The sequence below is a fragment of the Elaeis guineensis genome, chromosome 8 (genome assembly GCF_000442705.2).
Source record: "Elaeis guineensis isolate ETL-2024a chromosome 8, EG11, whole genome shotgun sequence".
Classification (NCBI taxonomy): domain Eukaryota; kingdom Viridiplantae; phylum Streptophyta; class Magnoliopsida; order Arecales; family Arecaceae; genus Elaeis; species Elaeis guineensis.
This window is the reverse complement of record NC_026000.2, coordinates 125,744,813-125,816,901: the sequence shown is the minus strand read 5'-3', so window position 1 is coordinate 125,816,901 and position 72,089 is coordinate 125,744,813. Positions and strand designations below refer to the sequence as shown.

The 72,089-nt window shown below is 37.7% G+C and overlaps 1 protein-coding gene and 2 non-coding genes across 3 annotated transcripts; 2 read left to right on the top strand and 1 right to left on the bottom strand.

Moving 5' to 3' along the window:
* Positions 1 to 40,852: 40,852 nt before the first annotated feature.
* On the top strand, positions 40,853 to 46,167 carry LOC105035356 (uncharacterized). The gene is made up of 2 exons (XR_012133815.1): positions 40,853 to 41,519; positions 45,886 to 46,167. It is a non-coding gene; the product is annotated as an uncharacterized protein (transcript).
* A 3,321-nt stretch (positions 46,168 to 49,488) lies between these two features.
* LOC109505137 (uncharacterized) lies at positions 49,489 to 50,267 on the top strand. The gene has a single exon (XM_019847307.3). It carries the CDS (start codon positions 49,810 to 49,812, stop codon positions 50,020 to 50,022), a length of 213 nt encoding a protein of 70 aa, XP_019702866.1. The 5' UTR covers positions 49,489 to 49,809; the 3' UTR covers positions 50,023 to 50,267.
* Positions 50,268 to 58,202: 7,935 nt separating this feature from the next.
* LOC140851418 (small nucleolar RNA R71) lies at positions 58,203 to 58,309 on the bottom strand. The gene has a single exon (XR_012134171.1). It is a non-coding gene; the product is annotated as a small nucleolar RNA R71 (small nucleolar RNA).
* Positions 58,310 to 72,089: the final 13,780 nt, after the last annotated feature.

The following is a 72,089-nucleotide window of genomic DNA, read 5'->3' as shown; positions in this document are numbered from 1 at the left end:
TAAAGAAAATTGATATACTTACTTAGAATAGAGACATTGATTTTGATTATAAGAAAAATATAGTTTTGATTTAGATCAATTTTTGAGTTATTGATCTTTATTATGGAATGACTTAATGATAAAATTTGCTTCAAGAATTAGAATATTTAAAGAGTTTGAGGGTTTGAGTAAGAAAATTTCGATGACTAGAAATAGTGATATTGATTCAATCAACAATGGTGATATTGATCTTTATGAAATAACTTAATGATGAAGTTGTATCGAGAATTAAAATATCAAAAGCTCGAGAATGAGATTGAAACGATAAATCTTCAACCTTTGAAAGTACGAATAAGAGAAAATATTTTGTTGAATTTTGATTGGTTAGGATGTCATCATATGATTCATAAGAAGTATGTTTTTCCTATTTTATGATGGGTTGAAATTAAGAGTGGTTAATATTTTGAAAAAAAAAAAAATGAATGATGATGATGAATGAAGTTCTTATGCAAGAATAGAGACATTGATCCTCTTCTATTCACAAGAGATAGATTTGATTTTAATTTGAGTCATGAGATATTGAACATTAATTTTTACAGAAAATGAGATCATAATTTTGAAATCTTGAAATATTGAAAATCTTTGAGATGTTGATCTTGATGAATAAGAAAATGAATAGTTCCGTATCAGATTGATATTAATGTATTGACTTTTTCCTTATGAAATGATTTAAGAATGAATTAGTATTAAGAATTAGAATTTTAAAATAATTGAGGATGAGATTCAAGTAAGAAACTATGAAGACTCAAGCAAAAAATATCCCCAGCTCTTCGAGACTACAGGTATGTAAATTTCGAGGACGAAATTTTTTTTAGGAGGGTAGAATGTGATAATCCGGCCCAACTGGGCCCAAAACCAGCTCACAAAGCCCACTAAGCCCATTAAAAAAAAAAAAAAAAAAAAAACAGAGCAGGAAGACTCCCGATCGGAGTCTTCCTCTTCTCCGATCAAGAATCGGAGTCTAGGGCCATTGAAAGACCCTAGGACGAGCTCTATAAGAACCCCCTCTTCTTTTCTAAGTGTAGATCCTTCGGTCACCGACGATCGTCGGAGTTTTTCTCCGATTTTCCCGTTTGAAGCCGCGGCCCCTCGACCTGTGCTCGCCGCGATTTCTCGCCGGAAACCTCACCGAAGTCGAAGGTAAGCCCCGGCCCTCCTTCCTCTCTTCCTTCCCCTCCTTCTCATGGCTTCGTGCACCCTCGCCGGCCGTCGGGTTCGTCGAAAAATCCACAAAGATCCAAGATCATGTTTTGCTCTGTTCGGCCGAGCCATCTCCCTCCCTTTTCCGGCCACCAGCGCCGCCGTCCATGGCGCCGCACCCCTAGGTTTGGACCCCCAACCCTCTACCTATCTTCTCCGAAGGTCATGGCCGCCGGTGATCGGCCAATGACCGGAGAAAATTCAAGGAAAGGGGCGGTCCCCTATTTTTCCATTTTTTTCTAATTTCCCACTGGCCGATCCTCGCCGCCGGCCATCTCCGGCTCCATCGCCGTCGGTCGCCGCTGCCGGACCACCGGTCGTGCCGCCACAGCCCGCCGGACCACGGGCAACGTCCTTCTAGTCCTCCCCTGTTCCGGCCAAAGAAGGCTACGGAGGGAAAAAAAAAGAAAAAGAAAAAGAAAAGGAAAAGAAAAAGAAAAAGAAAAAGGAAAAAGAAAAAGAAAAGAAAAGAAAATACAAAATAAAAAAAAAAATAAGAAAAGAGAAAAATTTCCTCTCTCCCCTCTTTCTCCCTCTTTCTCTCTCTTCTCTCTCCTTCTCTCTTCATTTTCTCTCTCTAGATTTTCTTCCTATTTTCTCTCTCTAGACCTTTTATCTCTTTTTATGGATTTCGTCTTTCTAGGGTCATTCTCTCTCTGATTGCATCACAGACCCTAGGGTAAACTTGAGATAAAAATATGATGATCTGAGACTGCTCCGAAATTCGTGCAGTAGATCGGATTCTGATCCGATTCTTTTCGAAATTGATAAAATAAATCATGGTCAATCTATATTAAGTCACCTTGATATGATCTCTGATGATCTCAATCATGATTGCCACTTTTAAAGGATACGAAGATTCTCTCTCCATTTTCTCTCTCTACTTTCTCTCTCATGATCGACTTTTTCTCTCTAAAAAAGGTCTATGAATCCTGTATCGAGTCATGCCTTTATCTTTTAGAAGCTCATATTGACTCTAACAAGATGATCTGAAGTTGCTTTGATATCCGTGCTGTATGTCAACCTCATCTGATCGTATCAAAGATCTTTCAAATTTATTATTAAAGAACCCTATTGATTGATCTTGACTTTAATTCGATTTGTGCCTCACGATTTCTTGATCAAGTCACTTGAATCTGACCCTCAGATCAGAGATCCTGAATTTGCCCTGGTATCTGGATGGTTCGACACATCCGGACAACAGTCCTCTTTCCTTATGATTTAATCTTGTTATATTTATGGAATAGAATTTGATAATGATTGAATATTTTAAATAGGATTAGCTGATTCTTCTAACGAAGTCTAAAGATCTAAGATGAAAGAGGTAAGTAGTGTTTACTTTTACTGAATTTATCTGGTATATTATGAATTAAATAAATTTATGCATGCTTGCGATTGAAATTATTTATTGAAATAATTGTTGAAAATTATTTATGATTGAAGTTATTTGTTGAGCAATTATTATGATAATATATGATCTCAAAGAATATTATAATTGATTTGATTCGAATATCAATTAATTTATTATTCTTGAAAATAATATATGAATTGGAAGACAATATGAAATTGACAACCTGACTGTGTTGAGGACCCAGCCAATGGGGGCATATACGTTGGCAATTGACTGTCCTGAGGGTTTACGTCGCCAGTAAGACCAGCGACATGTCGCCAGATAGACCAGCGATAAAACCGCCAGTTAGACCAGCGGTTCCAAAGGACTTGGCTGCCAGATGATTCGCAGCCCACCGCAAGCAGATACGCGGTATTATGACCCTGCCACAGGGATAATGTGGTCATAGTCATGGTTGGTAAGAAGAATTTAAGAAATTGATGAATTTAAGAAGAAAAGCATAATTGGAAATTATGATGAATTGATTTTATATATGATTGACAGTATGATTATGATTTCATGAAATTACATATTGATTTGTTATGCATAGTATTATTTGCCTGATTATTCGTTAAAGGTATACACTGCTTACTGGGCTATTTAGCTCATGATAAGTTTTATGTTTTTCTTACAGATCCGAAAATTAGCATGATGCGGGTTTTCGGTTGGGAAGAGCGATTAGAGATGGAGTTAACTCATTGATTTAGGATTTCTCAGAATTGATTCAAGACCTTTAGTTTTGACTTTGTCAGACAGTACTTTCTTTTGAACACTTAGTTTTGATTTGTTATTTGAACCAAGATTTGATTATTGAATAAAGAAAAATTTACTTAACTTTTATGAAGATATCATGATGAAATGCCTTGCATGCTTATGGAAAAGTATTCTATAAGTATGCGGGGTTGTCATGACCCTCGATTCACAATCTCGGGTCGGGGGCGTGACAGTCTTGATCTTGCTTTCCGTGTGAAAAAAGTTTGGGAGTTTTCTGGTGAAAAGTGCCTCCATTTTGCCTTCCAAATCTTTGGCTTAGTATAACGTTTGACACAATTGATACGAACTTTTCTTGTGAATCCAAGTGCAACCTGGCCATCTGCATATATGTTTCTTAGGGATATTGTGGGTTTTAGAGCTTTAGACCAACTTTTGTTTCAATGTTTAGGACTTGGTTATCTGACAGGGAGTCCTTTCCTTTTTTTTTGGATGAAGAGGGAGGGTGACCCCAAACAAATTTATTTGTATATGCTAATTGTGTACATATGACCCATAGCTTCCCATTATATGTGGGCCTCGTCTGCAGATTTAAAACGATATCATTTTACAGACTCGTCACAAAACAAATTTTTACCGCACAGTCTTTGGCCTAACAAAATGAAGAACGATCATGGTCACTAGGGCAGTGAAATCCACCATTCCATCCAATTTGCCTGTCCCCTGAAGAGACTCAAATAGTCGAGTTCAAAAAACAGGGAGTCCAATTGTTGGACTTGCATACTTACCTGTTACTATGATACCGATATTATACCTTCTTATGCATTAATGATGTAAATAATATGAGCAATCTTGCTTGAAACTGTATCCATGATTGAATTTTCTTGATAGAACATTCCAGCGTAATTCATACTTGGTTAATTGTTATATCCATGGTGTAGGAAGTCATGATCTTGGTTGTCCAAATGCATCTCCCAAGCCATTGCTAAGAAGGCTGCAGTCTCTTTTTAGTCTTGTTGTTAATCTCTGTTGAAGTTAAGACTTTGGCCACAAGGGGATCATTGAAGGTCATCTGCAAGCTTTAGTCCTACATCAAGTATGTAACCCGAGAATCGAGAAGGAAGAATTAGTATGCCTGATTGATGGTTTAAGCTTTTGGATCAAAATGATTTCCGTTATTAAGGTCTTTTGCATTAGACTTTCCATCTCTGCTGACAAGCTGTGATAGGCTCAAAGTGGACCCAAAACTTACCTCTCTCCAAACGAGAATACCAGACAATGTAAGTTAGACTTGAGCATGGATTTCTAGGAGGGGTTTTCTAGAGATTGAGGGTGTGAGATCTGGGTTTATTTAGCGTCGCATGATAAAAAGCTTGTATGATTCCATGAGAAAAATTTTCTTTTGACATATTATCGTTCAATTTATATGAACTAAGCTTGAGCCTCCAATCATAATATTAATTAATACGATTAAATTGACAAGTTTAAGATCAGCAATTTGAATGAAGAAATTATGTAATTTATTTTATCTAAACATCCTCAAGAATAATTATTAGATATTATTCAGAGTTGAAAATTTATTGCTAATTGCTAGAAAATCCAATTTTAGCTAAGATCTACTTTCGGATGGCGTGTATACAATACGTGGAGTATGCACATTGCACCCTAAGAATTTCTTAGTGAAAAGAAAATATATATATTAAAAATAATTTTTTTTTCATGCACATAGAAAAGTTTACTCACCATCTCTCTTAGGGTTTGTTCGAAATCTTGTAAGTGGAGTCCACATATTGTAGGTACAGGTCTACAACTAAAATTGCATGATAAGTTGAATTACTCATTGGACTGCTGCTTAGTTTATTTTATGGTAGGTTGACTTGCTAATAAAGTTTAAGCACTACTATTTCTGGGTGAGATCTAATGCATCTTTTTTTATTTTTTGCTTGTTCCCCATACATAATCATTTTTGTTATAGCATTCTGTAGTAAACACTCTATTTTAATAAAAGCCGGTGACTAAAGGAGGCTTACACCCCCCCTCCCCCCCCATACCCTAAAACACAAAAAAAAAAAAAAGAAAAAAGAAAAAAGAAGAAAAAAAAAAAGAAGAAATGAGGAACCCTTCCCCTCCTAGCAAGCACATAAGCTCTATAACTACTTTATGCAAGGAGAGTATAAAGGATATCGTAATTAACAATCAAAAGGTTAGCCAAAAGTTATTTTGGGATTTCTTGACTTGTAAATACCCAAGATCTTCTTAGTGAATAACCAATGTGAGACTAAATATATATCATATGGATCCTCACATACTCTCCTTATTTAAGCCATAGTATGCTTGCGAAACTAAGGATCCAAATTTATACATATATTTATAAATACCACGATTGGCCTATGATCAACCTCAATGAATCCATGTTGAAGTACCATCAAGTCCATATAAATTAGAGATAGAGTCGGTTTTGATGCCATTTAATCTGTTATGCCCTGATCTGATGGCCCAAGCTAGGCACACAATAGCACATTCTCATAGTTTAACCTTATAAGACATGCAAGGCCTATCTTTTCATTCATATATACTCATATCAATCCAAACTCAGACAGTATAATAAAATAATTTTTTAAATCTTGTGGGATAAAGATATTTCGATTTTTCTATGAAACAGGATGCCTCGCTATCCCATTCTATCATAACAGCAATCTCGATCATGCCTCCGAATAGATATCCTCCATCTTTTCTCTTTCTTCTTTCTTTCTTTTTTCATTTTTTTCTCTACCTTCATTTCTTCCTTTCCTCACCTTCCTTCCTTTCTTTCTTTTTCTTTCTTTCTCTTTTCTCTTTCTTTTGTTTTTATTTTTTTCTTTTCATTTTTCTTTACTCATCTTTTCTTTCTTTTCTTTTTTCTTCTCTCCTTGCATGGATGGATTTTGGAGTCCCGAGCTAGTTTCGATCTTGTTTTCTCATATCGGGATGTACAACTTTGAATAAAAGTAATCCTCTAATATATTTATTCAATAACAAATAGTTCATAAAGACTGATAAGGAAGAATAACATAAGGTCCAAAATCAATATTTATTCAAAGATAAAACTAAGCAAAGGGCATCAAAAGTTCTACTCTCCTTATTGCTTGGTCCCAAGCCCATATACTCTTCTAGATTTGGGAAAAGTAAGTAGAAGGAATGAACTTTACAGGCTTAGTAAGTTTTCAATATCTTTGAGAGATTAAGTATAATTTTTTGTCCAAACACAGCGATCTAATAATAATAAGATATGTATATATCAACAACTTTTCTTTTCAAAAACATGATATGTTAACAGTAAAATATAAAATTTTCTCTTAATCTTTGATGACTACAGTGATCACTACAAAAATTCAGACTATTAGCGATAGTTATTTACCGTCGCTAATAGTCCAGCTACCATTGTTAATAACGTCGTCGTTGCTAATTCCATCGTAACAGCCAATCTAAAAAAATCTTATCACTAAATATCTTATTAGCGATGGTAAATACTACTGTCGCTAATACGACTATTAGCGATCATATTAGCGATGCAAAACTCCATCATTAATTATTTTTAATTTTAAAATAATTTTTTTAAAAAAAAATTAAAAAATTATTAGCAATGGTGTTTCGTGGCTAATGCGGTCACTAATAATTATTAGCAATAAAAGATACCAACACTAATACCATCTCTTATTTTTTAATTTTAAATTAAATAATTTTTTTAAAAACATATTAGAGATGACGGTATCATCGCTAATGCCGTCACTAATAAGTATTAGCGACGTCATTTTCATCGCTAATAAGTATTAGCGACTAATAATGTTGCTAATAATTAATTTTATTTTTAAAAAAATTAATAAAAATACTTTTTAAAATCTATTTTAATTAATCACAATGAATTATGGTTTCCAATATATGTTATAATTAAAATCTAAAGATAATATGACAATAAAAATTAAAAATTAATTATATTATATTAAAATATAAATTATATAATTTTTTTATAATCAATATAAAAAAATATATAATACATCAAAAAAAATCAGATCCGTTCCTCATCATCATCTGCCTCCTTCTCCTCCCGCTTCTCTCCAGCAGCTGGTGGATGAGAGCCGGATGTTTTAGTATCTTATAACGAAAAAAATAAAATAATATTAGTAACTTTTGATACGGAGATATATCTTTCCATATACTCCTTCGATTCTTAAACAGATTATTTTTATATATTTTATTTAATGATATGGAGCTATAAACACCTCCGACCCATTGATTGGATAGTAAAATTAAATTTTTAGCCCTTAGATCTCCTTCTCAGACTCAAACCTAAATATACGAAGCTTCTAAATATAAAAATTTAAAATAAATAAAAGAGTTTAATAATATAATTATATGATATGATGGTTAGGATGATGAGTTCAGTCGGTCGTGCATCTACGAGTCTCGAAAAAGCTCTATGATCGTATTGCAGATGGTATCTAGGAGGCTTTAAGGTCGCTGGCTCAAAAGCCTCTGCACGACATCCTCCATGTGTGCATCGCTCCAGGTCTGGGACGTCGAGGCCTGTGAGGACATCGAAGGATATTGAGTTGATGGAAGATTGAAGCTATGGCCGAATTCTATAATCCGGCTCCTACTCACCCCTTCGATGGTGCTAAGCATCCCTCAAGGTCAAGAGGGGCTGAGAAGATAGGTCATCATCGTACCTCTCAGCAACGTACTTCGTGTAACATGTCTGCATAATTTTGAAATACATTAGTTCTAATAAAAAAATTAGATCTTGTAACAAGTTAATTAATAAATAAAATTTAAAGTTCTTATCATGATCTGTCGTGATATAGAATCTAAATAGTCATCAGTCCTCCTAGACTAGTATGTGTCCTGATGGACGATCTAGCTATCGTATCTATAATAAATAAATAATAAAATTAAATTAATTAAAATATACATATAAGAGTTTTTACAGTTTTAATGAAGAGTTTCGATATAGATTTTTTCTCAGTCTGTCGGCCATAATATGTGTGCTGATCGAGCCATCCGTATGTCTGATCGGATCCTACTAGACGATCCAGTTTTGTCGGACCCTCTGCCACCTACCGGAGTACTCTTCGCTGCTCTACTGATTAATAGGGCTTGCCATATGTCCGCCGCATCCAATGATCTGTGAAGAATCTTGAGTCCGATGGTGACTGAGAATCGGTGTGCTGGATGGTGGACTATCAGAGGCTGTAGAGGCTATCTCGAAATCTCTGTGTGGCCACCTCTTCGAAGGTCCAACGGCTAGCCTTCTCATCTTGAGTCTCGAATCGGTAGTACTCCTATAAGATAGAAGTAAGTATGTATTAATATATAATTAAAAAAAATTAAAAAAAATTAGGACAAAGAGAGAGACTCTTAGTCTGGCCTGATTATAAGCCCAGTTTAAGTGGTTGACACTGGTAATTAGGAAATCAATCTAGACCTAATTGAAATGGGATCTTGATTAGATTTCTTTTTTTTTTTGTCTTCTCTCTCTCTCGCCTCTTTCTTCCCATGCCAAAATAGGATTCTTCCTGCGGCTTTCTAAGGGAGAATAAACAGAAGGGAAAAAGTAAGGGTGGGATTTAGTGGTGATGCGGCAGGCCGGCTAGGGTGGCTGGGGTAGGGGTGGCATGACCAGAGTGGTTGGGTGGTGGTGGTGCGGTCAAGGTGTCCATGGCTTAAAGTGGCAGTTTAGCCATGCATAAGGAAGATGAGAGAGGAGAAAGGAGGTGTTACCCTTTGTTAGCTTGGCAATAGCATCCATGTCCCAAGGCAAAAAGGGGTGGAGGGAGACTCACCATAGGTGGCACGATGGTAAGTCGCGATTGACGGTGCCGACTTCTAGTGACAAAAAAGGCCCAATAACTCTTAGAATAGGGGAGATTAGGAAGGAAAGGATTTTTTTTTCTTTTGCAGGTGATGAGACTTGGTTGCAGCAGCACGATGGCCGTTGGAGGTGAGAAGGTAGGAAGAGAGAATAGGTAAAGGCTTCAATGGTGGCTTGATCGGAAGAGGGTGGGGTTTAAATAAAAGAAGATTTGGAAGGAATAATCTCTACTGAATGATAGATAAAACTGACCGTTCATTGATAAGAACCACCCCAATGGCCGATGGTTATTTTGCATTGGCCCACAATACCCGTTCTGATTACTCCTATGGTCTTAACCCCTTCCAAGGCAAGCGATCAGATGGGGATCACGCTTCCCCTATTTCGATCCAAAATATTTTTATATTTTTTATAGAGGATACTTAAAGGCCAAAGAACCTAAATAACATCTTCCGGCTAGCCTTCTAGGATGAGCTTCAGGATTTTACAAATGGTATTTGAGACGATCCAGCCTATGGCCTATATATGTGGACTAGGGGATATTACAGCATGAATTTATTGGGACTGACCACGGGTAAATCATGGTGTTTATGAATGGATACATAGATTTAGATTCTTAGTCTGACAAGGATCCTAAGGCTTAAATCGGGAGTGTATATAAGGAACCATGAGGACATATATTCATTCCTATATCAGTTATTTACTGGAAAGATCTTGGATACATATATAGGATCAAAGAACCTAAGTAATACTTCAAGCTAGTCTTTTTGGACGAGATCCTAAGTTGTTACAGGTATCATAAGTTTTATCTCAATTTCTTCTCTTCTGTCAAACCATTCATCAAACACTCCTTAAGTTAATTTCAAGCATTGGAATATTCCCATTTGCTTCATTGACTTATGAGATCATGTCTACAACATGCATTACACAATCCAAGCAACAATCATTGATTGAGATCATTAAAAACATATGATGTTTCTTCCCTTTGAAAGATTGATGGGAGTCTAGCAGCTCCTCTATTTGGTATAATTCGACAAAATTCCAACTCAAGTAACACTAATATATAGTTTTTGTTGCAAGATTACTTGTTAATTAGTATGAAATCTGAAATAACAACAGATAATCACATGTAGAAAAAATAAGATGTGATGATTTATACGGTTTAGCCTTTAGCATTAAGATGGAGAGAGATTTCACTATATTCAAAGATAAAATACAAAGAGTATGTGATTGATCAAATAACGAAAGATGATTCTAAATAACAAAAGATGCGATTAAAATATATATAGCTATCAAATCTTAAAACAACAAGAAAAGATCAAAATATCCAAACGAACCAACTAAAATCTAAAATTAGCTCCGTATTGTAGGTCAAACCAAAATTCACTGAACTTTTAGTGAACGAAGGAGAGAACATGGATGGGCCAACCAAAGCAAATGAAGCATTTAGACTAGTCCAATATTACTAAAGCATTCTTCAAATGAACATGGTCTAAAATTATCTGGGCATAAAACATAAGAAACATTTAGATAGGGTTACTTTATATATTTAATATATGTGGAAAAGAACAAACATCCCATCATGCATAAAAGCAAACAACCACATTTTCCCTTACGTAAAAACAATTACTGGCAGCAAAAAAGTTTCGGGTTTAGGTTTAGATTGTCAAATTTTAAATATGTCAAGTTTATAGTTATCAGAAAAATATGTCAAATTTATTTGGCTAGGATTATGTCTGGTCATTTTAGTGTTGGATTTGGATTGGAAACAGTTCAACCCCAGCTCACCAGAATTCCTGATCTCAACGGATTTCAGCGGAGTTGCCAATCTTCTTCTTCTTAAAAAGGTAATTGCTAATTCATGGGTTGTCTGTGAAACCTCATCAACTAAGAAGCAGGGCCAGTCCTATGCTCAGGATTATTTGATCATCCAATGCAATATTCTACTGGACATCCAATGCAATGCATGGATCTAGCTTTTTGATTGGCTCTGGATCGAGGATTGATGGTGTCGCAACATCGAGGGTCATTCATATACTTACATAGGAGTTCATAGTTTTCGAATAATAGATGAAGATTCGACAACTCAATGATTCGCTTTATTTCTTGGAAATATAAATTCTTGTGCTTTATGTACTTCATATTGAAAATAAAATTAGCAGTGTAGTATTAACATCGCATAGTTTTTCTTGGTCTTTTGGAGTAGATTTTATTGTCCATTGACCAAAGTAGGTTAAATCTCATGCTGAATATAGGCGCTATGAGTTTGTACTCCATTATATGCAGCTTATGGACTCCTTTGGGGAACCAATTGTACCTGATCAACTAGCTGCCAGTTGAGGGTGTAACCAAGCCAAGCTTGAATCGATTCGAGCCATGCTCAGTCTGAGCTGGGAGCAAGTTCATCTGAGCACAAGTTGTTCGCCAGTGGCTGGTTTATTTGAGGGATTTAAGAGTGCTAGGACAGATGCTTTGACTAGTCTTTGTCATGAGATCTCAATCTAATGACTAAAATGGCCATAGGCTAATCAACAATTCCTTCGTTGCATGTATTGATGAAAACGGTAAATCTTAATTATAAATTTTAATAATAATTAAAACCAAAATGTAATATATTGATTAATTATAGATAAAGTGATAATTGATAATTTCTTAGAAGGGTGCCGATAGGTACTTCATGGTAGGGGCTGGGAGCCATTTGCAAGCAACTAAATGGGTGAGTGAGAGAGAACCCTTTTTTTTTTTTTCTAGTTACATAGCTGTTGGGGGTTAGAGTGGTATGAATAATATCTATCCGGATCTATTTTTATATCTAAATCAATTTGAGTATAGAAAAAAAATTGAGGATTCGATTAATTTTCATATCCATATCTATATCCATAAAAAAAAATAGATATGGATATAGATTTGGATAGATAACTATTCAATTCATATTTGAATATCCGAATCTACCTATAATATTTATATATTTATATAGTACTTATTAATTTTTTAAAAAAATATACAACCATATAAATATATCATTAATTTAATTTATCATCTATTTAATAATATTTTTAATTCTGTAATCATAAAGTTTAATTATCCAACTTATATCCGTAATTATATCTATACTTTCAGTATCCAAACTATATCCGTATCCATTTGAATATGAATTTTGCATCCAAATAATCAATATTCATATCCGTATTTGTATTCATCAGACAAAGCAAATATGGATATGTTGGTATCCAATCCATTCCAATCTAATTTCAACTTTAATAGCTGTGCTTTCAATTCAAGGGGCATGTAAGAATCTATTTATATAAAATTGACCATTCAAGCATGAACTCTTTAGTTCCATCAACCTAGATTTGGCTAAAGAAAGAAAAACCAATTTATGTTTTATCAATTTAACTTAATTCACAAGCATATGGATATAACCGACGATGCAACTACAAGAGCAACTATGAAATGGAAGCTCCATTGTCATGTCTCATAGTTAATTAACCCTACTTAACAGGTTCATACAATTAATATAGGGCAGCTATAATGCAACAACATAAATCCTAATGACTATCTTTGTTGCACCAAGACCCACTAATAGTTCCTCCTTTCGTAGTCAATCTGCTCGTGCTTGAAACGCTCTCGAACAGTAGTGATATAAGCTGCAGCTCTTTTATCCACACTATCTTCATTAACTAAGTTTCCTCCTATAGCCCCTCCAGCATTGAAATCACCTTCTTTCTTCATCGTAGAGGAAGGCATCAGCTTGAACTCATCCTCTCCAAGAAAACCAAACGAGGCAGTCGAAGAAGATGGAGTGGGATTTACCTTGCTGCTAACTTGGACTGTAGATGATAACTTTGGTGCTCGGTCCAAGAACATCATCAACTTCCCCTTGAAGCTTCTATGCTTATGATTTGCCTCCATTCTTTGAATATGTATGTGGCTTGATGTTCTGGTGGTTCTTGATGCAATGGTAGCCCCTATATATATTAGTTTTTCTTCTCTATCCCAAGGGCTAGTGGCTAGTCAAAGATTCTTTCAAAGACCATGGTCCCTACAAAAATCTTAGTGCAATAAATATTTTTTGATATTAGAGAATATGCATGGATTGTTCCTGACTGCAGATAACATTCCATGTACGGGGATTCTTTTCATGGATTCATATATTCGGATAGATTGGTTTAGATGATTTGAGAAGGCATTAGTTCTTTATTATCTCTTCTTTGAGCTGTCGTCTTTATCTCATAGTTGGTTTTATGATCTAAATAGTTTAATTTGTTATGTGAAAACCTTTTTAATACTTTGTAAGTGGGGAAAAGAATCCACCATTCCATCCAATTTGCCTGGCCCCTGAAGAGACTCAAATAGTCGAGTTGGACTTGCAGACTTACCTGTTACTCTGATACCGGTATTATATCTTCTTATGCATTCTCTTTTGGTAAGAATATCTTCTTATGCGTTAATGATGCAAATAATATGAGCAATCTTGCCTGAAACTGTATCCATACTTGATTGAATTTTCTCGATAGAACATTCCAGCGTAATTCATACTTGGTTAATTGTTATATCCATGGTGTAGGAAGTCATGATCTTGGTTGCCCAAATGTATCTCCCAAGCCATTGCTAAGAAGGCTGCAGTCTCTTTTTTAGTCTTGTTGTTAATCTCTGTTGAAATTAAGACTTTGGCCACATGGGGATCATTGAAGGTCATCTGCAAGCTTTAGTCCTACATCAAGCCAGTAACCCGAGAATCGAGAAAGAAGAATTAGTATGATTGATGGTTTAAGCTTTTGGATCAAAATGATTTCCGTTATGCATATTAAGGTCTTTTGCATTAGACTTTCCATCTCTGCTGACAAGCTGTGATAGGCTCAAAGTGGACCCAAGAACTTACCTCTCTCCAAACGAGAATACCAGACAATGTAAGTTAGACTTGAGCATGGATTTCTAGGAGGGGTTTTCTAGAGATTGATGGTGTGAGATCTTGGGTTTTATTTAACGTCGCATGATAAAAAGCTTGTATAATTCCATGAGAAATTTTTCTTTTGACATATTATCGTTCAATTTATATGAACTAAGCTTGAGCCTCCAATCATAATATTAATTAATACGATTAAATTGACAAGTTTAAGATCAGTAATTTGAATCAAGAAAATTATGTAATTTATTTTATCTAAACATCCTCAAGAATAATTATTAGATATTATTCAGAGTTGAAAATTTATTGCTAATTGCTAGAAAATCCAATTTTAGCTAAGATCTACTTTCGGACGACGTGTATACAATACGTGGAGTATGCACATTGCACCCTAAGAATTTCTTAGTGAAAAGAAAATATATATATTAAAAATAAAATTTTTTTCATGCACATAGAAAAGTTTACTCACCATCTCTCTTAGGGTTTGTTCGAAATCTTGTAAGTGGAGTCCACATGTTGTAGGTACAGGTCTGCAGCTGAAATTGCATGATAAGTTGAATTACTCATTGGACTGCTGCTTAGTTTTATCCCATGGTAGGTTGACTTGCTAATAAAAGTTTAAGCACTACTATTTTTGGGTGAGATCTGATGCATCTTTTTTTATTTTTTTGCTCGTTCCCCATACATAATCATTTTTTGTTATAGCATTCTGTAGTAAACACTCTATTTTAATAAAAGTCGGTGACTAAAGGAGGCTTACACCTCCCCCCCCCAAAAAAAACCCCAAAACACAAAAAAAAAAAAAGAAAAAGAAAAAAGAAAAAAAAAAAGAAAAGAAATGAGGAACCCTTCCCCTCCTAGCAAGCACATAAGCTCTATAACTACTTTATGCAAGGAGAGTATAAAGGGTATTATAATTAACAATCAAAAGGTTAGCCGAAAATTATTTTTAGGTTTCTTGATTTGTAAGTACTCAAGATCTTTCTAATGAATAACCAATGTGAGACTAAATATATATTGTATGGATCCTCACATACTCTCCTTATTTAAGCCATAGTATGCTTGCGAAACTAAGGATCTAAATTTATACATACATTCATAAACACCACGATTGACCCATGACAGCCTCAATGAATCCATATTGAAGTACCCCCAAGTCTACATAGATTAGAGATAGAGTCGGTTTTGATGCCATTTAATCTGTTATGCCCTGATCTGACGGCCCAAGCTAGGCACACAATAGCACATTCTTATAGTTTAACCTTATAAGACATGCAAGGCCTATCTTTACATTCATATATACTCATATCAATCCAAACTCAGGCAGTGATAATAAAATAATTTTTTAAATCTTGTGGAGTAAAGATATCCCGATTTCTCCATGAAACGGAATGCCTCGCTATCCCATTCTATCACAACAGCAATCTCGATCATGCCTCCCAATAGATATCCTCCATCTTTCTCTCTTTCTTCTTTCTTTCTTTCTTTTTTCTTTCTTTTTCTCTACCTTCATTTCTTACCTTTCCTCACCTTCCTTTCTTTCTTTTCTTTTCCTTTCTTTCTCTTTTTTTTTAAATTTTTTTCTTCTTTCCTTTCATTTTTTTTTATTCATCTCTCATTTCTTTTCTTTTTTCTTCTCTCATTGCATGGATGGGTTTTGGAGTCCTGAGCTAGTCTCGATCTTATTTTCTTATAGAATTGGGATGGGTCCTATTGGAATGTACAACTTTGAAAAAATGCAATCCTCTAATACATTTATTCACTAAAATATAGTTCATAAAGACTGATAAGGATAAATAACATAAGGTCTAAATCAATATTTATTCAAAGATAAAACTAAGCAAAGGGCATCAAAAGTTCTACTCTCCTCATTGCTTGGTTCCAAGCCCCATATACTTTTCTAGATTTGGAAAAAGTAAGTAGAGGGAATGAACTTTACATGCTTAGTAAGTTTTCAATATCTTTGGGAGATTAAGTATAATTTTTTTGTCCAAGCACAGCGATCTAACAATAATATATATATATATATATATATATATATATCAACAACTTTTTTTTCAAAAATATGATATGTATAACAGTAAAATATAAAATTCTCTCTCAATCTTTGATGACTACAACGATCATTACAAGAATTCAGACTATTAGCGATGGCTATTTGCCATCACTAATAGTCCAGCTACCATCGTTAATAATGTCGCTGTCGCTAATTCTGTCGTAACAGTCAATCTAAAAAAATTTTATCACTAAATATCTTTATTAGTGACGGTAAATACCACTGTTACTAATATGACTATTAGTGATGGTGTTAGCAATGCAATAACTCCATCGTTAATTATTTTTTAATTTTTAAAAAATTTTAAAAAAATATTAACGATGGTTTTCATGGCTAATACAGTGGCTAATAATTATTAGCGATAAAAAATACCATCGCTAATATCGTCTTTTATTTTTTTAAATTTTAAATTAAATAATTTTTTTAAAAAAATATTAGAGATGGCTGTATCATCGCTAATACCATCGCTAATAAGTATTAGCAACATCATTTTTTATCACTAATATTGTCGTTAATAATTAATTTTATTTTTTAAAAAATTAATAAAAATATTTTTTAAAATTTATTTTAATTAATTATAATGAATTATGGTTCCTAATACCTGTTATAATAAATCCAAAGATAATATGATAACAAAAATTAATTATATAATATTAAAAATATAAATTATATAATTTTTTTACAATCAGTATCAAAAAAATACAATACATCAAAAAAAAAAAATCAGATCCGATCTTCGTCGTCATCTGCCTCCTCCTCTTCCTCCTCTCGCTCCTCTCTAGCAGCTGATGGATGAGAGTCAGATATCTCAGCATCTTGTAATGAAAAAAATAAAATAATATTAGTAAGTTTCGATATGAAAACGTATCTTTTGATATACTCTTTCGATTTTCGAACAGATTATTCCTATATACTTTATTTGATGATACGGAGCTATAAACACCTCCGATCTTTTGATTAGATGATTAGATTGAATTTTTAGCCCCTATATCTCTTTCTTAGACTCAAACCTAAATATATGAAGCTTCTAAATATAAAAACTTAAAATAAATAAAAATATTTAATAATATAATTATCGGATGTGATGGCTAGGATGATGAGCCCAGCTGGTCGTGCAGCTACAGGTCTCAAAAAAACTCCACGACCGTATCGCAGATGGCATCCGAAAGGCTCTAAGGTCGCTGGCTCAGAAGCCTCTACACGACATCCTCCATGTGTGCATCGTTTCAAGTCTGGGATGTCAAGGCCTGTGAGGACGTTGAAGGATATCGTGCTGATGGAGAGTCGAAGCTATGATCGAATTTTATGATCTGGCTCCTACTCACCCCGCCAGTGGCGCTAGCCATCCCTCAAGATCAAGAAGGGCTGAGAAGATAGGTCATCACCGTACCTCTCAGCAATGTTCTTCATGGAACACATCTGCACCATTCAGAAATATGTTAGTTCTAATATAAAAATTAGATCTTATTACAAATTAATTAGTAAATAAAATTTGAAGTTCTTATCGTAATCTATTATGATGTAAAATCTAAATAATCACCAATCTTTCTAGACTGGTGTGTGGCCTCCCACCACTACAGCTGGTCTGGTGGACAATCCAACTATCGTGTCTATAATAAATAAAAAATTAAATTAAATTAATTAAATTATGCATATAAGAGTTTTTACAGTTCTAATGAAGAGTTTCGGTATAGATTTCTTATCAATCTGTCGACCATAATATGTATGCTGACTGAGCCATCCGTATACCTAATCGAATCCTACTGGACGGTCTAGTTCCGTCGGACCCTCTGCACCTACCGGAGTACTCTTCGCTGCCCACTGATCGTAGAGGGCCTACCATATATCCGCCCGCATCCAATGATCTATGAAGAACCTCCAGTCTAATGCTGACTGAAAATTGATGTGCTGGATGGCGGACTGCTTGAGACTGTAGAGGCCATCTCGAAACCTCCATGTGGCCACCTCCTCGAAGGTCCAACGGCCAGCCTTCTCATCCTAGGGAGTCTCAAATCGATAGTACTCCTATAAGATAGAAGTAAATATGTATTAATATATAATTAAAAAAAATAAAAAAAATTAGGGTAAAGGGAGAGACTCTTAGTCTGGCCTAATTATAAGCCCAATTTAGGTGGTTGAAACTAGTAATTAGAAAATCAATCTAGACCTAATTGAAATGGGATCTTGATTAGGTTTCTTTTTTTTTGTCTTCTCTCTCTCTCCCCCTCTTTTCTTCCCATGCCAAAATAGGGTTCTTCTGTGGCTTTCTAAGGGAAAATAGAGGGAAGGAGAAAAATAAGGGTGAAATTTAGTGGTGATGCAGCAGGGTGACTAGGGTGGCTGGGGTAGGGGCAGCATGGCCAGAGTGGTTGGGTGGTGGTGGTGTAGTTAAGGTGGCCTTGGCTTAAAGTGGCAGTTTAGCCATGCACAGAAAAGATGAGAGGGGAGAAAAGAGGTGCTACCCTTTGTTAGCTTGGCAATAGCATCGATCGCCCAAGGGAAAAAAGGGGTGGAGGGAGACTCACCATAGGTGGTAGGGTGGTAGGTCGCGATCGACGGTGCCAACTTCTAGCGACCAAAAAGGCCCAATAACTCCCAGAATAGGGGAGATTAGGAAGGAAAGGGTTTTTTTTTCTTTTGCAGGTGATGAGACTTGGTTGCAGCAGCATGGTGGCCATTGGAGGTGAGGAGGTAGGAAGAGGGAATAGGTAAAGGCTTCAATGGTGGCTTGATAGGAAGAGGGTGGGGTTTAAATAGAAGAAGATTTGGAATGGATAATCTCGACTGAATGATAGATAAAATTGACCGTTCACTAGTAGGAACCACCCCCAATGGCCGATGGCTATTTTGCATTGGCCCGCAATACCCGTTCTGATTACTCCTACAGTCTTAACCCCTTCCAAGGCAAGAGATCTGACGGGGGATTATGCTTCCTCTATTTCAATCCAAAATATTTTTATATTTTTTATAGAGGATACTTATATAAGACCAAAGAAACTAAATAACACCTTCCAGCTAGCCTTTTAGGATGAGCTTTAGGATTTTACAAATGGTATTAGAGACGATCCAGCCTATGGCCTATATTTGTGGACTAGGGGATATTACAACGTGAATTTATTGGGATTGACCATGAGTAAATCGTCGTGTTTATGAATGAATATATAGATTTAGACTTTTAAACTAATGAAGATCCTAAGGCTTAAATGGGGAGAATATATAAGGAACAATGAGGACATATATTTATCCGATATCTGTTATTTGCTGGAAAGAACTTGGATACTTATATAAGGTCAAAGAACCCAAGTAATACTTCAAGCTAATCTTTTTGGATGAGATCCTAAGTTGTTACAAGTATCATGAGTTTTATCTCAATTTCTTCTCTTCAGTCAAACCATTCATCAAATACTCCTTAAGTTAATTACAAGCATTAGAATATTCCCATTTGCTTCATTGACTTATGAGATCATATCTACAACATGCATTACACAATCCAAGCAACAATCATTGATTGAGATCTTTAAAAACATCCGATGTTTCTTCCCTTTGAAAGATTGATGGGAGTCTAACAGCTCCTCTATTTGATATAATTCCACAAAATTCTAACTCAAGTAACACTAATATATAGTTTTTATTACAAGAATATTGTTAATTAGTATAAAATCTGAAATAACAATGATAATCACATGTAGGAAAAATAGGATGCAATGATTTTTGTGGTTTGGCCTTTAGCATTAAGATGGAGAGAGATTTCACTATATTCAAAGATAAAATACAAAGAGTATGCGGCAGATCAAATAATAAAAGATGATTCTAAATAACAAAAAACATGATTATAATATATATACATCAAATCTTAAAACAACAAGAAAAGATCAAAATATCCAAACGAACCAACTAAAATCTAAATTTAGGTCCGTACCATGGGTCACACCAAAATTCACTGAACTTTTAGTGAATGAAGGAGAGAACATGGATGGGCCAACCAAAGCAAATGAAGCATTTAGACTAGTCCAATATTACTAAAGCATTCTTCAAATGAACATGGTCTAAAATTATCTGGGCATAAAACATAAGAAACATTTAGATAGGGTTACTTTATATATTTAATATATGTGGAAAAGAACAAACATCCCATCATGCATAAAAGTAAACAACCACATTTTCCCTTAGGTAAAATCAATTACTGGCAGCAAAAAAGTTTCGGGTTTAGGTTTAGATTGTCAAATTTTAAATATGTCAAGTTTATAGTTATCAGAAAAATATGTCAAATTTATTTGGCTAGGATTATGTCTGGTCATTTTAGTGTTGGATTTGGATTGGAAACAGATCAACCCCTGCTCACCAGAATTCCTGATCTCAACGGATTTCAGCGGAGTTCCCAATCTTCTTCTTAAAACGGTAATTGCTAAGATATGGTTTCATGGGTTGTCTGTGAAACCTCATCAACTAAGAAGCAGGGCCAGTCCTATGCTCAGGATTATTTGATCATCCAATGCAATATTCTGCTGGACATCCAATGCAATGCATGGATCTAGCTTTTTGATTGGCTCTGGATCAAGGATTGATGGTGTCGCAACATCGAGGGTCATTCATATACTTACATAGAAGTTCCTTGTTTTCGAATAATAGATGATGATTCCACAACTAAATGATATGCTTTATTTCTTGGAAATATAAATTCTTGTGCTTTATGTACTTGATATTGAAAATAAAATTAGCAGTGTAGAATTAACATCGCATAGTTTTTCTTGGTCTTTTGGAGTAGATTTTATTGTCCATTGACCAAAGTAGGTTAAATCTCATGCTGAAAATAGGCGCTATGAGTTTGTACTCCATTATATGCAGCTTAGGACTCCTTTGGGGAACCAATTGTACCTGATCAACTAGCTGCCAGTTGAGGGTGTAACCAGGCCAAGCTCGAATCAATTCCAGCCATACTCAGTCTGAGCTGGGAGCAAGTTTATGTGAGCACAAGTTGTTCATCAGTGGCTGGTTTATTTGAGGGATTTAAGAGTGCAAGGACAGATATGCTTTGACTGGTCCATGTCATGAGATCTCAATCTAATGACTAAAATAGCCATAGGTTAATAAAGTGATAATTGACAATTTCCTAGAAGGGTGCTGAGGGGTACTTCGTGGCAGGTGCTGGGAGTCATTTGCAAGTGAGTTGCAAGTGAGTGGGAGAGAATGAGAGAGAATTCATTTACTTTTCTAGTTACATGGCTGTGAGGGATGAAATTGGTATGGATAATATTTATCTGAATTTATTTTTATATCTGAATCAATCTGTATATAGATAAAAATTGAAGAATTCGATTAATATCCGTATCCCTATCAATATCCATAAAAAATATAGATATTAATATTCATAGATAACTATTCAATTCGTATCCGAATATCCGAATCTATCTATAATCTTTTATAAATTTATATAGCACTTATTAAATTTAAAAAATATATATACAACCATATAGACATATTATTAATTTGATTTATTATCTATTTAATAGTATTTTTGATTTTATAATTATAAATTTTAGTTATCCAACTTATATCCGTAATTATATCCATACTTTCAGTATCCAAACTATAACCGTATCAATTTAAATATGAATTTTACATCCAAATAATTAATATCCATATCCGTATTTATATTCATCAGACAAAGCAAATATGGATATGGATATGTTGGTATCCGATCCATATCCGATCCGATTTCAACTCTAATAGTTGTGCTTTCAATTCAAGAGGCATGTAAGAATCTATTTATGTAAAATAGACCATTCAAGCATGAACTCTTTAGTTCCATAAACCTAGATTTGCCTAACGAAAAAGAAACCAATTTATGTTTTATCATTTGAACTTAATTCGCAAGCATATAGATATTACTGATGATGCAACTACAAGATCAACTATGAAATGGAAGCTCCATCATCAAGTCTCATAGTTAATTAACCCTACTTAACAGGTACATGGAATTAACATAGGACAGCCATAATGCAACAATATAAATCCTAATGACCATCTTTGTTGCACCAAGACCCACTAATAGTTCCTCCTTTCATAGTCGCTCTGTTCGCGCTTGAAACGCTCTCGAACAGTAGTGATATAAGCTGCAGCTCTCTTATCCATGCTATCTTTATTAACAAAGTTTTCTCCTATATCCCCTCCTCTTTCCTTCTTCACATAGGAAGGCATCAGCTTGAACTCATCCTCTCCAAGAAATCCAAATGAGGCAGTCGTAGAAGATGGAGTGGGTTTTACCTTGCTACTAACTTGGACTGTAGACGATAACTTTGGTGCCCGATACAAGGACATCATCAACTTTTCCTTGAAGCCTCTATGCTTATGATTTGCCTCCATTTTTTTTAATATGTATGTGCCTTGATGTTCTGATGGTTCTTGATACAATAGTAGCCCCTATATATAATTGTTTTTCTTCTCTATCCCAAGGGCTAGTGGCTAGTCAAAGATTCTTTCAAAGACCATGGTCCCTACAAATATCTTAGTGCAATAAATATCTTTTGATATTTGAGAATATGCGTGGATTGTTCCTGACTGCAGATAACATTCTATTTACGGGAATTCTTTTCATGGATTCACATATTCGGATAGATTGGTTTAGATGATTTGCTAAGGTATTAGTTCTTTATTATCTCTTCTTGGAGCTGCCGTCTTTATCTCATAGTTGGTTTTACGATCTAAATAGCTTAATTTGTTTTGTGAAAACCTTTTTAATACTTTGTAAGTGGGGAAAAGAATCCACCATTCCATCCAATTTGCCTGGCCCCTGAAGAGACTCAAATAGTCGAGTTGGACTTGCAGACTTACCTGTTACTATGATACCGATATTATATCTTCTTATGCATTTTTTTTTGGTAAGAATATCTTCTTATGCATTAATGATGCAAATAATATGAGCAATCTTGCTTGAAACTGTATCCATGCTTGATTGAATTTTCTTGATAGAACATTCCAGCGTAATTCATACTTGGTTAATTGTTATATCCATGGTGTAGGAAGTCATGATCTTGGTTGTCCAAATGCATCTCCCAAGCCATTGCTAAGAAGGCTGCACTCTCTTTTTTAGTCTTGTTCTTAATCTCTATTGAAGTTAGAGTTTGGCCATATGGGGATCATTGAAGGTCATCTGCAAGCTTTAGTCCTACATCAACTATGTAACCTGAGAATCGAGAAGGAAGAATTAGTATGCCTGATTGATGGTTTAAGCTTTTGGATCAAAATGATTTCCGTTATGCATATTAAGGTCTTTTGCATTAGACTTTCCATCTCTGCTGACAAGCTGTGATAGGCTCAAAGTGGACCCAAGAACTTACCTCTCTCCAAACGAGAATACCAGGCAATGCAAGTTAGACTTGATCATGGATTTCTAGGAGGGGTTTTCTAGAGATTGAGGGTGTGAGATCTTGGGTTTTGTTTAGCGTCACATGATAAAAAAGCTTGTATGATTCCGTGAGAAAATTTTCTTTTCACATATTATTGTTCAATTTCTATGAACTAAGCTTGAGCCTCCAATCTGAAGAATTTTCGACTCAGAAGAATTTGGACTTTTTCTCTCATAGCTACAGCTATTATGATTTTGGATTATACTAACATGGCCCATCGTTTAGGTAGAAAGATATATGAGAAGGAAGGAATGCAGATTCGTTTTCAAATTTTCAACCATAATATTAATTAATACGATTAATTGACAAGTTTAAGATCAGTAATTTGAATGAAGAAAATTATGTAATTTATTTTATCTAAACATCCTCAAGAATAATTATTAGATATTATTTAGAGTCAAAAATTTATTGTTAATTGTTAGAAAATCTAATTTTACCTAAGATCTACTTTCGGATGACGTGTATACAATACATGAAGTATGCATGTTGCATCCTAAGAATTTCTTAGTGAAAAGAATATGTATATATTAAAAATAGAATTTCTTTCGTGCACATAGAAAAGTTTACTCACCATCTCTCTTAGGGTTTGTTTGGAATCTTGCAAGTGAAGTCTGATTGTTATAGGTACAGGTCTACAACTCAAATTGCATGATAAGTTGAATTACTTATTGGACTACTGCTTAGATTTATCTTATGGTAGGTTGAGTTGCTAATAAAAGTTTGAGCACTATTATTTCTGGGTGAGATTTGATGTGCCCTTCTTTATTTTTTTGCTTGTTCCCCATGCATATTTTTTTTTTGCTATAGTGTTCTGTAGTAAACACACTATTTTAATAAAAGCCAGTGACTAAAGGAGGCTTACACACCCCCCCTCCAAAAAAAAAAAATAAGGAACCCTTCCCCTCCTAGCAAGTGCATAAGCTCTATAACTATTTTATCCAAGAGTATTGTAGCAATCAAAAGTTTAGTCAAAAATTCTTTTTGGGTTCCTTGACTTATAAGTATCTAAGATCTTCCTAGCGAATAACCAATATGGGACTAAATATATATTACATGGGTCCTCACATACTCTCCCTATTTAAGTTATGGTATGCTTGCAAAACTAAGAATCGAAATCTATATATATATTCATAAATACTACGATTGGTCCATGGTCAGCCTCAATGAATCTATGTTGGAGTACCCCAAATCCACATAGATTAGAGATAGAGTCGGTTTTGATTCTATTTAATATGTTATGCCCTAATCTGATGGCCCAAGCTAGGCACATAATAGCACATTCTTATAGTTTAACTTTATAGGACATGCAAAGCCTATCTTTTCATTCATATATACTCCTATCAATCCAAACTCAGACGGTGACAATAAAATAATATTTTAAATCTTGTAGGATAAAGATATCTCATTTTTTTCATGAAACAAGATGTCTTGCTGTCTCATTCCATCACAACAGCAATCCAGATTATGCCTCCAATAGATATCCTCTATTTTTCTCCTCTTCTTCTTTCTTTTCTTTCTTTCTTTCTTCTTTTTTTCCTCTACCTTCATTTCTTTCCTTTCCTCACCTTCCTGTCTTTCTTTCTTTTTCTTTCTGTCTCTTTTCCCTTCTTTCTTTTTTTTTTAATTTTTTCTTCTTTCCTTTTATTTTTCTTTTTATTCATCTTTCTTTTCTTTTTTTTTCTTCTTTCTTTTCTTTTTCTTCTTCTTTTCCTGCATGGATGGATTTTGGAGCCCAAGCTAGTCTCAATCTTGTTTTCTCACAGAATCGGGATGGGTCCTATTGGGATGTACAACTTTGAATAAAAGCAATCCTCTAATATATTTATTCAATAAAAAATAGTTCATAAAGACTGATAAGGATGAACAACATAAGGTCCAAATCAATATTTATTCAAAGATAAAACTAAGCAAAGGGTAACAAAAGTTCTACTCTCCTCGTTGCTTAATCCCAAGTCCCATATACTCTTCTAGATTTGGAAAAAATAAGTAAAGGGAATGAACTTTACAAGCTTAGTAAGTTTTCAATATCTTTGAGAGATTAAGTATAATTTTTTAGTCCAACATAATGATCTAACAGTAATAAGATATATATATATATCGATAATTTTTTTTTCAAAAATATGATATGTATAATAGTAAAATATAAAATTTTCTCTCAATCTTTGATGACTACAGTGAAAATCAGCACTGTGACAAGGCTCGAAAAAGACTAGTACTTAATACAAAATATATGATCCATCAGTATGTGCTAGTGATCAACCCCAACTAGCTAGGTTCGAGAGAGAACTAGATCTAAATCATAGGGTCACAATTAGCCCTATAATAGGATAAAGAGATTAGTCCTGAAAATAAACACATGATATATCAGCATATATTGGTGATCAGCCTTGACTAGCTAGGCCCAAAAGAACTAGCTTTACCAGTGATTAGCCCTAATTGACTAGGTCCAAAAGAAACTAGCTTGTGATGTAGCGCTAATGATCAATTTTGTTGGCTAGACTTGAATTATAGTCAATGAGAGAGTTTTTCCTATAGTTTTTCAAAAATAATTTCTCATCACATAAACTTACTATTCCATATCAATATCAATAACTTTTTCATTTTATAAACAAGAAAATAATTTCCATCTAAAAGTTTATACAAGCATAATACCATGCAACATTAAAGCAGAGGAATCATTTTATTCAAGATTTTGTGATCATGTCAGAAATGACACTGTGCTTGATTAGTAATTTCTAAATAACTTTTTAAGCTGCATATTTTTTACATTTTTTATTTCTAAATATATTAATAATTTTTGTATAAATTCTAATTTTGGAGATACATAAATTGTATTAAGAAAAATCCTAGAACTAAAGAAAACTTGTTGTCGATTAGATCCGAAAGTCATGATCTTTGACTAATAGTCTCATCTCTATATCCAATTTTTATCTGGTGTTGAAGGCTCTGCCACAAGTAATTTACAACCTTATTAGTCTTCAATTCAAAAAAAATTAGAACAAAAAGAGAGACTCTTAGTTTGGCTTGATTACAGGCCCAGTTTAGGTGGTTGGAACTGGTCATTAGGAAATCAATCTAGACCTAATTGAAACGGCATCTTGATCAGGTTTTTTTTTGTCTTCTCTCTCTCTCTCTCCCTCTCTCCTCTTTTCTTCCATGCCGAAATAAGGTTCTTCCTGTGGCTTTCTAAGGGAGAATAAAGGGAAGGGGAAAAGTAAGGTGGGATTTAGTGGTGATGCAGTAGGGTGGCTAGGGTGGCTGGGGTAGGGGTAGCATGGCCAAGGTGGTTGGGTGGTGGTGGTGCGGTCAAGATGGCCATGGCTTAAAGTAGCAATTCAACCATGCACATGGAAGATGAGAGAGGAGGAAAGAGGTGTTACCCCTTATTGGCTTGGCAATAGCATCCATGGCTCCATAGAAAAAAGGGAAGGAGGGAGACTCACGTAGGTGGTAGGGTGGTGGGTCGCGGCCGGTGGTGCCAACTTCTAGCGATGAAAAAGGCCCAATAACTCCCAGAATAGGGGAGATTAGGAAGGAAATGGTTTTTTTTTTCTTTTTGCAGGTGATGAGACTTGGTTGCAGCAACATGGTGGCTGTTGGAGGTGAGAAGGTAGGAAGAGGAATAGGTAGAGGCTTCAGTGGTGGCTTGATCGAAAGAGGGTGGGGTTTAAATAGAAGAAGATTTGGAAGGGATAATTTTGACTGAATGATAGATAAAGCTGGCCATTCACTGGTAGAAACCACCCCCAATAGCTAATCACTATTTTGCACTAGCTTGCAATACTCGTTTTGATTGCTCCTACGGTCTTAACCCCTTCCAAGTTAAGAGATCAGATGAGGGATCATGCTTTCTCTATTTCGATCCAAAATATTTTTATATTTTTAAAGAGGACACTTATATAAGGCTAAAGAACCTAAATAACATCTTCTGGCTAGCCTTCTAGAATGAGGTTTAGGATTTTACAAATGGTATTAGAGACGATTCAGCCTATGGCCTATGTGGACTAGGGATATTATAGCATGAGTTTATTGGGACTGACCATGCATAATCGTGGTGTTTATGATTGGATATATAGATTTGGACTTTTAGTCTGACGAGGATCCTAAAGCTTAAATGGGAGAAGTATATGAGGATCCATGAGGATTTATATTTAGCCCTATATCAGTTATTTATTGAAAAAATTTTGGATACTAATATAGGATCAAAGAACCCTAGTAATGCCTTTAAGCTAGTCTTTTTGGATGAGCTTCTAAGTTATTATAGATATCATGAGTTTTATCTCAATTTCTTCTCTTCAATCAAACCATTCATCAAATACTCCTAAGCTAATTAAGAGCATTGAAATATTCCCATTTGCTTCATTGACTTATGAGATCATATCTACAACATGCATTACACAATCTAAGCAACAATCATTGATTGAGATCATTAAAAACATCTGATGTTTCTTCCCTTTGAAAGATTGATGGGAGTCTAGCAGCTCCTCTATTTGGTATAATTCGGCAAAATTCCAACTCAAGTAACACTAATAGTATTTGATGCAAGATTACTTGTAAATTAGTATAAAATCTGAAATAACAACAGACAATCACATGCAAAAAAATAGAATGCAATGATTTATATGGTTTGGCCTTTGGCGTTAAGATGAGAGAGATTTCACTATATTCAAAGATGAAATACAAAGAGTATGTGGTAGATCAAATAACAAAAGATAATTTTAAATAACAAAAGGCATGATCATAATATATATAGCTATCAAATCTTAAAATAACAAGAAAAGATCAAAATACCCAAACAGACCAACTAAAATCTAAAATTAGGTCCATACCATGGGTCACACCAAAATTTACTGAACTTTTAGTGAATGAAGGAGAGAACATGGATAGGCCAACCAAAGCAAATGAAGCATTTAAACTTGCCCAATAGTACTAAAGCATTCTTCAAATAAACATGGTCTAAAATTATCTAGGCATAAAACATAAGAAACATTTAGATAGGGTTACTTTATATATTTAATATATGTGGGAAAGAACAAACATCCCATTATGCATAAAAGTAAAGAACCACATTTTCCCTTATGTAAAAGCAATTACTGGCAGCAAAAAAAGTTTCAGGTTTGGGTTTAGATTGTCAAATTTTAAATATGTCAAGTTTATAGTTATCAAAAAATATGTCAAATTTATTTGGCTAGCACTATGTCTGGTCATTTTAGTGTTGGATTTGGATTGGAAACAGATCAACCCTGCTCACCAGAATTCCTGATCTCAAAGGATTTCAGTGGAGTTGCCAATCTTATTCTTAAAAATGTATTTGCTAAAATATGGTTTCATGGGTTGTCTGTGAAACCTCATCAACCAAGAAGCAAGGGCAGTCCTACGCTCAGGATTATTTGATCATCCAATGCAATATTCTGCTGCACATCCCTTCTTAGGCTGAACAGGCAATGCATGGATCTAGCTTTTTGATTGGCTCTGGATCAAGGATTGATAGCGTCGCAACATCGAGGGTCATTCATATACTTACATAGGAGTTCATTGTTTTCGAATAATAGATGATGATTCGACAACTAAATGATTGGATTTATTTCTTAGAAATATAATTCTTGTGGTTTATGTACTTGATATTGAAAATAAAATTAGCAGTGTAATATTAACATCATATAGTTTTTCTGTCTATTGGTGTAGATTTTATTGTCTAGTGACCAAAGTAGGTTAAATCTCATGCTGAATATAGGCCTATGAGTTTGTACTCCATTATATGCAGCTTATGGACTCCTTTGGGGAACCAATTGTACCTGATCAACTAGCTGTCAGTTGTGTAACCAAGCCAAGCTTGAAGAGATTTAAGCCAGGTTCAGAATGAGCTGGGAGCAAGTTTATCTGAGCACAAGTTGTTCACCGGTAGCTGGTTTGTTTGAGGGATTTAAGAGTGCAAGGACAGATGCTTTGACTGGTCTTTGTCATGAGATCTCAATCTAATGACTAAAATGGCCATAGGCTAATCAACAATTCCTTCATTGCATGTATTGATGAAAACAGTAAATCTTAATTATAAATTTTAATAATAAGTAAAACCAAAATGTAATATATTGATTAATTACAGATAAAGTGATAATTGATAATTTCCTAGAAGGGTGCCAACGGGTACCTCGTGGCGGGGGCTGGGAGTCATTTGTAAGTGAGTGAGTGAGAGAGAACGAGAGAGAACTCATTTTTTTTTCTAGTTACATTGATAATAGTATTTTCTTTATTAAGGATAATTTTTGATTTTTACATCTTGATTTCATTGATCTCCAATAGGAGTATTTGTAGATTACAAGGCCAGCTATTACAGTAATTACAAAAAAATGAAACATCTTGATTATATACTCAGTAAGGCCAAAGAACTAAAAGTAGAATTGCTAAACAAAGAGAAACCAAAAATAGACGTGCAGGCTAAATATGAATATATGTTGACTTACTAAACATAGAGAGAAAAATAAATAAGAGTATATACCAAAAGTAGAGCAATGAGGTGGAATGAATATGTGCTGACACACCTCCTCAAGATGAAGAGTCAGGACCACGAATCTTCAACTTGTCCCTTAGGAACCTAAAATGTGAGGTACCCAAGAACTTGGTGAGAACATCGGCAAGTTGATCTTGGGTGGAGATGAACTGAACAGATAGTTGATGTCGTGCAACACGCTCACGAATGAAATGAAAATCAATTTTGACATGCTTCGTGTGAGCATGAAAAATAAGATTGGCTGAAAGATAAGTGGCCCCAATATTGTCACACCATAAAATGGGGGGGCCATGTAAGGGATAGCCAAGTTCTTGAAACAATGACTCAAGCCAGATTAGTTCAGCTGATGCATCTGCTAAGGCCTTGTATTCAGATTCTGTGGTTAATCGAATAACTATCTTCTGTTTACGAGATGCCCATAAAATAAGATTGGGGCCAAGAAAAATTGCATAGCCCTCAGTGGAACGCCTATCAGTCCCACTACCTGCCCAATCTGCATCAGAGAAGGCTAGAAGAGAGTGAGAGGTTGATATCTGAATTTGTAACCCATGATCAGCTATAGCTTGAAGGTATCGTAAGATATACTTGACCATAACCCAGTGATCAGAACTAGGAGACTGCATAAACTAACATACTTTATTCACAGCAAAGAAAATATCAGGGCATGTCAATGTAACATACTGAAGAGCTCCAACAATGGAGCGATACTGTGTAGGGTCTGGATAAGGAGCACCCCCTGAATCAGAACCCTGTGTCATGGCCATTAAGGTCTGAATAGGTTTACAATCAACCATGCCTGCTTTTGAAAGAAGATCTCTAATATAGCAGGTTTGAGATAATAATAATCTGGTAGAGTTTTGAACAGCCTCAATTTCTAAGAAAAAATGAAGATCACCAAGATCCTTAATAGAGAAATCTGTAGCGAGCTGATGAAGAAGTAGAGAGATCTGACTGGAGTCATTGTTAGTTATCAAAATATCATCAACATAGATGAGCACATAAAGGACATGAGAGTTCATCCTCAAAATAAATAATGAAGGATCAGTCTTGCTGGCAACAAATCTTAGTCTGAGAAGAAACTGGGAGAGATAGTGAAACCAGGCACAGGATGCTTATTTTAACCCGTATAGAGATTTGTGGAGATGACAGATATAATCTGGATGGTCACGATCCTCAAATCCTGGAGGCTGTAACATGTAGACTTCCTCTGTCAAGTTGCCATGCAGAAAAGTATTATGAACATCTAATTGCTTGATGGACCAACCTTGAGAGATGGCAATGCTTATAACAACCCGAATGGTGGTAGGTTTGATAACCAGACTGAATGTCTCATAGTAGTCAAGACCAAGCTACTGGTGGAACCCTTTTGCAACTAGACGCGCTTTATAGCGCTCGAGAGAACCATCAGCCTTTTTCTTGATTCTGTACACCCATGTACACCTAATCAAATTTTTTTTGTTGAGATGAACGTGGAACAAGAGATCACATACCATTACGAACTAAAGCATTAAACTCCTCAGTCATTGCAGCATGCCACACAGAGTGTTTAGATGCCTAAGTATAATAAGTAGGTTCTATGGTGAGGATAGTGCTAGTGAGGGTGGATGGTTGTCTGGGATGGGGTCGAAGCACCATGGAATATGTACGGGTGGGTTGGGTAGGTTGTTTAGAGGAGGTTGTGTCTTGCTGGAACTTGTCATGGGGGAAGATGTGGGAAGAGAGAGTTTTGCAGATAAGAAATTGCAATAGGGGTCAGTAAGTAATCTGATCCGAACAGGTACAGAGTCTATAGTACTAGAGGGGCTGGGAGGAAGAATGGTCATGGGAGGAGGTGCTAGGGCAGATCGAGATATGGGGGATGCAACCGATGGTGAGGTGGACAACTGGGGCAAAGGAGATGGAGGAATGGATGGTGGAGGGTTGGCCTCTTGTAGAGGTCGAAATGATGTAACACCCCATGGTAGGAAAGAGGGAGATGGTGGTGGTGGACAATCCAATGGAGAGTGAGATTGAAAAGAAAAGATAGATTCGTCAAAGTGAACATGCCTAGCGATATATGTACGATTTATTTTCACATCAAGATATTGATAGGCACTATGAGAGGGACTATAGCTGAGAAACACACACGATTGAGAGTGGTATTTCATTTTATGACGATTGAAAGGATGAAGAAAGAGAAAGCATAGACACCCAAAAATTCGTAGAAAGGCATAGGATAGTGGTTTATTATAAACGAGTTCAAAGGAGGACACACCATTAGAGACCTTAGATGGCATCTTATTAATGAGAAATACAGCCGTTTCAAAGGCATAGTGCCAGTACAACACAGATATAGATGCATGAGCAAGAAGAGATAAATCGATTTTTGTAATATGATGGTGACGATGTTCAACAGCCCCTTACTGTTCGTGGGTGTGGGGAGCTGCGATACGATGGATAATATCAATTTTACTAAAAAATTGAGGAAGAGAGTGAAACTCTCCTCTCCAGTCAGTTTGGATTGATTTAATAGTATGAGAGAAATGTCATTCAACCAAAGCTTAAAATTATAAGAAAATAGAGAACACATCATATTTACGCATTAATGGATAGAACCAAATATATTTACTATGCTCATCAACAAAAATTATATAGTAATGGTGTCTTAACAAAGATGGAGTAGGAGAAAGTCTCCAAACATCACTATAAATGAGGTATAATGAAAATTGACTATGACGATGGGATGGAGATAAGTGCAACTTACTGGACTTGCCTAACTGACACGAAGGACAAAGAGGAAGAAGATATGTAGACTTGCAGGGGAAATTATTTATCTTCACCATGGAGTGAAGCAAGCGATAATGAGGATGGCCCAAATAGTTGTGCCAGCCATCAAGAGTGGTGCTCTCGGCCATATGAACAGATGTAGACAAAGAAGAAGGACTGGAATGAAGAGTGTATAATCCTCCTTCACTCGGATCGGATAATACTGTGGTCTTGGTGGTTTGATCCTTCACAAGAAAATGATATGAGTGAAATTCAAAAAAGACATTATTATCTTTTGCAAACTGTTACATAAAAAGTAAATTTTTAGAAATAGAGGGAACGTATAAGATGTTAGATAATTGAAAAGAAAGAGAAGAGTGAGGAGGGAAAAAAGAACCATGACCAATATGTGATATATGTAATCCCTTACCGTTGTCTACATGCACCTGATCAAGACCAGTGTACTCAGCATAGGAGGACATAGAATGAATGTCAGGAGTAACATGGTGAGATGCTCCTGTATCAGGATACCAGGTGAGGGCGGTGGATGGGTGAGGGGTAGGGAGAGGTGGTGGATTAGGATGATGGTGAGATGGATTTGGATTTGAGTATGGTGAATATAAGAAATTTGCATTGGGTTGTGGTGAATATTGATAGGGCTATTGAGGACAATAGAAGCAGATGGCATTAGAGTGGTTGTTACGATTGCAAAAGGAGCAGCATTGAGAACCATGACCACCAGGTGAACCAAAACGACCACGACCTCGACCAAACCTGCCACGCCCCCCACAACCTCGATTAAAGCCATGGCCAATAGAGGGCCTAGGGTCACTAGAAGAATGGGGGGACTGTTGAGCGGTATTGACGATAGGATTGGTAGAAGGAGTAGTATTAATATCAGCAATAGTTAATTTTCTAAATGCCCGCATGTTTTCATGGCTAAGTAATAGCCCATGAAGTTTAGTATATGTCGGAGGAGTATATCAATTGAGAAGGGACCGCATCTTGTAGATCATCACATAGAGCATGCAGCACATGTAGATTAAATTCAGTAGGCTTGAGAGCATTACCAGATGCAGTAAGTTCATCAGCCACAGCTTTTGCACGTTGAAATAGAGAGATGACGGTCTCATCTGATTTTTGACGAAAATTCTGCAACTCCAGATGCAAAGATATGAGTCAAGTAGGAGATGCTGAACCAAAGGCTTCATGAAGAGTGCTCCAGCATTCAAAATTGATCTCTTTGTCAAGAAGAAGGGGAACCAAATCTTCAGATAATAAAGCAATGAGAAGGCTTACGAGTTGGGCATCTTGTTGTTGCCAGGCAGCAGCGGCAATAGGATCGGTGGGCTGTGGGTGAGAACCATCGAGGAACCCAAATAAGCCTTGACTTTTTAAGAAGGGAGTAATTTTCTTTCTTTAGATAAAAAAATTGGATGTATTCAACTTGATGGATAGAAAAAGCTGTGCAGATGGAAATGTGAGAGGGGTCGTTGTGATTGGTGGAGGAAGAAGGGATGCTCGTTGGAGCTTCAGGGCTCTGATACCATGACAATGGTAATTTCTTTATTGAGGATAATTTTTAATTTTCATACCTTGATTTTATTGATTTTCAATAGGAGTATTTGTAGATTACAAAGCCAGCTATTACAGTAATTACAAGAAAAAGAAATATCTTGATTACATACTCAGTAAGGCCAAAGAACCAAAAGTAGAATTGCTAAACAAAGAGAAACCAAAAATAGGTGTGCATGCTAAATATGAATATATGTTGACTTACTAAATATAGAGAGAAAATAAATAAGAGTATATACCAAAAGTAGAGCGATGAGGTGGAATGAATATGTGCTGACATATATAGCTGTTAGAGGTGAAAGTGGTATAGATAATATCCATTCGGATTTATTCCATATTCGAATCAAACCAGATATGGACAAAAATTTGAGGATTCGATTAATATCCATATTCATATCCATATCCATATCCATCAAAGAAAAATGGATATAGATATGGATAGATAACTATTCAATCCATATCTGAATATCTGAATCTATCTATAATCTTTATAGATTTATATAGTACTTATTAATTTTAAAAAATATATATACAATCATATAAATATATTATTAATTTAATTTATCATCTATTTAATAATATTTTTAATTCTGTAATCATAAAGTTTAATTATCCAATTTATATCCGTAATTATATTCATACTTCCAGTATCCAAACTATATCCGTATCCATTTAAATATGAATTTTGCATCCAAATAATATCTGCATCTGTATTTTTATTCATTAGACATAGCAAATATGGATATGGATATGTTGGCATCCGATCCATATCTAATCCGATTTTAGTCCTAATAGCTGTGCTTTCAATTCAAGAGGCATGTAAGAACTTATTTATGTAAATGGACTATTCAAGCCTGAACTTTTTAGTTCCATAAATCTAGATTTGCTTAAAGAAAGAGAAATCAATTTATGTTTCATCATTTGAACTTAATTCACAAGTATATAGATATAACCGACGATGCAACTACAAGATCAACTATGAAATGGAAGCTCCATCATCAAGTCTCATAGTTTAACCCTACTTAACAGGTACATAGAATTAACATAGGGCAGCTATAATGCAACAAAAATAAATCCTAATGACTATCTTTGTTGCACCAAGATCTACTAATGGTTACTTCTTTCGTAGTCTATCTGCTTGAGCTTGAAACGCTCTCGGACGTAGTGATATAAGCTGCAGCTCTCTTATCCACGCTATCTTCATTAACAAAGTTTCCTCCATCCTCCTTCCTTCCTCACAGAGGAAGACATCAGCTTGAACTCATCCTCTCCAAGAAATCCAAACGAGGCGTCGAAGAAGATGGAGTAGGGTTTACCTTGCTACTAACTTGGACTGTAGATGACTTTGGTGGTCGATACAAGGACATCATCAACTTCCCCTTAAAGCCTCTATGCTTACGATTTGCCTCCATTCTTTTAATGTGGCTTGATGTTCTGGTTGTTCTTGATACAATAGTAGCCCCTATATATAATAGTTGTTCTTCTCTATCCCAAAGGCTAGTGGCTAGTCAAAGATTCTTTCACAGACCATGGTTCTGGCCTACAAACTTCTTAATGCAATAAATATCTTTTGATATTTGAGAATATGCATGGATTGTTCCTGACTGCGGATAACATTCTATTTACAGGGATTCTTTTCATGGATTCATATATTCGGATAGATTGGTTTAGATGATTTGCTAAGGTATTAGTTCTCTATTATCTCTTCTTTGAGCTGTCGTCTTTATCTTATAGTTGGTTTAATGATCTAAATAGCTTAATTTGTTATGTGAAACCTTTTTAATACTTTGTAAGTGGGGAAAAGAAAAGATAAGGTGAATGTCCTTCTCATATCAAGAATAAAAGAGGAGCCACTTTTTTACCCTCCCTTGGTCCCTTCGCATCAAGTCATGATTCCAAATAAAACAATCCCAACTTCCACTGGGTTGTCTTCTTTTTCTTGAGGAAGACTGGATGAGAACTTAGAGAGAGAGAGTTTTTTTTTCTTTGGTTTGTTATTGGTCTTGATCTTGCTTTCCATGTGAAAAAAGTTCGGGAGTTTTTTGGTGAAAGGTACCTCCACTTTGCGTTCCAAACCTTTGGCTTAGTATAACTTTTGACTCAATTGTTACGAACTTTTTCTTGTGTTATCTGACACAGAATCCAATTGCAACCTGGCAATCTGCATGTATGTTTCGTAGGGATATTGTGGGTTTTAGAGCTTTAGACCAACTTTTGTTTCCATGTTTAGAACTTGGTTATCTGACAGGGAGTCCTTTTTTTTTTTCCTTTGATGAAGAGGGAGGGTGGGCCTACCTAAATTAATTATGTATATATGACCCATAGTTTTCCATTATATGTGGGCCTAATCTCCAAGTTTAAAATATTGTTTTATAGACTCGTCACAAATCAAAATTTTACAGCATAGTTTTTGGCCTAACAAAATGAAGGATGATCATGGTCGCTAGGGCAGTAAAATCCACCATTCCATCCAATTTGCCTGGCCCCTTGAAGTGACAAATAGTCAAGTTCAAAAAACAGGGAGTCCAATTGTTGGACCTGCATACTACCTGTTACTATGATATTGATATTATATCTTCTTATGCATTAATGATACAAATAATATGAGCAATCTTGCTCGAAACCGTATCCATACTTGATTGATTTTCTTTGATAGAACATTCCAGCATAATTCATATCTGGTTAATTGTTAGATTCATTGTGTAGGAAGTCATGGTCTTGGTTGCCCAATGTTGTCTCCCAAGCCATTGCTAAGAAGCCTGGTTTACTCTTTCACTCTCTTTTTAAGTAGAGAATGAAAAGGAAGTCCAATGGGGTTTTATCAATGAGCAGGAAGAGGAAAGGAATGCTTAAATTCTTAACCCTGATAGTTTTCAATTCATCCGGTAAGTAAATGATAGTAGGCAGCTTAAGTTGATTGTGCCAAACCATTAGTTGTGGTTTAGGTTATACTATGAGACAGCATAACAAAAACCTACTTACAAATGGATACTTAAGACATATGAAGAGGATATAATCCAACAGAGCATAATTTTCAGACGTTAAGAACGATTAGAGTTGCACATAGAAAGATTTATAGCCTTGGAGTCAAAGGGCTTAATTAGTACTAAGATCCGCTGGGCTTGTTCTCAATTCTCTACCATTGTGACTTGCAAAGCTCTCTGAGTGTATGTGGAAATACTTAAATTGATTAGAAATTGTGATTCTTAGGATACATCATTTTTCTTGAAGAAAAGTTAGGGAAATGCGTAGCCTGATCTAGACATGGGTCTAACCAATCGACAAAATGAAAGGGTATGGAACAACCGGAAAAAAAAAAAAAAATGAAAGAGAGAAGTTATAAAGAAACCACAAAAGAAAATGAAAGATATGGCAACAAATGAGTTAGTTCTCAATCCTTGAGTTATGAACACACAGCCAATAATTTTTTTCTCCAGCCAGACATGTTCAATCTTTCGGAAGGAAGGGTATATGGTCTATTGTTATGCAGAAAACGTGTCTAAGATCACACACCATATTTCTGTAGCCAAATGGACTAAAAGCTAGCAACTACAACAGCACTGATCCCATCTTTTCTTCATTTAATGTATTATGATCACCTGAAGGAAATTAAAGAAAGCCATGGTGCGTTCGAGGAATGATGAGGAACAAAAGCGCTAGCTTTTTCTTTTTCCAAAAAAATTCTCAATAAAAAGGATTTTCCATATCCCTTTATCATTGGCTAATATGGCAAATTGCTGAATGGCATACGTAGATTATGATGGTGAATGTAGCTTGAATAATATCTATTCAGATCAATTTGCATATCCAAATTTATCCGATTATGGATAAAAATTTGGATTGACTAATATCCATATCCATATTTATATTTATCAAAAAAGATATGAATATGAATAGGCAACTAACCAAACCATATCCAAATATCTGAGTTTATTTCAAATTCTATTTAATTTTATATAGCATTAACGAACTTTTAAAGAAAATAAATGACCATATTAACATAGTATTTAATTAATTTATCTTTTACTTAATAATATCTTTGACTCTATCACTAAGTTTAATCATCTAATTTATATTTGTATCTATATTCATATTTTCAGCATCAAATTGGTATCCATATTCATTTAAAATAAGTATGAATATGAATTTTTGTATTCGAGTAATATCTATATTTATATTTATGTGCATTATATAAAACAAATATGGATATAAATATATTAGTATCCGATCCGTATTTGATCTAATTTCAATCCTAATTAGATTGGAGAGATTTGGTAGATCATAAGTCACATTGTCCACTGGATACCTAGTGCTCTCAGCTCTCTTTATATCGTACCTTCTCCAATGTTATCGCTTAATCTTTAAAGTGGTGGTGTTGTTCATTTTCTCCACTATTAGCCCAAGTTAATGTGATGGATAATGTGATCTTTTCATAATACTTTTGCAACATTGTTGGCATGATGAAGGCATTGCCCGACCGAACAACAACTAGATGGATGGTTGATATGGGCAGGAGCTCTTGAAATCACAATTATTCATATTAATCGATCCTTGTGTGTAATGCATGTTTATTGCTAGTTTGCAGGATTGAAGGGGACATAGATTAGGAATCATTCGGCCATATCACTTCATCATTCATTTTTTGGCTCTTTTTTCCACTTATGGATCCAGCGAATTGCATCATCAACATCATCTTTGCATGAATCATGGAAACCAGTGTAATTTTTATAAGAGAGGATAGGCCTTGGCACAATGATAAGATTGCTTCGTACTGACCTCGGTATCACAAATTGGAATACCAAAATAGCCTTTCCATGTATGGGTTAAGGCTATGTATATGTCATGTATATCTGATCTTTTCCGGTCTAGACCAGATGGTGGAAGCTTTGTATACGAAGAGACGTTTCTTAGTGTGATTCTTACAAGACATTGCAACCACCCCTGCCCCCCAGGCCAATCCCCCATCAGCATCCCACAACAATAATTGTCCTTGTGTAAAGATAGATGGAAGCACGCTACAATTGCCCAAGATCTTATCAGCATAGCCAACACCAATTCCATCTTTTACCAAAAATTCGTTGGACCTTCTCCCCACAAGTAGATATTCCAACCAAAAAGATGCTGCAAGGAAAAAGATATTTTGTTGCAATCTTTCCACGGGGAACAATCCTGTAACTAAAAGATCTTCCTCTGCAATTAGTCAAGTGGTGATTTATTTCCCTTTCCAGCTTTCCCTTTCCAGACGGATACAAAAAAAATACAAACCAAACAAAGAAACTTGTGCTTATCAAGCATGGATCCTTTACGATGCATACATAGCACCGCAGAGCATAGCGCAATCATGGATGACCACCATCAAAAGATAGATATCTATGAGGATTCTATTAGTGCGAGTCATGTTATACATGATATATATTGTTTTATAACCATTCATTTTCTGATAGGAGTCATCCATGACTGCATCTCATACTAAATACTAAGTATATAACAGAGAATCATGTTAGTATTTATCACCCGCTCTCATATGTCGGAAGAAAATCAAATTGTAAAATTAAAAATTAAAAGTACCGCTTAAAAAAAAAAAAAAAGCTTTGATTTGAATCAAAAGCTGGCCCTATCCAAAACTGATAAAATCCACGTGACCATCCCTCGAGTCTGTTCCCTTTTCTCTATCACTATTGCCATCGAGATAATAATAAAAATAAAAATTATTATTTTTTAATATTAGAAAACAAAAAATAAGTTTCATTGCCTTTTTTTTTATTTGGTTTTCGTTGAGACTGCCGCCGTTTGTTACTCTTTTCGTCAAAAAGCGGTCGCTACCGGACAAATATCCGGTCCCATTCGCCCTCCGTTACGGAATCTTTTATCCCGTCCCATGCCGCCCGTCACGTTCCCGCCGGTTTAGTGGCCCTCCTACTAGTCTCTATGCGGACCGTAACTACGCTGAGGAAGGAAATAAAACTACTCCCACGTATCATGCGGACATTTTCCACTTGAAGCTTTCCCTTCTCGTCGCTTAAGAAATATAGCCGCTTGTGGACGCAACACAACATCCCTTACGTTATCCAATATTCTCTCTCTTCCTGTATATTTATTGATCTACATCTTGCTGTAAGATAAAAACAGCGCAAAACCTTTATATCTAATCATTGCATTACACGTAATAATATGCATGTTAGCCCCTCTAAATCCTACCACGTCTCAATCACTCAATGGTGAGAGCCTGTTTGCTGTTTCGTGTCAATATTCTTACCCTCGCCATCTCCATTTCACCCGGTTGACATCGTCGGACGGACCAGATGACGACGATGAAAACGTCCCAATCCAGCGGTTGTGATGAAATAAGGAGTATAAATACTAAATTCCTAATAAAAATATCAAATTTTTAATTGAGTTGTTTATTCCAAAAATAGCTTCTACGTTACCTCTCTCTCTCGTTCCAACGCCAACTCAGGATCTCAATCTCAGAAAGCAAGCAGGAGAGATAGAGAGAGGAAAGCGAAAGAAAAAGAAAGCGAAGAGGGAGAAGAATTCCGAGCCTATCCCTTCTCCCTTGATCAGATCAAGTATTCAAGATCACCGTTTATCCAATCCAATTAATATTCCTAAAGCCACCTTCTTCCCTCTCTCTCTCTTTCTTCTCTCCTCTGCCGTTTTCTTTCTCGTATTCGTCTTCCCCGTTTTCTTCTCTCTTGGGATTAGGGTTCCGAAGATGAGAGGCGAGGACCAGACCTCGAGGCTCTTCTACGAGCTCTGCGCCCTCCTCCTAACCATCCTCCGGTCTCCCCACCTCGCGATCCCCTCCTCCGACGCTTCCCCAGCGGAGGCGCCGCCATCCCCCGGCCGCCGCTTGCGGCGGCGGCGGCGGCGGCGGCAGCCAGGTCCCGCGTGGCGAGGAGGCCGCAGGTGTCGCCGGTGGGCTTCGCCTCGCTCCTCCTCGGGGCGTCGCTCGCGCTCATGCTCTGCGGGTCGGTGACGTTCGTGATCGGGTTCATTCTGATGCCCTGGGTGATCGGGCTGGTGATGGTGTTCTATTTCGTCGGGATCGTGTCGAATCTATCGGGGTTGGGGAGGGCGATCCTATGCCCCGCTACCCGTTCGCCCGCGGCTTCGTCGCCCAAGGACATCTCCGGTGAGATCTCGATGGCATCCGTTGTTTTATTCTTTAATTTTGGTAAAATTTGGGCTTTTAGTGCGGTGATTGATATCTTACATGTTTTAATTGCCCGTCGATATCCATAATCTTGATCTTATGTTGACATATATTAGCATTTAATCTTTCTATGATCTCTAATTTATTAATATTTTATCTTTATTTGAAGATTTCTAGGGAATTATATCTTGTTTGAGGGGTCAAAATTTGTCTTTTCTGTTTTTGGTGGGTTTCAATATTTTTGACATGCACAGCCGCATCTTGATGTAGTTCTTATTTTTTTCTGAACTGTTTCTAGGTTTTCTTGGTAGTATTTATATTTCTTAGAAATTGGTATGGTTGTTTCTTTTGTTTGATATGTCTAATGAGCCTATCTGAAGGATCTTCACTGGGAGGGATGGATATGATTGCCAGCTTATATGGAAGTAGTAATAGATTTGTTGGTATTATATGAAGATCTCTCGTCGTGCTTTTCCATGTGTCGTGAATTGCCTTCTATTAGTGGAAAATAGTGAAGATGGATAATTTTTTTTAATAGTATCTGAAGGGTGTGAGGATAGGATCTCCAGTTCATCAAAACATGTTCTAATATTGTTTGTCAATGATTAAGGTTGGTTCCACTACCAAAAAATGATTAAGGTTGGTTCAATTCAGATATGTCCATCAAGTCCGCTTCTTTCTTGTCCTCATTCAATGAATTATTGAGTAGGTTGTCCTTATCTTGTTTCTTCAAGGGTTGAGGCACTGCTACCTGTCATAATGGGCATCCAAGATTACTACTATTGATTGTTACAATGGACACTATAGCTGTCTTTGCTCTTGATGAAAACCTTTTTGGAACAAAATAGTAGCTTTTATGATGGTTGTTTTTAGCGATAATACAGGAAATATGGAAAATTAGAATTATTATTACTTTATTACATCGCTGTTCCTAGAACTTTTTTTTTTAAAAAATTGCTATGAAGATCCAGATTAAAGAACATAAGATGAACGGTTGATTTGCCATGGGGCAAGATGAGTGATAACAGCTGTTATAAAATTAATTAAAACAGTCATTATTTAAAACCATGTTTTTCAACAAATCTTTAAATTATTGGTTTTTTATCCTCCAGCTAAGCTTGTCATCAAGGTTCCTGATAACGAAGCATATGGTAGCCTTTCTAGATATCATCTTAATTAAGGAACATATTCTTGTGTCCTTTTTACATGGGATACACATGATGGCCTTATCTGAAATTGTACATTCATACTAACTCCTCAATTGCCCTGTTCATTTTGACTCCTTGAAATGTTCAACTGCTTGTGTTTTGGTATCTTCTGTACAGCAAGCTGACATGCTTGGAGATGATACTAGTTTGAATATGTTGAGTTCAATGAAATCCATGATTGCCCTTGAAGATTGTTGTGTTGAAGAAAAGTTTGCGCTTCTGTGTGTGAAAGTTTATGGACCTACATATGATGTGAGATCCTACCGTCACTGTTCTTGTGATAATTTTCTTCCATTCTAGGGGTTAACTCAATGTCACTGAGTGTGCTAAATGAAGGATAAAATGCTCTTTTGGGAATTTGTGGATACACAAGGAAAATTTGGTGGAAAATATACTCAAAATAGAAGAAATAATATTATTAATAATGTTTATATTGATCTTAGATGATTAAGTGAGATATTTTCGGTACAATTTAATGATTGAGAAATATGTCATGCTAGATAGTCTTTTAGTGCTTTTGAAATATGGACATGAATGAAGACTTAACAGTAGTTGCACATGATATTTGTTGTTTACCATTTAGAATTTCAGAAGACCTACATTTGGTTTATTTGTTATGACTTGGGATGATTAGTATATCTGGCAACTTGATTACCATAACCATAATCGCTACCAGTCAATCCATCGAAACTATTTGTCATCACTATAAAGATCCTTATTATTTGGGTATTCCCTATTAGGGCCAGCTCTGATGTTATTTCTGGCACCTTCATTTTTGAAAGAATCCTTTTGAGGGCATTATGAGTATGCAGTAGTTAGGATTTTACAAATTCCAATGACAATCATTCAGTGACACATCAGATTTTGATTGAAGAGTTCTTGATGGTCTCTTTTTCTGTCCAAACAATAAAACAGCCTAGCTAGGGTTTTAATTGTAGGTGAGAAAACTTGAAAGCAAGATAATGAGAGATGTTCTGTTATGTGGGGTTTCAAGTACTGTAACATTTTCATTACATGCGCTAATTTAACACTTGGATTTAGTGTGGTAACCTAATTGAGGGATTGAAGAAAGGATATCATTCATTTCATTCTAGATGGTCAAAAGCTTTGGCAGCATCAGCTCTGGTCATTTATAGGGTGCTCCCACTTTTTGATAATCCACCTGCTTGACTTGCAGTTGTAAGTTATGATGTTATGCTTATCTTATTGCAACTGTTGGTTGTATGATCACCTTTTTGAGTTTTGTTATAACCAGCTATTCTAGGTGAAATAGGTAAGGTATCAAAAAGGGTGAGTAGCATTGTAATACCCTCATGAAACTACTCTAGTATTAACATAATCACACTGTATAGACTGAAGGATTGTGTATAGGGAGGTAAGCACATGCATAAAAGTGACCTTAAACTTTTTGGAAAGTGACATTTCTTTGTCAACAAAGGAACATTGTAATCGTGGTAACATGTCAGTTGAGTAATTATAATTCCCTTTTCTGCAAATACAAAGTTTTGATAGTGAGTAACTTTCTTCCATGATTTAATCTAAGCATCGTATAATTTAGTTTAATGCTTTTTACTGCCCAAAATTTGAATGCAAATGGGGTTCATCATACTATAAAAAAGGAGCATAGCATTGCAAGAAGTTCATCTATGTTCCTTTAAGAGGGGCTGGAGATAAATGATTTTGATTATGTGGAATGTGTAAAAGAGATGAGAATAGTTACGTTATGGAGTAGGCTTGAGAACAGTATTGGGAATAATTTGGCTTTCACTTTGATTTAAGATTTATAGTATCCAGTTGAGGTCAACAATACTCGGGAGTGCTGAATATTCGGAGAATCGTTGACTACTAGTAGTATTTTTATGCAAGATGTTTTTGGCTTGGTACATGGTATTCTACATAAAAGATAATTATTTTTTGCAATGTTTTACATACTTGAGAGTGTATTCTAGATGTCTTAACGAGACAAATAGTATCTTTTCTTCTTGGGTGGAAAGTGCGAACTCAACACACAATATAACAAGCAGCTCAGGTATTGTTTGTGTATGTATGGTAATGAATGATGATTAAATTGTTGATATGTAACTTTGAACATGCTTGATGGACTCCTTGGCATTTCAATCAGATCCTTTAATCTGATCAAGAATGCATTCCAGTAGGAAGAAGATTCATGTCAGTAGGTGACTAATGATTTGGTAAACTGCAAGGCTTAGTAAGCTCCATGGTAGATAGAAGACTTAGGCTCATATTTTGAGCCTAAATTTGATAAGCTTATTGAGGAAATGATGATTGTGCTCCAAGTAGAGGAATCAGAGCATTTGAGTTTGACATCAATAGGAGTTTGGAAGCTTTTCTTCCTTTTCCTACTTCTGTGATAACATGTTAGTATGACTTTGCCCAGTTACGTTTAATACATGCTGATGTAGAGACTTGAAAGTATTCGACTAAAAAAATGCTTAATGTTGTTTCCCTTTTTGAAAACAGAAAAAATTAGAGAACAAAAGGGCCTCAATGATCAGCTCTGTTCTCATGTGTGCACTGTTTCGCAATTATTTTGGTGTTTGTGATCATATTCATGACAGCAATTATAGTTCTATGAAGGGCTCTTATCCAATTGATGAAAGTAGTTTTTATTCTGTTTTATTTCACTGTACTTTAGATGGTCTTCTGCCACATCAAAATATTAAAGCCAAGTCCAGTCCATCTGGACTCAGGTGTGTTTTGTTGGACCGCTCTTGGTAAAAAAGCTGTGGTTGTTGGTAGGATCAAAGGTCAAGTGGATAGCTGCAACTTCACCTCATTGTGACTAAAGAATACTGGACCAGTGACCAATTATGCTTTAGTTTGAGAGAACTGAAGTAGTCAAAATGTGGAAGTAAGGGGGATGATCAGATCATCTGAGACATTACTGTGTTAGTTGATCATCATGGGCTTTTCACATGTTGCACAGCAACGTCTTTGTTCATATATTCTTACATGTCTCTTTCTAAAAGGATTATAGAACGTTTTGTATGCATTCTGGTAAATCTTGTGATTCTGGGAAAGCTGTTTTTTGATCTGTTGGCATTTGATTCTAGCAATTAACTCCTGACTCTCAATCAGAAAACCTTTCTTACTTGGTTATATATAATTTTTTGCAGGCCAACTTTTTTCCAAACTTCCAATTATTTAGATGTGAAGTTGAAACTGATAACAGAGTAGCTCTGCCACGGGTCCATGCAGCAAGACTTATTTGCAGGCCAGTATTTGACTAGATCCATCTCCATTAATGCTGGTTTATATCATCCCCAAGTCTACAACTTTCTTTAATTTTAATTACATGTTGTACAATTTATCAGTCCTTATGTGTTAAATAACTTAAAATCTTCTGATCAACAGTTTCTTTGTAGAATGCAATGTATTTTGCTAAAAGGGATCCTATATATCCTGATGTTTACCTGTGATGGTCTGGTCACTTATTTTGCTGTCTTGTCCAGCCAATGGTTTCTTCTTCGGTGCCCATCTATAGAGAGCGGCCGTGTAAGAGTCTGAAATTTCATTCCTCTGTTATTCTAGCTATATTAATGTCTGATAAATTTGGTCAAAATGACCCAACCGAAAGACTGGTACAACTAAATTGATTAGCGAACTGTGAGGTCATCCTTTTATTACGGGACGAAAGATTGATTACTCAATTGAGGGGTTGCTTTCGGTAGTGCTGTTCTGGCCATGCAATATCCTTGGCTGGAATAGTTACGGATTATTACAATGGACTGTTGATTGGCACATAAAGAATTTATGAGATATATTCTTCTGAATATCTCATGTATGCCTTTTCTTTTCTTATTAGTAATGTTAAAAATTCTCATAGATACCAAACTTGGAAGCAATATTAACTAATATTCGACCGCTCGGTAGCAGTCAGATGGACGAACATTTAGGGCAATATCCATGACTTGTATAATCTGCTATAATAATCAGAATGTGTATAATTGATAACTTTAGGAAATTTCCATAATCCTCCTGCTAAAAGATGGATTGGTAAAAAAATAGTGTGAGAATAAACTTATGAGAACCTGCTGAAGTACAAGATGCTAACTTTCATTAGGGAGATGACCGGTATGAACATCATGACGGTAAACTCCACAACCTGCAGGGTAACACAGCTATTATTATCTCTGCTGAGGGCTAAATTTAAAGGGCAAGACTAATTACTAGATGGTCTGAAATTTTGATATTACATGAATGGATGGATCCCATGGTTACATATTACAACTTGTTGGTTGAAGCAAGCATGCAGTTTGATGAGCTCAATCACATACATCGTCCGATAGGGATGGTTGGATGGGAGCGTACAAGCTCGGGTTTTTGTACTTTAGAATAAACACGCTATAAAAAATGGGGCAATAAAAGGAAAAAGGAAGGCCCCTTGAGCACACGTTGTGGTCTAGATTGAAAGAGACCCACTTAATATTCTCTCGTGGCTCTGTATGAGGAGCTGCTGCATTTGGATCTTTGGAATGTGCTTTAAAAATCATTTAAACTAACATATAACCTGCATGATATGCAAGGTATGGTTTCTTTCTTTCTTTTTCAACGGTTTTAAAATACAATACAGTAATATAATAACTTATATTAAACAGTGCTTCAATAGTCAAATTTCTTTTACGCATTCGTAATGATAAATGAGTAAAATCTTCTATCATTAATATCAACAGCATTAATACCGGCCTGTAAATGTATGGGATATGATTCTTTTCACCTTTTTCAAACTATTTTTGGAATGTAATATAACGACGTAAAGAATTATAACAAATAGGAAGCTTTAATAATTAAATTTTAGTGGTAAATTAAGCAATGAACTTTGATAATTGCAAAGTAAAAATCCTTGTCATTAATACTTGTATGATAAATAAATAAGTTTATACTTAATCCTCATGTGGAAATTTTTGTCATTAATATTAGTGTCTACATGATGAGCAGAGAAACAAAATTCTCTGATGTATGCATGAGAGAAAATCGTATGGAGTAAACTTCTTTTTTAAAATCGTATCGAGCAAACTTCTTCTTTTTCCTTTTTTTTTTTTTGTCATATGTTCTTTAATATGCATCTTAATGTAGCCACCCAAGAGTCATATTGAGATGAAACTTCTCTAGCAATGGAATCCATCTTCTAATGACTTAAAAATAAAAGAAATTATAATACTTTACAAACCATATATTGATTTTTTTGAAGATATGTATTAGATCGCTGGATGATAATATATAGAATATATAGCCTTACGATATACTATATATTAGTAAATACTATTTTTTGAAAACTATACATTGATTTATCTAGAAATATATAATATTCAAAAAGCTTAATATATATATTTACGATCCATCAAATGTGTATTAGCATCAACTTCTATATCATGCAACTCAAGTTTTATATTTGAAAAGGAATACAATATTTTTACAATTCTCGAAATAAATTTGTCATTCCATTTTAATCAAAAACCCCACAAGGCTGTTGGGCTTCCATATTAAGATACACATTGTGAGATATGTGGCAAAAAAGCTTTCTCCGTGGAGTTGAAAATGATTTGGTTGGTTTGATTTTAAGTGATTTATAAAATCAATCTGATATTTCGGTTTAAGAGATTCCTAAAATTAAATATTTGACTAAATATAATCGATTTCTTCAGTTTAGTTTTGTATCGATTCAGTTTGTTCATGTAGCTTCCCAAATATTTGAATAGTTTGAATGATTTTTTAGTTTAAGCGAATTGATCGATTTATTTTTTTTTATTTTTTTATTATGATCCATAATCAAATCAAATTTAATCTAAATTGGATTGAAATAGGATCAAATTAATATTTTAGATTCTTAATTCATATAAAGTACGTAGTTCAATTTTGAATATATATATATAACATAAATATATATATAAATATATGAAGCATGTAATATAAATATATATATAGATATATAAAATGATGATATTTTAATTTCAGTTTATCTATTTGGTTCAATTTCAATGAATTATATAAATTAATAAATCAATAATCAAATCAAAATATCATTTTTTTTATTTTATTTAATCAAATCGAACCAGTTAAATTGTGAAACTGTTATATTTAATTTGATTCGAATCGGATTGGACGGTTTAAATGATTTAATCAAAATTTTTTATACCCCTATTCTTCATACCATTTTTTGCATATAAGAGGATTTTTGTTTCAAACCGGACAAACTGAATTATATTGTCATGAATTTTGATGATAGTCTACCAAACAATCCCATCGTCAACACAGGTGCTATTAATACAACATCCACATGATGAACAAAAATCGCTCTACCACAAACATTGGTCCCGCATAATGTATACAATATAATTTTTTTCTAACTATTCTAAAAAATATAATATAATAATATAATAATTTTATAATAAAAGATTTTTAATAATAAAATTTTTATTTCAAATTAATGATGAATTCTAATTAATGGATGAGCATTTTAATATCCCGCTCATCCATATTTGTTGCGCATTAAAAATAAATTTTAATGGTGCCATACTCATTAATATTTGCATCTACATAAAGAACGCAGATCTGTAGACAAATGGATGCTCCATTTTATATATATATATATATAATAGATTTTATTTCAGACTTCAATCCAAATCCTGTAGAAAGTTTAATTTATTTTAAAAAGTTGATTCCTCCCTTGAAAGGGGACAACTGATGTTGCTTACCGTGCTGCAGAATCATCGAGTGCGAGAGAGAGAATCAAGCAAAGAATCTATGGGCCCAGTTGTGCATGTGCTTTAGTAGACGATGGAAAAGAAAATGCAGACCTTTTATATCTCTCCCTTGCGAGGCTCCAAAGCAATTCCTTAGAGCTCATCAAAGTGTGAGAGTGAAGTTTTGCCTACCCCTCCCTCACATTACTACTTTTTTCCCTTGGCTTTCTTATCCCTCAAGCATAGCAGGCATTCCTTCCCTCTCCAAACCTTTGCTACAAACCATCTATATATCCCACATCACCTAGGAAAAAACAATCTTCTTCCCTTGATTGAAGCTTGGACAGATCGAGAGAGATGTCCGCCGATTGGGGTCCGGTGATCGTTGCGGTGGTCCTGTTCATCCTCCTATCTCCAGGCCTCCTGTTTCAGCTGCCGGCAAGGACAAGGGTGGTGGAGTTTGGGAACATGGGCACCAGTGGGATCTCAATTCTGGTTCATAGCATTCTATTCTTTGGTCTACTAACCATCCTGGTCATTGCAGTTGGTATACATGTGCATGCTGGTTAATGGAAGATGGATAAGAGTGTTCCTGCTACCATCTTGGTCCGGAATTCTTTGTTCTCGCTTGTATTCAATTTGGGTTTATAGATCAATTGGTGTTTTAACAAGTGCTTCCATTATAAAAGATGTATTTATTTGCATTCACACATTATTGTTGAAGAATTTGTGAACGCTTGATGCCAAACTGGATTGGAGATCAGGGTAAAGTATATCCCTCTTCCAAGTTTATGAAAAGCTACATCTTTTAATTATGAGCTCTTAATTATGATCTAATATTGCGATGCAGTATGTTTTTAGAATATCGATCGAACACCTTCGACGACCACCCAATGATTTGAGATGCTGTTTGGTTGCCATTTTCTCTATTTTGGTAGATGTAGTATTATTAAATGCTTTGAAATTTAAGAAAAGAATAATTTGAGAAATTGGACAAAAATTTGGAAATAATTGTGAAGCGAAGATATAAGGAAGAAAAACTATTGGGTGTCTGACTTGTTTAGTTGATATAGTTACAGGGGATTTGATTTCAGTGGCTAAGGCTTGAATCTTACTTATGCTATCTAAAAGTTTATTATCTCAATAAATTAGATCGGAGCTACCAACACCTCTGTATTATCTAAAAAAAATGAAAATAAATATGAATTTTAAAAATTTGTAAATTTATTTATACAAAATAAATATCAATGAGGTCGGAAAAATAAATCATGAGCAATCAATATATAGTCCGTAATTTCTTAAGTTATTAATATATGAATAAATCAAAGATATAAAAAGCTAGATAATTTTAATTAAATGTCTACCATTATCAACTCTGAAAAAAATCACTAGATCATGAAAAATAAAGAATTATTCAAAATTTTATTTAATATCGTGAAGAATTTTGTTGCCTTTCAAGATGGCTCAACTTGATGTACAAAAAAAAAAAAAAAAAAAAAAAAAAAAAGAAAAAGAAAAGAAAAAAAGAAAAAAGAGAAGAAGTAAAAAAAAAAAGGAAAAGAAAAAAAGATGGCTCAACTCGACATTACCTTAGAATATTGGACTGGGCGGTCGATAAGCACACCAGATTGAACTGTAGAGAATTGCTTTCTTCCAATTTCTTGTGCATTCCACTCTTTCAGTATGGGTCCCACCACTGGGGCCAGGGCCGAGCTGACCAACTCTCTTCCCAGATCGATGGATTACTCAAAATGGGAACCTTCTATAAAACACCATCTAACTACTATTTGAGCAAGAAAAATTAGCTTTTATTTTACAAAAAATTATAATTATGTGTTTTAATCCTAGATCTACATATGAGATCAATACAAAAAGTTAAAACATCTAAAATATATACAAAGGAAGGGAGCGAGCATGCTAGCCATAACTATATTTTAGTGAATTTCCATTTAAAATCGACTAGATCTATATTTTATAATAAAGGTCTACATCGATAATCTGGCATGTTAGATATGATCTTCTATCTCTTTATATTTTTATATAAAAAAATTATATAATTTAAAGATTCCTAATCTATATATTAAATAAAAAAATTGATAATTTAAATTAAATTATATTATATATATCTTTTACTTGATCTCTAAATCATATGATTTTTTGGTATGAATCATTTAAGTAGATCATATCAATGGCTCAAATTATTGATAGGAGATATCTATTGTTCAGCATAGATTTAATTAAATTTGAGGGGAGATTTGAATGTAGTAAAGTTTGACTCACTCTTTATAAATGGACGGCTCTCTCTTTCTTTTTTTTTTTTCGATACAAACAGGTAGTCACACCAATCTAACATGAATGCACTCCAAAAGATCAAAAAATAAAATATCTTGCAAGGCTCATGAGCAAGTTTGACCCTGACGTCAGTTCCAGTCATCAATGTGCTCGCTACATAGGAGGCTATCCAATCAGCGGTGCTGTTTGCCTTCTGAAAGACATGCTGAGTGGTTACCACAGTGAAATTATAAAGGCAAGTCCGAATATCATAGAGCAGATGGGCTTCCGACTACGTCATGTCATCCTGAATCCAGCCTATCACTATGGCAAAGTCTCTCTCAATGATGATCTTCTTTGCCTGCAGCCCCTGCCACGTAAAAATAATGCCAGTCCAAGTGACGTGAAGCTCAGCTTCTAGGATGGAAGGCTTAAAGAGATGTAAACCCCCCACCATTAATAATCTGAAGTTCGGTCCCCGAATGACAAAGCCAACACCATCCTGACCATCTCTGACACTATTGTCGAAATTTATCTTGACAAATCCTAAAGGAGGGGATCCCAAAAAATGAAAATAATCCTCTGGATTGTTATAGGAGCAGTATGGAAGCCCCAGGAATCGGAGGTGTTAAGGAGTGGACCAGTAACATCGAAGTGGCTATATTCCATAGTAAGTAGAAGGCTCTCTCCAGCACCTAATAAGTAGATACCACCTCTGCTTCGAAGATCAAACTATTTCTATAGAGCCAGATCTGATAGATGATATAAATTGGAGATCATGACAATCGTTGCATACTCATAAAAAACTCTCTATATGAGCATGCAAGATATCTCATCACGATATCACAAAGTAATAGCAAAATAAAATTTAATTTTTAACTTTAATTTAAATAACTAAATCAAATATCTTACCACATAATATTTCATAATTTTCGTCAACTTCAATAAATCCTAATCTAAAATAAAGATTCAAATTTTGCTTCTAATTTGCTCTCCCATATTGAATTTCAGAGTTAAGCTAGTGCTCTAAATTTATAAAAATAGTAAAATATAGAGTAATAAGCTAGACAGTCCAGTAAATAATATATACTTTAGCTAGATAAATTAAATAATAATAATATACTAAAATTGATCATGTAAGATACATCAATTCAAAATATACAATACTAATCAAATAAAATTCATACAAATTTAGTCTTTTCAAAATTTATTTTTAAATTTATTTTCGTTCATAAATCGAATTCTTTCAAAACATCTGATTCACTTTGACAGCCATAAACTAAATCAAGGTACTAATACACAATCTCACTGGTAGGATATCAATGTACCAATGCATAGCCTTCATTGACAGAATATCGAAATATTAGCGCATATCTTCACTAGCAGGATATCAAAATACTAGCGCATAACTCTCATTGATAGGGTACCGAAATACCAACACATAATTCTCACTGACAGGATATCGAAATATCAACGTATAATCTCCACTAACAGGATATCAAAGTACCAGCATTTAACCTCCATTGGTAAGATTCAAAATATAGTCAGACTGTGAGTCATCTGAAATCAAAATATTTTTTCATATTCTAATTCGAAAAATCATAAATCAGGCAACATCGAATTCAATCGATATAATTCATATTAAAATCAATACGATCGATCATAAATCATTTGACATATCAAAAAATTTTATAAATCATGTATAATATAAAAAATATTTTATAATTTACTGATAAATCTAAAAAAAAATATAGCATTACTTATTTCATACGTACTCCAATAAATCTATATAATTTTATAAATTTATTTTTAGAATCTTTAATTCATAGATCATATCATAGAATCCCACTGCTGGGCATCTTATTACGACAATTACACCCCTATACATAATTAAATCCAATAATCAAAAAAAATATAAATAATCAAGTTAGGCATAATCTCCTATAGTCTGGATCAATCGATCATTTAACTTTGTCTGATCAAAGATCATATTAAGGTTTAGGTAGTTCCATCGAGATCAAAGATGATCAAATCTAGAAATATCTAATCTGATCAAGATGGTGCTGGCATGCTGTCCGATGATTGTGGATCAAGACTCTCTTTGTTAAGGTTAAATTAGAATCATTGAAAAATATTTTTTACTGAATCAATCATAGAGAGATACTTCTAGAGAGAGATAATTCTAGAGAAAAAAATCCATCAAAAGAGACACACAATCTAGAGAAAAAATTTTTTTAAAGAGAGAAAATAAAAATTTTTAGATAGAGAAAGTGGAGATTCAAACTCAGAGAAAGAAAAGAGAGAAGAGAGAGAGAATCTCTCTCTTCTCTTTTCTATTTTTTTCTTCTCTTTTTTCTTTTCTCTTCTTTTTCTTCTTTTTTTTCTTCCTCTTTCTTCCCACATTTTTCTTCCTTCGATTTGGTAGAACGGGGGATCCATGATCCCCTTCTTCTCCTTCTCGACTCCATGGGAAGCTTGCCTGAAATAGATGACCGAGGGTCTGACCCATGGCGGCACAATTGTGGCTCCCCGATCGAATATTCAATGGTGATGGATAGCTAGACGGTGCCGAAAAACCAATGAATGTGAACAGCCAAAATAGAGCAATTTGAAATCAAGTTTATCCCCAAGAAATCAGCAAATAAAAGGCAGAAAACCTCTAGGATTTGCAGCTACTCTTCAGATCCAGGCCATCTCAATCTTGGTACTCACCACGGGCCTATATATCTCGGATAGATCTCTCGTGGGAGCTCTTGGGCAGTAAGAGCGGCCCCACATCCTTAAGTCTTAGCTACAATGGATAGGGATCGGATGATGAGAATTCAGTAAGTGAGTGGGCCACCAAAAAGATGGATGATATCTTGAGCCTCCAATCCCTACCATCAGTAGTGAGTAGGTCACAGACTCAAAGCTAGTCACCACCTTTGTGCTAATGTAGATCGGCTATCAGACGAGAGGCAAACTAGAAATCCAGACATCCTGGGTCACATCCACCGACCTCCCATCCCTAATCAGCTAGCTACCCTGGGCCAAAAATGTTGAGGTATGGGCACAAATCTTCTTCTATATGAAAGAGCGGCCTCGAACAGTTTGAACCTTGGACTTCTGACTCCATACCCCATACTGAGCCCTCATCATCCTATTCCACAAATAATCCAGTTGGGTCAGGAATCAAGCAGCATGCCTGGTGATTGAAGCCTCCCTCTCAATGAAAAGAGACTGAATCCCAAGGCCTCTGTCTTTCACAGGCTGATAGACCATCTCTCTGTTGGAAATAGTATCCCAAAGTCAATCGTCAGTCTGTTGATGGTTGTGCTCTTTCTTGTATTAGTATATGAATTATAAATAAATAAAAATTATTTTGATATTTTTCATCATAAATTATTTCATCTTCTAATGAACTCCTATGTTGTGATGAAGTCCTTAGGACTATTTAGACTCGACAAAGGAGGATTTATCGTTTAGTCCTTAAACCTGTTCACGATCAAATGATACGTTGTTACCAAGGATAACAACGTTTATCAAGCATAGATCGTTGTGTGCCATATGGGTTGGTTATCCTCTTAACCAAGGAGTGTGGAGATACTGGTATGGCATACAGGTGAGATGTAAGGATACATCTGCACTGAACATGACCGACTCCAGAGTTTTTTCTGCTGTCAAAATTTGCTCCGATGGGATATGAGTATAACTGTCTCTCTGACCTGAGACCGCCATGGTGACTTGCAAACAACTCACTATACTTAGGCACTGGACTACCTGAATTTCTAATTCAGTGACGGAAGGCTGCTGGGTGTAGTCAAGTACTTGACTTGTCAGTGCGTGTGTCAAGATGGGATTGACCACTCTAGTTCAGGAGCTGTGTACAGTCGTGTTTCAATTTAGCAAAACCTTGGCTAGGATAATCCTAGTGAGGAGTCACAGAACTGTTTGAGTTGAGCACGATTCGGATGATTGATAAACACTTAATTTAAGTCATTTAAAGCAAAAAATCATATTTAATTTATTTTATTTATTAAAAATTTGATGCTTCTTTTTATATTTTACAGGAAAGATGATCGTCGATACAAATAGTCCGATTCATAGATAAAAAAGACTCAAGTTTGAAGAAAATTAGACTTAAAATAAAATTAAAATAAAAGAAGGATGCATACGATATTATAGAAAATGAAGATACTATGCAATGAATCCAAAAAGATATAGACGTCGTTGTGAAGAAACAAAAGTTTCTTTTTGGAATAAAAAAGGAGTGTTCACGCAGTAGTGTTCACGCGGCGTGCGCAGGCGCGCGTGGGCGCGGGGCGGACGCGAGCGCGGGCGCAGGGCGGACGCAGGGCGGACGCGAGGCGAGCGTGGCATGACAGGCAAGCGGGCGCGTGGGGTTCATGAGGACAGACGAACAGATGAAAGGAAATATATATTTGAAAATACTTCAAGAGAAAAAATTTGTATTTTCTTTATCTGCTTGTGATCTTTCCATCTCATCCATCCATTTTTTAGTCATTAGTATTTTCTTTAGTCCCACATCGGAAAACCATGTAAAACTCCTCCCTCTTGATACCTATAAAAAGGCTTTTGTACTCCCATTGGAGGGGGACCTCAGAAATTCTTTTAGAGCCTTGCATAGAGGAATAGAAAGGGACTACTTCATGAGCAGCTAGGCTAAGCAGTCTTGAGAGTGGAGAAAAAATTTTGTAACGACACAGAGATGGTTTATTGTTTTAAATTTTCTTGTATTTCTTTATATGCAATAAAGATTATGCTTTTTATTTAAATCGTCATGAGTTCTTTATTTGCTCTCTTTCATATGCTTTTATTTATGCTTTCCTGTTAGATTAATATTAGGAACAACTTTTACTTTCCGGAGACATGCCGTGATCTATAGGTACGGAACGTGCCGAGGAAAGAAGAGTTGTTTATCTAGTACTTTTCGGAGACATGCCGTGATCTATGGATACGGGGTGTGCCGAGGAAAGATAGGTATTTTTTTTAAAATTAATCGTATCTATTTAATTAAAAAAGAGATACAACTCCGGTAATGCAAAATTAATTCAAAACTTCCGAGCTTTTTATTTTCTAATTACATCAATTTTAAGATAATTTATTTTCTAAATCAAAACAATGCTTCTTTCTTTTATTTTGTAATCTCAACTTAGCCCAAGGTCCCTGAGGATACGATCTCAACTCATCCTATCTACGTAGTGAGTAGAGTTATTTTTGGTGCTATCAATGATTACGCATCAAATTTTGGCACCGTTGCTGGGGACCTTGGCATGGTTGAATTTAAAAAAAAAAAAACCACTGATATTTCATAACACTTAACTAAAATAGCGTAACCTCAAATATAAAAATTTCTAACTTGATTGGACACCTTGTTTCTTTGCATTGCATCTTCATAATTAATTTTAAGGGTGCAACCCATTAACTAAGATAAGGTGGGGATTTGATCACCCTTCCTTGGCCCATAAATCACTCCCTTGCATTTGCATAACCTAGACCTTAATCTAAAATTAATTAGACGTTGATCCTAAGGATTTCGAGCTCATTAGGACAAGTGACCCTGAGAGTTGAATCGGGTTAGACTTGGTCAGCTAGCTAGTGTCTAGGCAAGTGGTTTGCGGGACGACTGGGCCCAAAGGAAGGTGGTTTTTAATTGGTTCCGTTCGCTGATCTGGCCAATTTAATTGATGTCTAAAGAAAGCAACGGGGGGACTCCCACCAACCTTATACTTACCTGGCCAGTTGGTTGGTCAAGCTCTGACTTGGAGGGCTTGAAGGCTAACTACAGTTAGGAGCTGTCTAGAACTAGGATAACTTTAGGATAGAGAGTCCACTGCGTGTTAACTTGATTGTAATTAAAATCTAACTACAACTAATTCTTCTATTAGTTTTAGGACTTCTTAAGATCTCTTCTTTAGAACTCTTTTCTCTCTTCTCTTCTCCTCTTAATAAAAAAAAAAATCCTTAACAGACTAGGATAGTCCTACATAGACCTTTTAGTTGTATGTTAGGTCGACGATCACTAAAACCCGACTTGCAACCATTAGACGAAGAATTAGAAAAGACTCTTAGGACTATCTGAGTTAGAAACATGGCTGCACCTGATGAGGCTAATCCTCCACGCTCATTGAGAGAATACTTCACTCCATCCTCGTATACCTACTCTCCATGCATTCAAGCACCTCCAGTAGAAGCTACCCAATATGAGATTAAGTCTAGCATTATTCAAATGTTGCCATAATTCTATGGACTTAGTAACGAGGACCCATACAAACACTTGGATGAATTTCTTGAAATTTATTCCACAGTAAAAATCCAAAACTTCTCAGATGATGCCCTTAGGTTGAAACTGTTCCCTTTCTCACTTAAGGACAAAGCCAAACATTGGTTAAACTCCTTAGACTCTATAACCATTTCAACTTGGGAACATCTTCAGAGAAAATTTCTCAAGAAATACTTTTCAATTGAAAAAAACAAATCAAATTAGAAAAGCTATCACTAGTTTTTTCCAATTGGAGGGTGAACATTTTCATGAGACATGGGAAAGGTTAAGGGACCTCATTCGTAAATGTCCACACCATGTTGTCTCTAAATGGCAACTTTGTCAGTATTTTTATGATGGTCTATCGGAGAAACACCAACAAATGATTGATGCATCATGTGGTGGGACATTCATGCTAAAGAGTGAGGATGAAGCCTGGCAGCTCTTTGAAACACTTAGTGAGAATTTTCTACATCATATGTCTGCCACCTCTAGAGAACAACCCATGCTTCAACAAAAAAAAAGTGGAATTTATCAGATTGAAAATGTCATGGATATCCACAGTAAGGTAGATGAACTGTCCCAAAAATTAGACCGTCTTCTAAATACTAGACAATCCCCGATTCCACCTAATCCAATCCAAGAAGTTTGTGCATTGTGTGCAAGTCCGAACCATTTTGTTAGTGAATGCCCAGCCGCACCTCAATTTTCTAAGTTTGTGCACGAGCAGGTTCAGCAAGATCAAGTCCAACAAGCTCGCAGATCAGGAAACGATCCATATTCGAACACTTATAACCCCGGCTGGAGAAATCATTCAAATTTTTTTTGGAGACCACAACCAGTGGTTGGCCCTGCCGCACCTCAACCTCAATATCAGGACCCAACATATAGGCATGGACCATACCATCAATTTTAAAATGCTCCTCAACCGTCTACTACTGGTCACAGCTCAGCTTTTGAGGAAAAAATTCTGAAAGCACTAGAACGATTAGAAGTCAACACTCAGATCCTTAACTCTCACACACAATCCATTGCTAAGCTAGAGATCCAAATAGGTCAACTAGCGACTGCATTCAGTAGGAGGGAAGGAGAAAAATTACCTAGCCAACCGGAGAGCAATCCAAGAGGGCAATTTATGATTGAGAGTTCTAATACCCCAGAAGCTTTTTCTGAACATGCCAAATCAATCATGACTCTGAGAAGTGGGAAGGTCATTGAACACACTAGTAAAATCAATGAGACCGATCCTAAACTTCTAATCGAAGCCAAATCACCCAAGAATAAGCAGGACCTTAAAATAAAGAATGAACCTACTGCACCGGAATCATCTTACTTGCCTAAAGCCCCATTTTCGGATGCCCTGAAAGCCCTTATTCCTGCAGATAAGAAGGGAGGAAGACTCGACGAGATGTTGGAATTGTTTAAGCAAGTCCAAATTAATCTTCCCCTTCTAGATGCAATCAAACAGGTCCCTGTTTATGCCAAATTTTTGAAGGATTTGTGCACCCAAAAATGTAAATCTAGATCACAAATCCCAAAGAAAATATGCCTCACTGAACAGGCTAGTTCTGTCTTCCAACATGCTACTCCTCCAAAGCTTAAGGACCCAGGAGCCCCCATCATTTTTTGTGTTATAGGAGATTATCACATTGAAAAAGCTCTTCTGGACTTAGGGGCAAGTGTGAATCTTTTACCTAGTTCGGTATATGAACTTTTTGGATTTAGAGAACTGAAACCCACATCAGTCACACTGTAATTAGCTGACAGATCAATTAAGAAACCACGTGGAATGCTTGAGGATGTCTTGATCAAGGTAGATGAGTTTTACTTTTCAGTTGATTTTCTGATTCTCGACATGGAACTAAGTGGCAACCCAAGATAAATTCTCATTATCTTAGGACGACCCTTTCTAGCTACAGCAAATGCATGCATTAATTGTAGGACAGGAGTCATGGACGTATCGTTTGGGAATAAGAAACTGAGACTAAATATGTTTGGTGCTTCTCAAGGACCATCAATGGATAGTTGCTTCAAAGTAGATACACTAGAAGACATTATAGAAAATGCAACACCCACAATTCTAGCACCAGACCCCTTAGATACTTGCTTGGCTCACTTTGGAGTATATGACTTTGAGGGATATATGAAAGAAGTTAACACCTTATTGGATACACCACACGATACAACCACTCCTCCATGGATAATCAAGTATGAGCCATTGCCCACCTTTTGTTGGTTTTATTACATATGACGTCTGGCTGAAGATGTTAAACTTAGCACTTTTTGAGAGGCAACCCAAATTTTTTTTATTTTATTTTAACTGATCTTCATTTTTTTTAAGAATAAAAGACCGCTCTGTATGGAAGAGTCTGTCAATAAACTTGATGTCTGGCTGAAGACGTAAAATTTTGCGCTTGTTGGGAGGCAACCCAATGATTTCATATTTTTTTTACCTTATTGCAGCTACAGAAATTTAGAACAAGAGCCTATTAATCAATGAAGCTATCTTCAACTTCTGAAGCAAAATTATCCCAGGTGCACTCTCTCCTTTTATTTTCTTTGCTTTCCTACTCCATTGAGGACAATGTAGATTAAGTTGGGAGGGAAGAAAATGAAAATTAATCAAATTCTTGAGTATGGTCAGAAATAATTAGTTTTGTGTATCTGAATTTTATTTTGATTAAGAGTCAATTAGGCATCCTAATAAATGAATGATTAACAGTCAAGATAATTTTAGAGATACTGAGAAATAAATTATTAAAAAAACCCAATGAATTATAGGATTTAGACTAGATCAAATTTTAGGAATGATTCTACAACCCTCTTCTTACTGATCTCAATAAAGAATCTGCTTCATGAAAGATTGGGTGGAAAGGTCGAGGTATGCAAAAATTCTTCTTAAAATATATTTTTTATTTTTAAAAAAAAATATTGATTTCCTACTGAGTAACCGGGCCCCTTCGCCTAAGTAAGTGTTGTGGTTCGCGTAAAAAGGTGGGCAATATTAAAAAAAAAAGTGGATAATAAGGAGACTAAATTGCAAGAAGATAATAAACCCCTCTCACGTTAAGTTAGAGGATTTAAAGAGTAAAGTGGGGAGTTGGTGAAAGAAAAGCTCTTGAAATTTCTTTAGTTAATACTCAGCCACTAGTTGGGTCAAATTGATAATCCAATGAAATATCTCTTTAATGGTTTGACCAGGTATCATCTACCTTTTGGGATGCCTAACCTAATTTTTGATTCAAGACCGAGTCGGTATACAATGCTGATATATCTATTTTACTCGAGGACGAGCAAAATTCAAGTTGGGGGGGTGTGATAAACACTTAATTTAAGTCATTTAAAGTAAAAAATTATATTTAATTTATTTTATTTATTAAAAATTTGATGCTTCTTTTTATGTTTTATAGGAAAGATGATCGTCGATACAAAGAGTCCGATTCATAGATCAAAAAGACTCAATTTAAAAAAAATTAGACTTAAAATAAAATTAAAATAAAAAAAAGATGCATACGGTATTATAGAAAATGAAGATACTATGCAAGGAATCCAAAAGGATATAGACGTCATTGTGAAGAAACAAAAGTTTCTTTTTGGAATAAAAAAGGAGTGTTCATGCGGCAGTGTTCACGCGGCGTGCGCGGGCACGCGTGGGCGTGGGGCGGGCGCGGGGTGGATGCGGGGCGGACGCGAGGCGGACACAAGGCGAGCGCGGCACGACAGGCAAGCGGGCGTGCGGGGTTCATGAGGACAGACAAACAGATGAAAGGAAATATATATTTGAAAATGCTTCAAGAGGAAAAATTTGTATTTTCTTTATCTGCTTACGATTTTTCCATCTCATCCATCCATTTTTTAGTCATTAGTATTTTCTTTAGTCCCACATCAGAAAATCATGTAAAACTCCTCCCTCCTGATACCTATAAAAAGTCTTTTGTACTCCCATTGAAGGGGGAGCCCAGAAATTCTTCTAGAGCCTTGCATAGAGAAATAGAAAGGGACTACTTCATGAGCAGCTAGGCTAAGCAGTCTCGGGAGTGGAGAAAAAATTTCGTAACGACACAGAGATGGTTTATTGTTCTAAACTTTCTTGTATTTCTTTATATGCAATAAAGATTATGCTTTTTATTTAAATCATCATGAGTTCTTTATTTGCTTTCTTTCATATGCTTTTATTTATGCTTTCCTGTTAGATTAATATTAGAAACAACTTTTACTTTCTGAAGACGCACCGTGATCTACGGATACGGGACGTGCCGAGGAAAGAAGAGTTGTTTACCTAGTACTTTCCAGAGACATGCTGTGATCTATGGATACGGGGTGTGCCGAGGAAAGATAGGTATTTTTTCTAAGATTAATCGTATCTATTTAATTAAAAAAGAGATACAACTCTGCTAGTACAAAATTAATTCAAAACTTTCGAGCTCTTTATTTTCTAATTACATCAATTTTAAGATAATTTATTTTCTAAATCAAAACAACACTTCTTTCTTTTATTTTGTAATCTCAACTTAGCACAAGGTCCCTGAGGATACGATCTCGACTCATCCTATCTACGTAGTGAGTAGAGTTATTTTTGGTGCTATCAATGACTACGCATCAATGATCTAATCAGGATTGACAGTTTAACCCTGAGTCATCCTAAACACAGGGATCAAAAAGATGAATTGTACAATAACCATATTCACGTAGATTCTGAGTGTTGCGATTGTGACTATTCGACCTATCCGGACGTCAGATACCATTGCTAGATAGTCACTTCGATTAGTACAGAAATTGGTTCCTGTGCTACCGGCTTAGGTTCGAACCTGTGGGGTCACACACATTAGAGGTTCCTATCTGATCTGATGACTGATGAAGAGTCCTAATGCTCGTAGACTTTGAGTCCTACGTATCTGAAACTCTGTGATCGAGAATCAAGATTCTTTAATCACGAGTTCCACATATTTTGGGTACCGGAGTCAAGAGTCCCACTGGTTTGGGACTTTTTGATCAGGATTTCATATCGATGGACTCTGATGCTTGATTGTCCATCGGATTTGGACTCAGTATTTATGAGAGATTTAATTAGTAATTTGATCGTTAATTAACTCAATTTGATTGAGTAATTATTTTTGGATCAAGTCCAATTGAATTGGATTCAGTTGGGTTTCACCCGATTAGGTTAAGTGTTGACCTAATCGCCGAGGTAGTTTGGTCCCTGATCTGATCAGAGGTTGGGCTTAGTCAATTTCTGATTTGATTAAAATTTTATTGAGCTTAATTAAACTTAATTAAGTTGGATTTAACTTAGTCTAATTGTACCTAACCTATTTTGAAAAAAATTTAAAATTACCGTTTTACCCTTACACTGAAATTCACTTCAAATGGTATCAGAGCAGGTTCTAAAATATGATATATATTTGCATACGTAGATTAAGTAGTAATCTAAAAGTTTAAATTTGAAATTTAAAATTTAATATTTGAAATTTAAATTTTGAAATTTGTTCGAAATTTAAAATTCAAAAATTTAAAATTTGAATTTTAAATTTTGAAATTTGAATCAAAATTCAAAATTTAAAAATTTGAAATTTAAAATTTGTTTGAAATTTCAAATTTAAAATTCAAAATTTAAAATTTAAAATTTGAAATTCAAAAATTTGAAATTCAAAAATTTGAAATTTAAAATTTATTTAAAATTTGAAATTCAAAATTTGAAATTTAAAATTTAAAATTTGAAATTTGAAATTTAAATTTTAAAATTAGTATATTTAGATATACTTGATCCAAGTAGCAAGTAGTCTAATTGGGTTGGTTGCCATGGTCATCCGATCATAGGAGAAAAGTAGGGTTTAAAGGCCCTCTCCTCCCATTCGATGAGGTTCTCCTATGGCGGTAGGAGTGCCGATGCGATTATATCCTGTTGGTGCAAAAATTTGCTTGCGCCGGAGGAGCTGGAGTCGGGGAAGTCGCGGTCGCCGCCGGGACCTGCAAAGGAAGTCTAAACCGGAGGTGGGGTTGCTCCGGCAAGACCCTCTGACGCTCAAGTCAGTTCTCTGCCTCAACAAGAATGGAGTGCTCGAACGGAGAATTTAGCAGAGTTTTGAGATAAAAAATGAGCTTAGAGAATAACGTATCTGGGGTTCCCCTTTTTATAGGCGGAGGGTGCCACAGACTGATAGCGACGTTCGTAACCGTCTGATAGTGGGCCGCCCATAGTCAGGAGGAATTTATTGCGAAGGGTAGTGGAGCGGAATCGTGGCTATTGCCGTAGCTCGCCACGTGGAATCAGTTGCGAGGAGTGGAGCAGCGTCCGTTGTCGTGACTTGCCAGCGGATGGGAGAATCGCGCGATATCCGTCGCAGGAGGTGGAGCAGGATCGTGGTCGTTATTGTGGCCTACCAGGGGGTAATGGAGCTGTGCGAAATCCGTTGTAGGAAGTGGAGCAGAGCTGCGACTGTTACTGTGGCCTGTCAGGGAGTGATGGAGCTGCGCGGAATCCGCCACAGGAAGTGGAGCAGGATCGTGGCCGTTATTATGGCCTGCTACGGGGCGCAGATCCATCGGCTGAAGTTCGGCAGCGGTCGGAGTCCGGCCCCCGTAGGAGTCCGGACGAAGTTTGTCTGCAGCCGTTGGAGCCGAGGATGAAGCCCGACTCCCGTAGGAGTTCGGGCGGAGTCTTCCTGCCATTAAAGTTAAAGGCGAAGTCCGGCTCCCGTAGGAGTCCGGACGGGGCTTACCAGTGGTTGACGTTGAGGATGGAGCCCAGCTCCCGTAGGAGTCCGGGCGGAGTCTACTTGCGGTTGAAGTTGTTGGCGGAGTTCGGCTCCTGTAGGAGTCCGGACGAAGTTTGTCTGCAGCCATTGGAGCTGAGGATGAAGCCCGGCTCCCGTAGGAGTCCGGGTGTGGTCTTCCTGCAATTAAAGTTAAAGGCGAAGTCCGGCTCCTGTAGGAGTCCGGACGGGGCTTACCAGCAGTCGTCGTTGAGGACGGAGCTCGGCTCCCGTAGGAGTCCGGGTGGAGTCTACTTGCGGTTGAAGTTGTTGGCGGAGTTCGGCTCCCGTAGGAGTCCGGACGAAGTTTGTCTGCAGCCATTGGACCTGAGGATGAAGCCCGGCTCCCGTAGGAGTCCGGGCGTGGTCTTCCTGCAATTAAAGTTAAAGGCGAAGTCCGGCTCCTGTAGGAGTCCGGACGGGGCTTACCAGCAGTCGTCGTTGAGGACGGAGCCCGGCTCCCGTAGGAGTCCGGACGAAGTTTGTCTGCAGCCGTTGGAGCTGAGGATGAAGCCTGGCTCCCGTAGGAGTCCGGGCGGAGCTTGCCGGTGTTTGACGTTGGCGACGAAGCTCGGCTCTCGTGGGAATCCGGGCGGACCTCCTGAAGCCAATTCTGCTGAGGACTTCGGCTATGGGTATTTTATACCCAACACCAGTCTCCCTACTTTCGAGTTTGAATTTCGAACGAAGGAAGTACAGAGAGATGGGTACAGCCGAAGCCGTCCCCTCAAATCCAGCGCACTGCCGCCCCCAGATATTTTGGGCATTAATTACGCGCGTGCCGGAGTCTTTTCAAATTGGGGTGGTACGAAGGGACTCTTCGAAATTCTCACAGGTACACTGGGCTAGGTACGGCACAATAATGGCCCTGCCAACCGTCAGCCGCTTTTAGCCGCCTGCCAGAGGGAGTGGGACACGTGTCGGATGCGGACTGGCTTGGGGGGATTCGCGATCATTATGGCACCAGATCCCAGGGTCTATTTAAACCCGTCCTCCCACCTTTAGGTGCCCTATTTTGTTCCAGAGTTTCGACCAGTGTTTGCCTTCTCTTCGAGAGTCCTGTTTCAGTGGGCATCTTCTCGAGCCGTAGGTGCCTCCCAAATCATCTCTGTCTTCGTCCCTCCGATCCCTCAGAGCGATATAGGTTAGTTCCAGCACCTTCAACCTTCTTTCCACCGCCTAGGGACCCCTTCTCTGTCATTGTTTCTTTTTGCGTCCCTCCGAGTTAGTTTCCTGTGGCCTCTCATCCCCCTTTCTGTCCGCCTTCTTAGGGACCTTTAGAGCCCCCCTTTGAAACTACTCGAAATGTCTTCCGGCTCTTCTGCTCCCTGCAGTTCCGGGAGCTCTTCCATCTCAAACCCCTAGGTCCCCGGCTCTGTAGATGAACCTGCGTCTGGGGCTGGGCTTCGCCCGATTTTCGCGTCGGGCGCCATTCCATGTTCCCTGACCTCGGAGGAACTCCTTCTGATAAGGGTTCAGTACGGAGTTCCTCCGGAGTACGACCTGGAGCTGCCTGGCCCTTCTGACCGGGCCAGCACTCCCCCTCCCGGTCGCTTTTGTTTGTACCAGGAGGCGTTCCGTGCCGGACTCCGGCTTCCGCTTCCTTCTTTTGTCGTTGCCCTCTTCCGTTTCTTGGACATCTCCTTGGCTTCTGTGGCCCCGAATTCTTTTAGGTTTTTGATAGGATTTCTCTCCCTCTGCCACGTAGTCGAGGTCCAACCGTCCCTCTTCTTGTTTAGGCACTTCTATACCTTCAAGCGCCATCCTTCGGCAAAGGACTGGTGGTACTTCTCCCCCCAGTTCGGCAAGAAGGGGTTGCTGAAAGGCGCCCCTTCTTCGATCCACAATTGGAAGGGGAAATACCTCTTCGTCCACTGTCCGACCCTGAGACTGGGCCTGCCCCCTTGGGGCTCTCTGAGGGATTCTGTCCGCCGGGCTCCCAGCCTGGGGGAGGACGACCTCTAGGCCGCCCAGAAGCTTTTAGCTTATTCCGCTCCTTCCCTTCCCAATCTTTTGAGGGAGCAGTTTCTTTTCAACGTCGGCCTGAGTCCCCAGGATCCAGCGAGTATTCATCTTTTACCTTATCTTCTCTTTTCATGCCTTTCTTCTCTTCTTCTCTTTACCTCTTCTTCCTTCTCTCTCTCTTTCTTCTTTTCTTCTCTCTCTTCTTTCTCTTTCTTTTTTTTTTCTTAGGAATGGACACCGAAGCAGCGCGGATGCTCGCCAGGGGCCTGAGGGCTCACAAGAGGAAGGGCGCAGCGACCTCCGGATCGACGAAGAGGGCCAGGGCGGAGGAGTCGAGCTTAGCTGCACCCGTCCAGACGGCCCCGGCCATCGACATTCCCTCGGATGCCGAGCCAACGGCTCCCCGGGCCTCCTCGAGGAGTCCGCCGACTGGGGCCCCCATTCTGGGGGTTCGCTCTACGGAGGCGCCCGCCGTAGGGAAAAGAAAGAAATCAGTGGCCCGCAGGGCGAGTAGCCGCCGAACTGCTGCGGACGAGTCCCTCTGCTCTGAGGAGGGGTCGGAGAATCCCTTCAATGATAGGGACTTGATCAGGCGGCTGATCGACGGCTGCATTTTGCCCGACATCGTGGAGAGGATCGACCGCGCCGATCCTGAGCAGCGGGCTTGGGATTCTTTGGGGTCCTTCTTTGAGGTAAGCGACTCTTCATTTACATGGCTATTCGGCCTTTGTTCTGATTCCCTAGCCGTCCTTACAGATTGGGCACCAGCTCCTCGCCTATATCGAGGCGGTGAGCCGCACGAGGAGGGACATCCTCCAGGTGGAGGAACGCTGTCAGGCGGAGGTTGCCCGCCTCCAAGCAAAGACAGCCGAAGTAGCCGCCCTCTAGGAGGCCCTGGAAAGGGAAAAGAAAGCCTGGGAGGAGGAGAGGCAGATCTTGGAGGAATCGGCGAGGAAGGCGGAGGCCGAGGTCGCCCACTTGGTCGAGCAAACTCTGGTCCTGGTCTCGGAGGCCAGAGCCCTTGCGGTGGAGGAATTCAAGGCCTCCGCAGAGATGAGGGACCTGAATGTCCAATTTGGCCAGGAAGCGTTCATTAAGGGGTTCGAGCTCTGCCAAGAGAAGGTGGCCAAAAAATTTTCAGAGCTCGACCTCAGCTTCCTAGGCGAGGAGTCTGAAGACGAGGCCGGCCCCTCGTCAGCCGCCACTACTGTCGCAGCCCCTGCGCCGAGTTCTCCACCCCCCACCCCTGAGGTCTGAGACCTTCGATCTTATACCTTTACTTCGTCGTAATTTTTGTTTTCCGTTCATCTTTAAAAACCATTCAATCAATAAAGTTGAATTTCTTGTTGCGGACGGCTTCTCCTTCCCCCTCCCTCCTTCTCTCTTCTTGCAATGAGTCGTGCTTTGACGCTTTTGCTTTCCGATGGCAGTGCCCTGCAGAAGCGCTCCCCCTGCCCCTGGGGGTCCCGCTGAAATCGACAATCCAGCGGCTGAAGAAGGAAGTCCTTCACCTGACAAAGAAGTTGAAGAAGACGGAAGGTGAGCTCCGCAAATCGAGAGAAGGTCACTCTGAAGCCACCGCTGAGGCCACCCACTTTTGGAGTCTCCATGTGAAGGGGATCATGGAGTATAGCCGGAGGAAGGCGAACTTCGCAAAGGAACTCGAGGAATGCAAGAAGAGCGCCAGCGATCGAATTTGGGCCCAGGCCATCAGGATCAGCACCCTCAAGGTGGAACTGTCAGCTGCGAAGGGAAAGATCGGCCAGCTGGAAGGAAATTCATCTCGGCTCTTGGCCCGGGTCGATGATGAACAGAGGTGGTCGCAGAAGGTCTCCGACCTTCAGCAGCAGCTTCAGGATGCCGAGGTGAGCCACGACGTGCAGCGGGCTAGCTGGCGCAGGCAGGTGGAAGAATATAAAGGGAGATTCAGGACGGCGGCCGACGAAGTCGTCCGTCTCCAGAGGCAGCTGGCTAACAGGGCACAGCTTACTTCCGCCCAAGATTCTGAAGAGCTCCAAGCCCTAAGAGGCACCGTTGAGGGGATTTCTGTCTCCCTCGGGGAAAAGACAGCCGAGCTGCAACAAGTGAAGATCCAACTGGCACTCGAGCGGCGGGCCATCGCGGATGTGGAGGCGGAGTCCGAGGTCTTGAGGAAGAGGCATCGAGAGGTGGAAGCCGAGAGCCAGCAACTTCGTCGGGCGCTCCAGGACGCGCTGCAGAAAAGGAGAGAGCTAGAAGAAGAGATTGAGAATCTGAGGCAGTCCTGGTTAAGGGACGGAGTAGATAATTCTAGGTCGGAGGGAGCAGGGCCTCCTTAGAGCTCTTTTCATCTTTCTGTCTTGTCATGTATTTACTTCCTTTTTGTCGTTTTGCCTCTCTTTCCTTGGCCTTCCTGGCTTTGTAGTGTGTATATCGGAAATGGAATGAAAAGAGCGTTTTGTGTTACCTCGTCCGCGTGTTGCACTAAATTGCCGTTTGCCGAACTTTTCTTGTCGTTTGACTTGTCTGATGTAGACGTTGTTAGGGGGCGCCCGGTCGTCGATGCGTTAGCTCGCCCTTCTCGTCGTGTATGGCCGCAAGCCCGAGCTTGGCCGTCCGGGCCCCACATTATTTCGGAGATGTCGTTGTCTTCCTAATCGGTGTCGAAAGTCTTTTTAGCGGCCGGAGGTATTCAGTAGGAACTCTTCGTTTCAGTTGGGACGAAGTCCTTTAGGTCTTTTGGCGTGGTTCATCCTTCATCTGTTCCCATCGTAGTTCGCCATCCTTCCTTTTTAATTTTCCTTCTCTTCTCGGAGTGAGGGCCTTCCCTCCATTTTTCGTGGGGTTGCATAGGAGCGAAGAGGTGTCGATGAGGGGCTTTTTCCTTTCACCCGATATTGTTGGGCGGTCGGGCTTCACCACCATCAGCTCTTGCTGCCGAAGTCGTGGGTGGAACCCGGCTCCCGTAGGAGTCCGGTTGGAATCTTCCTTGGGTCGTGTACGGAGCCCGGCTCCCGTAGGAGTCCGGGTGGAGTCTTCCTCGGCATCGTGGATGGAATCTGGCTCCCGTAGGAGTCTGGGTGAAGTCTTCCTTGACGTCGTGGACGGAATCCGGCTCCCGTAGGAGTCCGGGTGAAGTCTTCCTTGGCGTCGTGGACGGAACCCGGCTCCCGTAGGAGTCCGGGTGAAGTCTTCCTTGGTGTCGTGGACGGAACCTGGCTCCCGTAGAAGTCTGGGTGAAGTCTTCCTTGGTGTCGTGGGCGGAACCCGGCTCCCGTAGGAGTCCGGGTGAAGTCTTCCTTGGTGTCGTGGATGGAACCCGGCTCCCGTAGGAGTCCGGGTGAAGTCTTCCTTGGCATCGTGGATGGAATCCGGCTCCTGTAGGAGTCCGGGTGAAGTCTTCCTTGGCATCGTGGACGGAACCCGGCTCCCGTAGGAGTCCGGGCCTTCCATTTTGCTCAAGCCAGGGTGAGGTTCTCCTCCCATTCCCGGCTTGGCTGTGGGGGCGCATTAGGGTGCTGTAAGGCCTCTCCCCCCATCCGGTCTAAAAGAACCGGGCCTTCGACTTTGCTCATGTCAGGATGAGGTTCTCCTCCTGTTCCTGACATGGCTGTGGGGGCACATTAGGGTGTTGTAAGGCCTCTCCCCCCATCCGATCTAAAAGAATCGGGCCTTTGACTTTGCTCATGTCAGGACGAGGTTCTCCTCCTGTTCTTGACATGGCTGTGGGGGCACATTAGGGCGTTGTAAGGCCTCTCCCTCCATCCGATCTAAAAGAATCGGGCCTTTGACTTTGCTCATGTCAGGACGAGGTTCTCCTCCTGTTCCTGACATGGCTGTGGGGGCACATCTGGGCGTTGTCAGGCCTCTCCCCCTATCCGATTTTGAGATAGTCGGACTTTCATTTTGGGTATGCTTGGGTGGGGTTCTCCCCCGTTCCTAACATAACTTTGCTTTTGGAGGGGTCATATCTAGTCATAATAATCTACGCCAGATGGGAAGAGTACATTAAGTAGAAAGAAATTTAGATTCAAGGTGAAATCGTAAGTGATACATTTACAGGTTTTTCGAGCTCCACGGTCGTGGGTGGCCCACTCCTCCTTGAGGCCCTCCGGTGATGGAGTCGATGGTCCCGATGGGAGGCCGGTCCCCGGGTTGCTCCTCCCTTCTTGGTGGTTCAGGCTGCGGAAGGGCTCTTGACCGGTCTCCTCTACCCTCAGGCCTGCGGCGGATGAACCTGTCGAGTCGACCTCGCCGAATGAGCTCCTCGATCTCATCCTGGAGCTGGATGCATTCCTCTGTGTCGTGGCCATGGTCGCGGTGGTAGAGGCAGAATTTGTTGGGATTGCGCTTCCCGGGGTGTGTGCGCATCCTCTCCAGCCTAGGGAGCTGCTCCCTGACCTCCATCAATACCTGGGCCTTCGAGGCGTTGAGGGGGGCGTAGTTGCGGAATCTCCCTGGTGGGGAACCCCGCCGAACCCCGTGATCTGGGCTTCTCTGCCTGTGCGCCTGGGGTGGAGTATGGGCGCGCTTATGCCCAGGAGGGGATTGAGAGCGCAGCCGGGCTTCCTTTGGCCTTTTCTCAACTGCGGGTTTATTCGAGTCTCCCGCTTGCCGCTCCCTCGCCGTCTCTTCATCCTTTATTTTGAAGGCTTCTTCCGCTCGGACGTATCCTTCAGCCCGAGCCAGCAAATCAGCAAAGTCCCTGGGATACTTCTTCTCTAGGGAGAACAAAAGATCATTCTTCTGAAAGCTGCCTTTCAGGGCGGCCATGGCGACTGATTGATCCAAGTTTCGGACCTCCAGCACCGCGATGTTGAAGCGGTTGATGTAGGCCCGTATGGACTCCCCTTCCCTCTGCTTGATGTTGATGAGGGACTCCGAACCCTTTCGGGGGCGCCGGCTGCTGACAAAATGGGCCACAAATTGGTGGCTCATTTGATCGAAGGAAAAGATGGTACCCAATTTCAAAGCCGAGTACCAGTTCCTTGCCGCTCCCTTCAAGGTAGATGAGAAAGCCCGACACAAGATAGCATCAGGAGCACCATGAAGCAGCATCATCGTCCGGAAGGCCTCCAGATGATCAATCGGGTCCGAAGTCCCGTCATAGCTTTCGAACTGGAGAAGCTTGAAGTTTGGCGGGATCAGTTTCTGCATGATTATTTGGGAGAAGGGAGGGTCAGTACAAATATCCTCACCATAAGCGGGGGGGGGCATGGCGGAGTTCTTCAATCTGTCGGTTCATCTCCTGGAGCCTCCGATCCAGGAAATCCTCTCGACTTCGAGTCTCGAGGGTCCTCTGGCAGAACGGGGGCAGGGATCTTTCAGGGGTGGAGTCGTGGTCCGATTGAGGGCTCTCTACCCTCGGGTTTGTTTTCCCAGGAAGGACGGGGCGGCTGGCCCAGGTG

Excerpts from the sequence above, each read along its gene's own strand:
- LOC109505137 (XM_019847307.3), top strand. The coding sequence starts at position 49,810 with ATGTCCGCCGATTGGGGTCCGGTGATCGTTGCGGTGGTCCTGTTCATC.